Below are 69,342 nucleotides of genomic sequence, written 5' to 3' on the forward strand. Positions count from 1 at the left end.
TGCAGAGTATAACTCATCACCCCCTGCAGAGTATAACTCATCACCCCCTGCAGAGTATAGCTCATCACCCCCTGCAGAGTATAACTCATCACCCCCTGCAGAGTATAACTCATCACCCCCTGCAGAGTATAGCTCATCACCCCCTGCAGAGAAAACTCATCACCCCCTGCAGAGTATAGCTCATCACCCCATGCAGAGTATAACTCATCGCCCCCTCCAGACTATAACTCATCCCGGGCATTGTCATCTTTCTGCTGCAGCCTCCCAGCGGTCACAGTTGACAGAGTCACACCCCTTAGTTACAAAAACGGAACACTCCAAAACACCACACACACCTACACATGCCTCGTGGAGCCCGGCGAGCTGAAATATAAAACACACAATGGAGAAAGACAGAGAGAGGACGAGAGAGTGAGAGAGAGACAGAGAGAAAGCGAGAGAATTTAAAGAGAGCAGCGCAGAAACAAGTCAAAACGAACAGACAAACTGCAATAGCCATAGGATCCAGCTCTGCAGGAGACACATGACTTTAAGTCAATATTACCACAACTATGAATACACACTGCACACTCTACACTGTCAAGACTCCAAGAAATACTTCATCAGAGAAAGTACATTGTCATATGTTCTGGTATAATTAAGCTGTTAGTGGTAGACGGCACCCTGACTCGGCTGTGGATAGCCTTTAGAAAGCCCTTATGAAGAGTCTCTACCACCGGAGGCTGCTGAAGGGAGGACGGCTCATAATAATAGCTGTAATGGATTGAATGCAGTGGTATCAAACACATGGAAAATATGTATTTCATGTCTTCCATACCGTGCCATTTATTCAGTTCCAGCCATTACAATGAGCCTTCCTCCCCAATTAAGGCGTCACCGGCCGCCTGTGATATAAACATAGACTTAAGCTTGCAGGTGCAAACAAGTATTGTATGGACACACAGACAGACACAACCAGTAAAAGTAAAAGACACTTCAGCAGGACACGGACCAGCCCAAAGTAAACAGAGGGGTGAGAGAGGATTCAGCAGGACATGGACCAGCCCAAAGTAAACAGAGGGGTGAGAGAGGATTCAGCAGGACATGGACCAGCCTAAAGTAAACAGAGGGGTGAGAGAGGATTCAGCAGGACACGGACCAGCCCAAAGTAAACAGAGGGGTGAGAGAGGCTTCAGCAGGACATGGATCAGCCTAAAGTAAACAGAGGGGTGAGAGAGGCTTCAGCAGGACATGGATCAGCCTAAAGTAAACAGAGGGGTGAGAGAGGATTCAGCAGGACACGGACCAGCCCAAAGTAAACAGAGGGGTGAGAGGCTTCCAGACGAGGCCTGCTGTAAATACTTGGACCAATCCATTCCACAGACCCGTTCCAGCAAGCAGAGAGAGACCAGTACACGACCAGCCAGCAGCCCCCTTCATCTAAATCTGCACATTGGACATGAGAATGAAATCCAACACCAGCAGAAAATTATACCTTTCCGTCAAAAAAAGACAGAGCAGAAAATTATGCTACCAGGCCGGGCGAGACCCGTATCTGAGGCCCAATGCGGGAGAGCCAGGTACCACAGGTACTCGGGTGAATCCGGTGGACATCTCAAGTCATCATTCACACCACTGACCGGCGACGGCACCCAATTTTTCATACACACACACGCACACACACACCTGACCCCATTAGCTGAACATTGGGTATCTACAAGGATATCCCCAATGCATTGTACCCTCTGCCTAATTTCTCTCTCTCCTCTTTGTCTTCTCTCTTCATCCCCATCTCCCTGTCCTCTTCCTTCTCCGTCTGTCCCTCCTTTACTTATCTTTCCCGTTCTTCTTTTCTCCCTCTCTGACTCATTTCCTCTCCCTGTCGCTCCTTCACCTTCTCTCTCTCCATCCCTGCATCTCTGATGCGGGAGTGGGAGGTTAGCACCCCGAGGGAAGGGTAAAACTGCATTAAGGGATGACAGCACTCTCTGTAAAGATGAATGGAGGCATCCACATTTTAATCCTAGTTTTAGGGGGAGAACGATATCAAGAGATTTCACTGGCACAGGATGAAGCATGTTTTGCTGATTTAAATGCTTATATAGATTATCAAAGGGGAAAAACGAGTTATTCCATGATCATAGCTGGAAGGTTCAACTGCATTTTAAATGCAGCTAATTTGGCCACAAATAGCCTATGGGTTAAGGGCAAAGCAAGTAATAGCCAGGGGTAGGGAGAGTAAGTTACCCTGCTTCCCACTCCCCTGCTGACAGGACAGCCCAGGGAAAGAGAGGATGGTGTGTGTGCTCGCGTGGGCGTGCGCGTCTGTCTATACTTCTATGCATGTGGTTTGCAATCTACTTATCTATACCTTACTCTCTGTCTCTCTAGACCTGCTGTCTCTATTTGACAGGCCTGGCCATGCTGGTCATCGTGTCCAGATCACATTTCATATAAATACTGTGCGTCCTTCATACCATGTCCACATATCACATGCCCTCTCCAATGGCACAGAAACACCAACACACACACACACACACACACACACACACACACACACACCCGTCCACCCGAGAGTACACACACACACACGTCCACCCGAGGGTCCCCCCCCACACACACACACACACACACACACACACACACACACACACACACACACACACACTTGTCCACCCGAGGGTACACACACGCACACAAACTACCTGACCACTAATGTACTGTATTGCACATATACCAACAGGACCAACGTGACCTACTTGTCAAACAGAAAGCAGAAAGATAGCCCCTTTCCCCCTCCCACCGCCACACCCAACTAGACCAACAGAGCATGAAACATACCCCAACCATACACAGCAGCATGGGGGCAGCCTTGACCTTATGAACCCCTTATGAAAGAACTGGACTTGTGTAAGGACTGACCTGAAGGGTAAAGGTTGAACTTGTGACCAAGTTCTATACTGTGTAGACCGAGAGGGGGTATATCTAGCTGTACAACCCCAATACACCCCCAAAGATGAACAACTTCTGCTGTCTGCCCTCCACATACATGGCAATGTAGACACACACACACACACACACACACACACACACACACACACACACACACACACACACACACACACACACACACACACACACACACACACACACCACACACACACACACACACACACACACACACACACACACAGCTCCTCCCACCTCCTCTGCATCCTTCTTCAACTACATTTTTCTATTACAGTTTTTTACAATCACTTTGGCACTAATTCCAGAACCTTGTGGTCATTTTTCAAAACTCTAGACACAAAACTCAAAACGGTCATCACTTGTAACACAGCTGTCCAATGTTCAAAACATTGCATTGTGCATTCATATCTTTAAAGAAACCTTGCACTTGCAGAATCATTGGTTCAAATAACTAATTTATAATTTAGATCACCCACACACAAGACACCGATAGTTTCACTGTGTAGTTGTTTGTACAATCATTAAATATTGTAGTACAAAATATGTGATACATGTTTCATTATGGTACTACACGTAAATACATCACTGTAAAAGGACTAGTAGAGAGAATACTACAGATACAGTGGAATCATTGAACAAAATCTGAAATGTATTGATGAAATACAATAAAATCACAACATAGGTTTTTTTTAATCAAAGCAAAAATAATTAGCTACAAAAAAAGAAAAAACAGTTAAAGGTGAACTGCAGTGTTCCTCACCTGGCTCACTGTAAAAACCAGAACAATAGATTGATTACTGAACTTCTATATTTCCATCAACCCTGTCTTGTGGATTTGGCCATAGGTTCTCATCTACATCACAATGGATGTTTTCATTAGCCAAACATCTTGGGAAGAATCTTCGGGCGAATCCAGGCATGACACTGGTCTGCCGTGATGTCATTGTATGCGTCATCCATGGCCTGGAAAAGGGTGGCTTGTTCGTGAGGGCGCCTATCATATACCTTCCACCTCCATGTGGAGAAAATATCCTCAATCGGGTTAAGGAAAGGAGAGTATGGGAGTAAGTACAGGGTGGTAAATTGTGGAGGGGTCTGAAACCATACTTGCACCATTTGAGTATGGTGGAACCTGACATTATCCCACACAATGACATAGGTCATGCCATCAGCTCTATAGACCTGATTTAGCTCATCAAGGACGGTTACAAGGAGAGCTGCGTTATATGATCCAATACGAGGTCTGCGTCCCACCACACCATCTTCCGACATGGTGATGTTGGCCCCACGTTGTCCAGGTACTTGGATGGTTGCCTGCTGGCCAATGAAATTCTGACCTCTCCTCCTTGTCTTGGCCAGGTTGAAGCCTGCCTCATCCAAAAAGAGGAATTTGTGATGGTTTTCATCAGCATCCAGCTCCATTATCCTCTAAAAATACATTTTGGAAAGAGAATTACTGATTACAATGATGTAGAATTTTGGGGGAATTTTTCACAACCGGAATCTTGAAACTGAACATACCTGAACATACTCAGTCCTCAGTTGCTTCACTATGTCTGCATTTCTTTCAAAAGGCACACAGTATAGCTGTTTTAGAGACACCTGGTGCCTTTTCAGCATGCGTGCAATAGTCGGCAAACTATTGGCTTCCACATTGTTGAACATGTCGTCATTGTCCAAAATGTGCTGCCGAATGTCTGTAAGGCGAATATCATTTCTGGCCTGAACCAAATTGACCACAGCCCACTCTTGTTGGTCAGTCAGAATTTAGCCTCTGCCTCCCCTATTTGGCCTAGTCTCAATTCTGTTGGGAAAATTACAGTAAGAACACATTTAGTCACATCACCTACTCTGTGGTACACATTGGCATGCAGTATACAGTCATTTGACAATTGAGAGTAGCCTAATGTTTAGTGCATGCTGAAGACTTACTGGTTCTCATTGCAGAAAGTTCTGATGATTGAAGCCACGGTTGATCTTCTGAGATTTGGTTGAATCATTGTAGCTGCCTCAGTCATTGTCATGCCATGATTTACGACGTGGTCTACAACTATTGCTCGGATTTCATTGGACACTCTTTGCCATTGCTGCCACTGTCTTGGTCCGTGGCCTTGTCCTCTACCACGTTCGCCCACACCTCTCAAACGAGGCCCACGACCACCTCTCAAAATGGGTGCTTGTCCTCTGACATTCCTTTGACCACCACGTCTTCCTCGTCTTCCTCCTCCCACTGCTTGACCTCTATTGTGACCTGGATCACCTGCCAGCTCCATGTTATCGCTATGTTGTTGCAGGTGGATACCACTCATTTCACTATATACTCGTGCCACTATGTAAAATCAATCATCAGTAACGAGTTGGCAGTATTGGAAAAGCAATTACAAGGGCCTGCATACGCACACTCACTGGCCACTCTATTAGGTACACCTGCTGTGTTAACACAAATAGCCTGCTCCTTTGAACAGCAAATCAATATGTAGAGTATATAGAGTAGAGAGCTTTAGTTGTTGTTCGACCAAACATTAGAACAGGCAAGATGTGTAACTTTGACAGTGGTATGACTGTTGGTGCCACACATGGTGGTTCCAGCATCTCAGAAACAGCTGCCCTCCTGGGATTTTTACGCACTATAGTCTCTAGAGTTTACAGAGAATGGTGCGATAAACAAAACGCATTCAGTGAGCGACAGTTCTGTGGGCGGAAACACCGTGTTAATGAGAGAGGTCAGAGGAGAATGTCCAGACTCATTCAAGCTGACAGAAAGGCCACAAATGCTCAAATAACAGCTGTTTAAAACAGTGGTGTGCAGAAGGGCATCTCTTAACGTACAACACCGTGAATAATTCAGGCTGTTGTGGAGGCAAAAGGGGGTCCTACCCAGCACTAGATAGGTGTACCTAATAAAGTGTGTATACAGTAATGTCAAATCTGAAAACATGGTCTGGAAAAGTGATAAAGAATGATGATGAAATATTACATCCATAGATAATGTAGTCCAATTGGTTCATGTTCCACGGTATTGGTGTCAATGGATCTCGTTATCCTGAAACTTTCATGATCTGAACATGGAATATTGTTAGTCAGTTTCCTTAATAAAACTATGCATTAAGAGTAATGCAACAGCTACTTATCATTTGGAGCAGTTGTATCAATTGATAGTTAGATCATTGTAATGAAATGAATAGACAGTCATCTCAGATGTAATGTGTGAATTGCATTTTGAAATGGTAATACTTTGATGTTAAGTTGTGTCATTTTGAACAGGTGATTTTAGTTCAATGAACAAATGATCTTAGCTTTATGTGTATTGTATCCAAGCAATTGGAAAAAGTGTTAGAGTTTTGAAAAACGTGCATTTTGATCATCGGATGTGAGTTTTGTGTCTGGAGTTTTGAAAAATGACATCCAGGTTCTGAAACTAGTGCCAAAGTAATTGTAAAAAACTGTATTACATTTTCAACACAACCCTGCAAAATTGCCCACAAACACACCAAACTCATTTCACTGGCGTTTCTCATTTGCTTTTTTCCCCTCCCTTGATAAGCCCTGGTCTCTTTAATTCTCTCTCTCTCTCTCTCTCTCTCTCTCTCTCTCTCTCTCTCTCTCTCTCTCTCTCTCTCTCTCTCTCTCTCTCTCTCTCTCTCCACCGGCTAAGGACACTCAGGTCAGCTTCATAGTCAGAAATTAGCTTTAATTTTCCTTTTTGGTGTTTTTGTTGTTTTTCTTTCCCCTACTCGGTTAAGGAGAGATGACAGAGGCCCCGGCTCCAAGGCCAGCTAACCAGTCTGAACTGGTTCTGGGCATAGAAGGGTGGTGGTAGGGTGGAGGAGAGCACAGAGGAGCAGTGCTGTTTTTCGCCTTTGGCCAAAACGGAACCTGGAAGAATTTGATCTATAGTCAGGTACAGTCAGGAAAAAGGAGGGAGGGAGAGAGAAAAAGAAGAGGCAGAAGGAGTATGAGAAAAGAAGAGAGTGAAAGGACTAGAAAGGGAGATAGAGGGAGGGCGGCCCCAGAACACAGTCTGTGACGCCCGTCTCATCAAACCGTTGGCTCTCTGCCAAGTTCATCTGTTAATGGACAACCACCATCAGGCATTACCCCCTTACCCCTCTCTCCCCCTCCCTAACCCCCCCCAGGCCACCTCTCCCCCTATAGCCCCATCCCTCTCTCGCTCTCTCTGTCTGGCCCTCTCCAGGCCTGTGGAAAGCGAGATGTACATTATTCCTGCCTTCCCCTTTTAGTAGGAGATAAACAGAGGTGTGTACGTGTGTGTGTGTGCGTGCGCACGTGTGTGCACATGTGTGCATGCGGAAGGGGGGGGGGGGGGGGGCTTTGGACACTCCTTGCCCAAAGCCCTTCTATCAGTCTGCCTGCTGTGCCTACCCAGGGGCCTGTAGAGGCCCCTTTCATTGCCTCACTGTAGGGGCAGAATTGGGGCTGCATGGGGGGGCTTCCATGGGGTCACACAACCACTCTCTCCCCCTTTGTGCCCCTTCGCTCTGCTCTACTTAACAAATATAGATTTGTGTTGTGGACATCTTACACTACGGCACAAGCGTCCCCTTCCATCTCTTCTAACCAGTCAACTTCGCCATGTAAGAGAGAGAGTTGTTAGTGCGAGCCCACCGCGTGTTGAGACAGATACCTTGGCAAAGAAAGGCCAGGAAAAATGAACAAAGAAAGAAAGGGGGTGGAGAGAAAAGAGGTGGAGGCAGGTTGAAGATGTATTTCAGTTTGTACAGACACTGCGTGAGAAAAGCGGCTTTCCTTTTCATGTCCTTTTTGTCAGGAAAACGTTCAAGGCATTACAGAGTCTTTTCACGCTTCAACATTCAGCCAGGTATTAAATATATCATGCTTTCGACATTGGGAGAATATGCTTGCGAGTGTCTGTTAAAGAAGGAAGAGTTGTATTGTTCCCTACGAAGCTCTAAGGCCTGGATATAGTGGAGATAGACACTATCTCTGGAAATGAGGATAGGCAGCAAATCTGAAGGGGTGTGGCAGGGACAAGATGGGTCGCCAAATATGAACTTCCCCTCTTTCCCCCCTCTCTCTCTGACTGTCTGTATCTACCGCAGTCTCTCTCCAAACTCTCTGCTGCCTCTCTCCCTTTTCTCTCTCACTCCTCTCTTTACTCTCTATCATTCTCACCCCCCTCTTCTCTTCTCTCTGCCCTCGACCAGACACCGCTGTCCCTCTGCTGTACTACCACCTCATTATCACGTTCTCTTAAACACACATACACACCACCCACACTCCTAAAACCCTTGTGACATTTCACTGTTTCTTTACCCATTTTGGAACGATAAATTATCAATTCGATTTCATCATATCTTACCGAGGCAATTACATCAAGAAAATGATAGCGAGCGTGGGATCAATTATGCATGCCTTTGGCCAAAGACCAGAGACAGGGAAGTGGAAGAGGGCAGATCCACTACCGCGCACACACACACACCAACACACACCTACACACAGACACACACACACACACACACACACTCACACACACACACACACACACACACACACACACACACACACACACACACACACACACACACACACACACACACACACACACACACACACACACACACACACACACACACAAAAGATGGTGGATCTCACAGATGTGCCCCATCAGTTCATCTTACTGCCTAAAAAGTTCATGCACTTAATAATTTATTTGTGTTTTGGATACGGTTTCCCAGATGAATATTAACAACTTTGAAGTGAGTGTGTGTGTGTGTGTGTGTGTGTGTGTGTGTGTGTGTGTGTGTGTGTGTGTGTGTGTGTGTGTGTGTGTGTGTGTGTGTGTGTGTGTGTGTGTGTGTGTGTGTGTGTGTGTGTGTGTGTGTGTGTGTGTGTGTGTGTGTTTGGGGCTAAAAGAGTCCTCAGGAAACAAGCCTTCTAGGTCCCCACCGGAGACAAGAACCCCCCCCCCCCCCCCCCCCCCCCCCCCCATACACAGACAGACACACACACACACCACTTCTACCCCTCCCTCTCTCCCTTCAATGTGTCCAATAGACCGCCGCTCACATTGTTCCTCATTTCCTCCCCGATTAAGAATTCTGTTTCATCACAATGTAGGTTTCACACAACTCCCTCCCAGCGCTTGTACACAAACTGGAAAGAAGGGACTGGGGGAAAACAAGGAAAAAAACAACAAGCAACTAAGGAACCAAAAGGGAAAAAGATGCCCCCTTGTGCTTTCTTGTTTGTTGTTCGTTGTTTGTTGTTTTCGTCTTTTTTCCTTTCTTTTGCTTCATTTTCTAGCCTCATTATTATCCGCAAATGTATTTATTTGATTGACTTGTCTCTTTCTTTCTTGTCCAAATCTCCCTCTCCCCTTTCTCTCCACTTTTTCAGCCACAGCTGCAGGTCCTTCCCCACTGGGGTGGGAAAGCAGCTATATTGGCATGCCTCTGTATGAGTGTGTCTGTGTGAGTGGGGCAAATCAAGAGTCTGTTTTTCAGCTTATCTTTTCATCTGGGCCATAGTCAGGGTCACACCAGATCTCACTGCTGAATGATGCAATTCATTTCCCTCTCTTCCCATTTTTACCGTGTTAACAGAGAAAGTAAGTAAGACAAATCACTCTCTTCAAAATGGCACCGCATTCAAATCAGAGCAAGGGGGAGGAGGGGGGGTTAACATCTGTTTCCTCAAGGAGAGAGGAAAGAGAATGAGGGAGGGTGAGAAGGGTAAAGTAAAAGAGAGAGAGAGAAAGAGAGAGAGAGAAAGCGAGAAAGGGAGAGAGAGACAGAGAGAGAGAAAGAGAGAGAGAGAAAGAGAGAAAGAGAGAAAGAGAAAGAGAGAAAGAGAAAGAGAGAGAGAGAGAGAGAGAGAGAGGGAGAGGGAGAGGGAGAGAGAAAGGAAGAAAGGTAGAGAGAGAGAAAAGAGAAAGGGAGAGAGAGAGAAGAGAGAGAAAGGGGGATAAAGAGAAAGGGGGAGAGACAGAGAGAGAAAGGGAGAGAGAGAGAGAAAGGGAGAGAGAGAGAGAGCGAAAGGGAGAGAGAGAGGGAGAGAGAGAGAAAGGGAGAGAGAGAGAGAAAGGGAGAGAGAGAGAGAGAGAGAGAGAGAGAGAGAGAGAGAGAGAGAGAGAGAGAGAGAGAGAGAGAGAGAGAAGGACCGAAAATGAAGGAGGGGGAGAGAAGTGTCAGGCTAGCACCACAAGGTCCCGAAACACACACTCAGTTTGGTAGCGGTTCTGTTTGTGTATGTGTGTGTGTGTGTGTGTGTGTGTGTGTGTGTGTGTGTGTGTGTGTGTGTGTGTGTGTGTGTGTGTGTGTGTGTGTGTGTGTGTGTGTGTGTGTGTGTGTGTGTGTGTGTGTGTGTGTGTGTGTGCTGTATGAAAGGCCCATGCGGTAATTAATGAGAGGCGAGTCATCATGTAAATTAAATATGTCCAATCTCCAAGTGAACTCTCAATCTTCACATGCAAAACGCCGCTTTCATTTACATCAGCAATTTAGGCCAAAAACCCCTGACAGAAAAACGCTACAACCATACAAGCTATTTCCTTACCCTCTAACACTCCCCCCACCAATTGTGCAAATGTACACTTCAGACACACACACGCACACACATAATGCACCTCCCCCTCACACATAAGGTCTGACAGGCCGTGCTGATGTGTTCAGAATGCACATGGTAATAGACCAATCAAAAATGCAAAACAATTGGCAATTACTGAGAGGACCTAACGGTCATTAGAATTTACAACTAGGTAATGAACTAAAGTCTGCCCACTTCATGCATATTCATAAAGCAATTTGGCCTTTGAAGATTAAAGAAGTGCTTAAAATTCAAATGAGGCTGAGCAAATTATCAGTAAGATTCAGTCAGGATGTAGGGGCTTTGCGTGTGTGTGTGTGTGTGTGTGTGTGTGTGTGTGTGTGTGTGTGTGTGTGTGTGTGTGTGTGTGTGTGTGTGTGTGTGTGTGTGTGTGTGTGTGTGTGTGTGTGTGTGTGTGTGTGTGTGTGTGTGCACGCGTGCATGCTTGTGTATGTGTGCGATTGTAGACACGCATATTTTCGTCTGAGTGAATTGTTTTGGGGGGGGGGGGGGGGCGGCATGAAATATGTAGTGGATGACAGACAAACACTGGAAGTATTATCATTTCTATAGACACACACAGTTTATGAGACTCCAATAAAGACACAGCACAAACTAGAGTGCAGTATACATTCATACTATAACAAACCAGTTTAAACCAAAAGGTGATATGAATAACCAGATAGTGATCCTAGCAACAATACACCAGCACAAGTTAAATGTGAAAGAGGCTTTGTTGTGTAACGGAGTGCAGAATCAGCTGGATATTCTCCTGTGTGTGTTTGGGGCTTTGTTCAGTTCTTAAAAATAGTGCCATTAAGCGATTGTCAGAGATAGGCCAGCAGTTATGACAGATGGTCTTGCCAGGGGTGATGGGTGAGAGGGCACTGCCCTCATGTTGACAGGAGAAGAAATGATCCTGGTGAGACTATACCTTGTCCTTCCTCTGTCTTGTTAACGATAGAAGCAGAACAGTCATCACACCACGGACATCTGACAGGAATGACGCTTGCGTGCTTGTGTGCGTGCGGGCGTATGTGTGTCCCCCTGCGGCACAATGCTGCTCTACTGTGGTAATGAAGCCAAATGACGAACATGAAACCCCAGTGAGGAGCCAGCCCCTCCACACAAGCACACACACACACACGGCCCGGTCAGTGCCAAATCTGCCCTGGCACAGTCTGCCAGGGGATGTCCTGCGGCTACACTGCCAACTCACACACCCTTTTATGTTCACCCATGCCCCAATGAGGCTCTCGCACACACAGACATCACACACACCACACACTGGTAGAGTACTACAGACCAGCATACACAGCTACAGTAATACACACATGTCCAGCTCACACACAGAGAGTGTATACACAAACTCATGCATATACAAATATACTGAATTGAGCCGGGCTCTTTTGCTTGGTCTGACTTTGTTTATAAAACAGCAGTGTGTAATCCACTGGGATATATAAATAAGCTTTTTAGCGTATAAACAGTTTTATGGACAAGCTTTAGACAACTTCTGACATCATTAGAGAGCTAGGCTAGGACCACACCATAATGGGCTGGACACACACACACACACACACACACACACACACACACACACACACACACACACACACACACACACACACACACACACACACACACACAAGCAGTGCTACAAAAAACAGTAGCTTCCTGTTGATGAATCAATATCTGATGAAAAAACAGCAAACGTAATCCATAAACAATATTCCACCCATAGCGTGTCAGAGTTGACAGCTGCCAAAATAAAAGCAACTGCTGATGACATAGGTCACAGTATGGATTATGTTAATGCTATCATATCAACCTGATCAGCCTGATCGTTTAGGCATCAATCCCTATCCCACTACTTGATGTCATTTATCTCAATCCAAACCAAACAGGGGGCAATGGTTTGCGTGTGCCAAATAGGGCAAAGGACAACTTCTAAATCAATGTGTGTGTCTAAACTGTGTCGTGAAATCAAAGAACAACACGCACATCATTGCCATGCCATCGAAATAAGGCGTGCAAAACAAGTAATTCAATCCAGGGTCCATTAACCTTTTGGTGTAATGGAAATGAAAAGACAGAAAGCGTTTTGATTCTGTCATGGTAAGTTCAGTGTGTATCTCCAGCCACAGTGTATAGATAGACATTGTCCTTGGCCGATCATCCCCTCTCTCAACGCTACAAAGAACTGCTCCATAATATCGTATGTGCAATAAATGACCTCCCACACAAATGCTAACAGACTGGCATAGGAAAGACAAGCAGAGAAATGCGCCTGCTAATTCAGCATGAGAGCATGTTTCCACACACCCTCCCAGCAAAACCAAAAGACTCTTTGATGATCCCTGGTGTCGTGACAGACAGTGGTGTATGAAGTGTTGGGGGATTTAGACAGAGATAGATGAGACGGCAACAATGGAGGGGTGATTCTGATGCTTTGTTCTCACACGCACAGAGCGTGGCGTTTTGGCACCAGAGACTGCAGCTGGCTCGTGTGCCAGGCGGCACCCAGACTGCAGAGACACACACGCATATTCACATATGATGCACACACATACATACACACACTCACTCACACCAACACACACTGTAATTGATTCAATATCAATTGCGCGCCCCCGATTTGCATTGGCTGTTAACACATAAGCATATATATATATATAGAGAGAGAGAGAGAGAGAGAGAGAGAGAGAGAGAGAGGAGAGAGAGAGAGAGAGAGAGAGAGAGAGAGAGAGAGAGAGAGAGAGAGAGAGAGATGAAAGCGGGCGAAGTAGGAGAAGCAAAAGATAGAACAAGGGAGAAAAAGGGTCAAATGCAATAAAAAAGGGAAACAGACAGGAAAAAAATGTCATGAGAGAGACTCTGAAATCTGAGGCCCTGGGTCTGAACCCAGCCTTGTGCAACTGGGTCCTGGACTTCCTGACGGGCCGCCCCCAAGTGGTGAAGGTAGGAAACAACACCTCCACTTTGCAGATCCTTAACACAGGGGCCCCACAAGGGTGCATGCTCAACCCCCTCCTGTACTCCCTGTTCACCATGTCTGCGTGGCCACACTCGCCTCCAACTCATTCATCAAGTTTGCAGACGACACAATAGTAGTAGGCCTGATTACCAACAATGACATGACAGCCTACAGGGAGGTGAGGGCCCTGGGAGAGTGGTGCCAGGAAAATAACCTCTCACTCAACGTCAACAAAACAAAGGAGATGATCGTGGATTTCAGGAAACAGCAGAGGGAGCACGCGCCTATCCACATCGACGGGACCACATTGGAAAAGGTGGAAAGCTTCAGGTTCCTTGGTGTACAAATCACTGACGATCTGAAATGGTCCACCCACACAGACAGTGTGGTGAAGAAGGCGCAACAGTGCCTCTTCAATGTCAGGAGACTGAACAAAGTTGTCTTGGCCCCAAAAACACTCACAAACTTTTACAGATGTACAATTGACTACATCCTGTTGGGCTGTATGATCTTCAAGGACATCAACTACCCGAGCCACTGCCTGTTCACCCCGCTATCATCCAGAAGGCAATGTCAGCCCAGGTGCATCAAAGCTGGGACCGAGAGACTGAAAAACAGTTTCTGTCTCCAGGCCATCAGACTGTTAAATAGCCATCACTAGCTGGTTTCTACCCGGTAACGCAACCCTGCACTTTAGAGGCTGCTGCACTATATTCATTGGCATGGAATCACTGGCCACTTTAATAATTGAACACTATTCACTTTAATAATGTTTAAATCATGTTTACATACTGCTTTACTCATCTCATATGTATATACTGTATTCTATTCTACTGTATTTTGTCAATGCCACTCTCAATCTGATATTTATATATTTCTTCATCCCATTCTTAAAATGTTTGATTTGTGTGTATTGTTGTGTATTGTTACATATTACTGCACTTTTGAAGCTAGTAACACAAGCACTTCGCTACACCCACAATAACATCTGCTGAATATGTGAACGTGACCAATAACATTTGATTTAATTTGATTTTGATGCTACGGCTAAGCTAAAGCTTGGCTAGCACGGCTACCCATTCACAGCCCACCTCAATGCACATAAGTGGTTTTTTAATGATGAGCTTGAAGGGTACTATGGTGCTGATGGCTGAGCTATAGTCAATGAACAGCATTCTTGAATAGGTATTCTTCTTGTCCAGATGGGACAGTGTGCAGTGCGATGGTGATTGCATCGTCTGTGGATCTATTGGGGCGGTAAGCAAATGGAAGTGGGTTTAGGGTGTCAGATAAGGTAGAGGTGATATGATCCTTAACTAGCCTCTCAAAGCACTTAGTGCAATGGTTCAGTTACCTTTGCTTTCTTGGGTACAGGAACAATGATGGACATCTTGAAGCAAATGGGGACAGCAGACTAGGATAGGGAGAGATTGAATATGTCCGTAAACACACCAGCCAGCTGGTCTGCGCATGCTCTGAAGATGCGGCTAGGGATGCCGTCTGGGCCGGCAGCCTTGCGAGTGTTAACACGTTTAAATATCTTACTCACGTCGGGCCACAGAGAAAGTGAGCCCACAGTCCTTGGTAGCGGGGCCGCGTCGGTGGCTCTGTGTTATCCTCAAAGCGGGCGAAGAAGGTGTTTAGCTTGCCCGGACATGGCCGCTTTTCCCTTTTGTAGTCCGTCATTGTCTGTAGACCCTGCCACATACGTCTCGTGTCTGAGCCGTTGAATTGCGACTTACGTATGTAATAACTACACTGTTTTTATTCAACCATATTCCCAGTCACCTTGCCATGGTTAAATGCTTCGCACTTTCAGTTTTGCGCGAATGCTGCCATCTATCCACGGTTTCTGGTCAACAACACAATAATATGCAGAGAATTTTAAAACCAGGCCGTATAGTGGACGCAGGAATATATAGAGCCAGAGAAAGCCACGGGGACAGTGTTGGCTTTGTAATACCAGGGTTCATGGGCTTTGTATATCATATTGTGATGAAGAATGATTTATTTCAGTGTTGCACAATCATTCATGCTTTATTACCATGATATTATACATGGCACAATCAGTGTCAGTGCTGTGTTAGTATACACAGAACACACAGAAACAGCACAATTGATTAAAACGTCAGTTTGAGGATGAGATGGCATTCAGGAATTTTTAATCCCATTTTTAATCCCAGTTTAGGATTAATAGACTAAAGAGAGTCAAAGATCTCAACCTAGTGTGGTCATATTAAAAATGGCCTTAGTGTGCCACACACACATCATGCCGAGGCGCAAAGCTTATCGAGGACAACAATCCACATGGAACACACACTCCTCGACAGGTACCGCCGTTTCAAACAGAGCTGTTTGATAAGTAACTAAGGGTATTCCACCACAAGAGCAATGCTCCATATTTTCTTAATAAGGTACATACCAATAACAAACTTCCAACTACCACGCCTACCAACGCAATAATAAACAGTCATGCATGTTAATGTCCGAGCAACAGCGCAAAAACAACCAACAAAGAACAACCAAAATGACTATTGAAAATTTGAATAGCAATTGATTAATATAATAATAGTAACAATAAAAAAAATTGTAACCAAAAAAAAAAGAAATCGTTCCACCAAATGTTTCTGAATCATAACATCCGCGCGTAACGCCACTGACACAACCAGACGTGTCTCGCCTGTTACATTGTGATGTAAATAAGTCTAATAACCCAGTTTAACTGCTGACTGAGACCGTGTGTGTGCATCCGTGTGTGTGTGCGTGTGTGTGTCATAGTCAGCGTGCCTAAATTTGTGCTGAAATTGCAGCGACATCTTTAAAAACAAAAGGGCTAAGCTGACACGCACACACGTAACCACAAACACACACACGAGTCGAGACACAACCCTGGTTAGAATTGCCGATCCATTAAGACTGAACTGAAGCTTGTAAAGACAATGAGCTAGCGAACCAGGTAAAACTGACACACAGCACACACACACAGCACACACATCACACACAGTAAGGTTCACCTTACACAACATTTCTCCCACCAACTTAAAACAGAAACAGGCCTTTCTGGAGTCTATACCAAAAATCAAGCAGCCAATCACAGATCCAAAATGAAAGGATCAAAGGTCAGATCTAAATTATTGTTGATGAGGATGATCTGGGCCAGATCCATTTCCTGAAACTAGGATCTCTAGAGGCAATCAGAGAGTAGCCAGATGGCAAGAGGTGGCTTAAAAGAGAAAAACAGTCACTACCCTGCATTTCTATACAACGGCATTTACTAGAATACACACACACACATATGAGAAAAAAAACAAATCACTCTCCCTCTGCAAGGCAAAATAACCGAATGTACACTTCGCTTCCCTCTCTGTTATACTGCACAGATACGGAGAGAGTGAAAAAGAAAGAAAGAGGGAGGGAGAGAGAAAGAGCGAGAGACAGAGAGACAGAGAGAGAGACAGAGAGACAGAGAGAGACAGAGAGAGAGAGCGAGAGAGGTGGAAAAGAAATGGTAGAGAGAATAAGAGAGAGTTAGAGAGATGAGAAGGGAAAAATAGAGTAATAGGGTAGAGAGGACTACGAGAGAGTGAGAGTAAGCATGTCTCTGTTTACCAGTGTAAGATGTGGTAAGGAAGAGACCACTGTGAGAGAGCCACAGCAGCATTTCTCACAGAGACACGGACACACACCATGCATGCAAGAGGGCACACATACTGCACATTCTCCAGCCACAACAGGACACATAGCCACACACAACACAAAAGAGCACATACACGGACACACACACAAACGGAAGCATATACACACACACACATGGAGTGAAACACACCGTAAAACTGTAGCCTACATGAGGAAACTGGGAACACACACCCTGAAAAGGCATGAAGACATATCCTTAAAGAAACCGTGGACACACACACACACAGAAAGAGAGAGAGAGAGAAAAACACACACATCACAGCATCTGTGTATGCCCTCCTACAGGTATATACACACTGCACAACTGTGTAATTACACAAATAAACTCTTTAAGCACACACACACTGACCGATGCCCCAAACCTTTGTTTCCCTGCACGGTGGGTGGGTTGAGTCCACTGCAGTACCAGCCAGTGCACCCACCCTGTGCCCCGCTTTTTTAGGCCATCGCAAAATGGCCACTAAGTCAAGGTTACCAGTGTCACTTAGCCATTGGGCTGTATTTGATTACTGTGGAAAACCAACCTTCCCCCTATCCTCTCTCTGTCAACTCAATGGATCTGAGGACAACTGCAGTGCCAAGTTAACCGTTTCCCCTCTGCAGGCTGACACACACACAAACATGCACATACATGTACACGCACAGAGCTAGAGATCAGCAGCACTGTCATATCTATGTGTCTCTAATTAAGAACACCAGCCAGTGAGAACCAGGCGATCTGAGACACGGATGAGCTAACGATCCATAAATCAAATCATAAGATGATTCCTATTCTCTTGTGGCTTCCCTGTGACATTTTACAGTTGTGGTTAGCCAGAATAGACCCCGCCCCTAGCCTATCAGTTCTGGCCAATCAGATGTATCACTTAAATGAGGCCCGACAGCTGACCCAATCACAGCAGTGCTTTTCTCCCTGGGTCTCTTAGGACCACAAATCCTACAGGGAAAGGGAACATGTGTGCCCAATATGTGACCTCTGCTGTACCCGGTCTACGCCCACACGCACTACACTGCACGACACATTCTGAAGTGCACGACACATTCTGAAGTGCATCAACGCTTTAATACAATCCCCCCCCCAAACCCTCAACATAAACACACCCACAAGGGACATACACATTCCCATGTCACTGCATATAATTGCCCATTGTGACACTTCAAAACTTAAACGCACCCCCATGGACGCCTACCTTTACGGTGCACACACGCTTACCCGCGTTCACCCACGCCAATAAATATACTGCATTTGAATTTGAAACACAACTCCTATTGTTTGGTTAAAGACAACTTGGTGTGGGGAATGGTAGTTACCAGGGATGTGTTCCTGCTTGGGGCAGATCCCTCTGGGCAACAAGAGGCGGTCGTCATCGCCCCCCGGTGTGGCTTGGACGCCCACCTCCACAGGGCGCCTGCGGAGAGAGGCCGGGAAGGGCGAGGGGGTGAGTGCCAGGCCAGGCGTAGGCGACGGGGGCTTGTCCAGGCCCCTGGCCAGACAGGGGGGTCCGTGGCATCTCTTCCTCTTGTGCTCGATGAAGAGCAGGATGTCCCCCAGGGGGAAGGTGGCCTGGCACTGCCCACAGGTCAACAGATCCTGCTCTGTCGCCACGGCAATCCGTAGTGTGCCCGTGCCATTCTCCGAACGGTCTGAGCGTTCCGAGCAGCGTTCCGACGAGAGCTCCTCCGAGGCGACGGCAGACAGGGGCTCGGCTGTAACCCGGGAACGAGTGAGAGACAGAGGGAGGGAGGGAGGGAGGGAGGGAGGGAGGGAGGGAGGGAGGGAGGGAGGGAGGGAGGGTCGGAGGGAGGGGGAGAGAGAGAGAGAGAGAGAGAGAGAGAGAGAGAGAGAGAAACAGACAAGAAATCAGAGGTGGTGTGTTCAATTGAGCAGTATCAATAACAGTGCAAAACAATGGTCACATGCTTTGGGTTTTTCTCTCTCACCATTCTGCCTAGACTAGTAGTAGTCGTCAGACTACACCCCCAGTAGTAGTATTAGCAGTAGAATTCATGTCTGGGTGGTGTTGCAGAGCAAGAATGGTGACTAACTCTCTGTGAGACTGGCATTAGACAGACAGCTCCACTTAACACTTATAAGTCTTTCAACTTCACACTCTCACCACTCCTACATCCATTGAAATGAATGCAACAACAACTGAGAAAGGCGTGTAATTAAAGCTGGGAGTTATAATGGATAAGAAATGTTCTTTGCGATTGTAGAAACAGAGCTGTGAGAAATGAAGCCATAGTCTGATGGATAATAAATGGGATAATTTAAGGACTGTTTTATAGATTGGTAGAAATCAAAAGCTCAGTAGGACAGAGACAGTTGGGTAACTCAACATACTCAAGGGGAAAATGAAAAAGTTATTCTGATATATTTTTCTAAAATGTGTTTTTCATATTCAAAAGAGTTGGCTATTCTTGGGTGGTGAAGACTAATAGTTCATAGGACATAGCTTGCTTCTTTCAATTCATTACGTGGAAAATTACAAATGTGTCCGACATATGTGCAGAAAAGACAAGCAGCCTCAGTGTGTCGAAATAATTAAAAAAAAAACTATCCTGGACTCTTTACATGTGTGTGACTTACAGTTTCTAGATAACCACTTTTACAGACGGAAATCGGCCAAAAGGAACCTTTCAAGTACATTCCTCGCCATGGAACCCGGGGTTAACGCTTGACTCGTTTTAAAGTTGATTTTGTCACACGGGGAGTGTCAGTCTTGTACACGGACGTCGAGCTGTGTGAATGAGATGTTTTACCACAGAGGGAGGTTAAACAGGAGTCTCAGTAGCCTACTATTGAGCGGCTCATGGTGTTTGAAATCTTTCGCTCTAAGGTGAGAGTAGCTCTCCTTTAGCTTCTTAATGGGTAAGCATCTTGACCTTCTTTACTAAGCTGCCAATTTCACATTTTAATTAACCTAAAACCACTGAGAATCAAAAAATAGATTTTAATTTGTAGTGGCTGATGATTGGTAGGAATGTTTGATAAAAGAGATAGCATCCTGTGAACTGAGGTTAAATGTATTTCTGCCCAACCTAGAGACAGATAGAGAATAGATAGAGGGAAATAGTGTGTGAAAGAGAGAGACCGAAAGAGAGAGAGAAAGAGAGAGAGAGAAAGAGAGAGCGAGAGAGAGCGAGAGAGAGAGAGAGAGAGGGAGGAATGTGGAGTAGCTCCCAGCGCGCGAGAGGAAATATGATTTGAACGAGCAATCCTACATGACATCTGCGAGCGATCTGGGACATAGAGATAACATGTGATAAATTCTGGCGGCCGGTTACTACCTTTAATTTAACGTCAGGTCAACCACCAGAACGGCCAGGGTTATACAACAACGCTGGGCATTAAATTCACTGGATAAAATCTAATGAAAGCAGACTAAGCCCTCACCTTAAACTTGAACTGAGAGTAGATTTTAGAGTTGCATAATGCATTGTTGTATTTTCATAAAAGAAATAGATAAACAACAAATGTAATCTCAAAGTGTAACACCTATTTTCATGATGATATCATTTGATTGCATATTTGTTTTTGTTTTGATGAGCATTTGCACGTACTTAGCACCATATCTAGCCACTACATTGAACTGCTTTTAATGAAATTGAAAGAGAAGAGAAACAGAGCCTGGACATATATATTTGAACATTTACACATTATGCATAATAGCACTTCCACACTACATTTCCCCCTCCTAAACTAAATGTGATGCTATCAATATCAGATTAGCAAAAATGTAGGCTGCACCAGAGCAGCAACACTGAGCTAAATGATATTGTATTCCTATTAAATGTGTGGGATAAACATGATTCGTCACTAATTCAATGTTGCGTGGCAAATCAATAAACAGAAGATGAAAACTGTTGTGGAACAATTGTTTTCTAACAGGCTATATAAAAATGAATTCATTAATGCATTTGAAGCGAATTTCATTCTGCATGATATTAAAACAACGGTGGTTGTGATGTTTGACGCACAGCCCCATAAGAATAAAAGGTGGTAAACATAAGTAGCATATCTCTTCTCCTAGGTGTTTGATTAGTTTACCATTAACACTAATGATCGCCTTTCTTATATGAAGGAAATATGGACAAATATATAATTTGGGTATAGGCCTTTTCGTCCTATTACTAAATATTTGCTCAAAAAGCAAAAATTCTAACCTTCATTTAGATCCATCATATAAGTCGGCCTACCTTTTATATGAACACGTTTTTATATTCATTTCACCTTAAATACATACATTTTCATTGTAAAATAGGATATCCTCTACCATTTCCAATGGAATAAAAATAGGTCTGAATCTATAGAGATTTTTGCCTTTAGATTTAACAAGATAAAGGCCTGCAGAATGTTGACATTTGTAATGATATTTGTTTAACTTCTATACCCCTGTAGAAAAAAACGGTGGATTCGAAACTGGAGAGTAAATAGGACACGGAGGAGAACGCGCCGTATACCTTATATGTTTCCCTGTATTCTAAACATATCATCAAATATGTAGATTGAGATGGCGGTGAAATTGATCAGGTTCAAGTTCACATCCAGTTTCTGATCGTCGTCTGCCTCCTAGCGACGAAATTCCGACAGGAACAAAAGTCTGGCGATGCAGCTGGTCTGTATGCCCCCTGGCTGCATTGAGCCCCAGATATATGGCTATGTGGCCACTCGACTAAATGCGAAAACCTAATAATGCCGCACGATACAATACAATGTTACAACAACGTGGATCTGTGTAGCGCATGTTATCGCATATAACACCATTCGAGCGCTACTGAAGGAAGGGTTGCAAGACGTATACACCGTGTAGCAACACGGGCTGGCTACCTTGGTCATTTTTCTAGTTACAAACGCGTATAGCTGCCTGCTGCTTGTAAACACTGTAAACATGGTGGTAATGTTTCCAAACGAAATCAACGAACAAAGGCTCCATATCAAAATACATGTGCGCGTAATGGAGTTTTCCATAACAGTAGTTCAACTTAAAAAAAGTATCATTATTAAACATGTCCGTTACATTGTTATTACCTTCTAAATGACATGACAGTGTTATTCTTGTATTCTCTTACCTTCGGGTAATGAACTGCATGATAAACTAAAACAAATGGCTCCAAATATGGGTTTGTAAAAAGTAGGAAGAAAAACATAAAATATAAAAAGCGTGGCTCCTGTTGCTCTTTACAAAAGCACCCAATTTTACTAGGCTACTTGAGAAGCATAGCCTATAATTCCTGCCACTATACCAGAACACCTTACAGAATCAATGTAGGCTAAACACTACAATCCATTTGATAAGGATATTTGGACAAGCAGGGTACAAATAGGCCGTTATTGACATCTATATCGACTCTGTTGGCAGATGAGCTACACGCGCATGCACGCGGTGCCTGTAAACAGCCGGACACGAGATTTTTCCCAATCAAAATCCACTTCTAGTTTTTTGAAAACCTTCCAAAAATAGCACGAGAGGGGGGAAACCTGCCACGATCCAAGACAGGCACCGATACCGGAAATTCCGTGCGATATTCTACATAACTCCGCGTAAAGAATAGGCTAAACTCATAGGCTCCGCGTACCTTAACGTAGCCTATGCACTTTAGTAGCTGAGGCAACCGGAGCACTAAAGCCAGTGCAGTGCGTATGAATGTAATTCCATTCTCGCTGCAAACTTCTCCGATTTTTCTCAGGGATGAAAGCTGGATCAAACTTTTCTCTTTCAGCTTTGGGTAGGATATGCTTTGCGCGCATAGGTATTTTACCCAGGTAGATTATCGGCAGGCTTTCACGGTGAAGTCCACTTGACTGCGGGTCCGTGCTGTCCAGTGTCCAAAGTGCCCATGAGAATCACGCTCCTGGTAACCCATTTTCCGTTTTTCTGAATGGAACCAGTATTGGGCTGGGTAGAAAAGGAGTGTGGTAAAAGTAGAAATGACAATGTAGGTGTACTTACGCGAAAAATCCCTTTTGCTTAAGTGCTGGGGTTTGCCTTGCTTGCGGCGAGACATGGTGGCTGGTGGCGGCGTTCAGCTCGGTTCACATCGGGAGAGCCGGGTTAGAAGGGAGACTCCAGAGAAAATATCTTCATCAATGCCTTTGATATCCAAAATAAATTAGAAATAATACAACGATGGCGCAGGGAAGATGTATAGTGGGATCGCCGTCATGGCTTTTTTGAAAATAGAGCAAGAGAGAGATGGAAAATGGCAAAAGCCCCCCTGAGCTGCAAGTTCAAGTGCGGACGTGACGTTTCTGCGAACTTGAACGTCAGGAGATGGATGGACACAGACATACAAAACATGGGCAGGGCGAAGCGGCAAAGTGGGAGGAGGGAAGGGAAATAACAAAACCAATGGACACTCATTAGGGGCTGGACATGAAAAATAGACCCGGAGAAGCCAATGGACAGAAAGATCAGGGGGCCGGACAAGCGGCATTTGGGGGAGGTAGTGTGTGATCGCAAGGGAGAGAGAGAGGGATGTCTAATGAAAGCAATGTGCACTGTGTGTGGGGGGGGGGGGGGGGGGGGAACAGCAAGAAAAGCCAATGGACAGGAGCTCGGAGGGGGCCGGACATATGCTGCATGCGGGGAGGGAAAGAGAAAAAGAGAGCGAGAGCGAGAGAAACACAGAGAGACGTTTAACAGATGAAGTCGCAGTGGTGGACATTGTGGAGCCATCAAATCAAATCAAATTGTATTGGTCACATACACATATTTAGCAGATGTTATTGCGGGTGTAGCGAAATGCTTGTGTTCCTAGCCCCAACAGTGCAGTAGTATCTAACAGTGCAGTAGTATATAAAACAATTCACAACAATACACACGAATCTAAAATTAAAATAATGGAATTAAGAAATATATAAATATAAGATCGGAGTAGCATTGACTAAAATACAGTAGCATGGAATAAAGTACATCCATATGAGATGAGTAAAGCAGTATGTAAACATTAGCCATGTGGTAAAAAGAGAAACATTGTGTGTGTGTGTGTGTGTGTGTGTGTGTGTGTGTGTGTGTGTGTGTGTGTAGAATAGGTAAAAAAGGAGAAAGGGCAAAGCGCCATTGAAAGGAACGAAACGGAGCGCGTAAATATCGGGTTGCATGAACAGGACAGACAGGTTCTGGAAAGAGGGCACAGGGGTTGAACCTTAAGCGCGCGCGCAGGTATAGAGAACCATCCCGGGACCAAAAATCTTTTAACTCGTGGAAACAAGAGAGGTGTCCAATCCGTGCTATACCGATGTTTGAATACAGAGTTGGGTTTGGGGTTCAGTGGGCAAGGTTAGCGGGCACTATAGTGTACAACTTCGAGACTATATGCTTTCAGTGCAATCCAAACTCCTTGACGAACAGAACGTGGGAGTATGCCCATAAGCGCCTTTGTAGGCTAATAAGTTTCAGATGTGTTTCAGGTTGGATCGGTGGTTGGGGGAGGGGTGTAAATACTCACATAATGGGGGTTTGGTAATATAAAACGAGCTAAACACCGCCCGTGCAGACTAAATAACGACACCGTAAGAAGACATCATGCAAATAAAAAATGCAATGACAAGATGGGGCTGTGCGCGGGGAGGGTGGAGGAAAGGAGAGAAACAGACTATAGCGAGCTATAGCTGAAGTGTGACTAGACAGCGACTGAAGCATAAGCACAGGAGTGAAGAACCGCGCGCCAGGCAAGTGCTGCACACACGGACTTGGGACACAGAGCACAATAGGACGGAGAGAAAGACAAATATAAAGAGAGCGAGAGAGAGACACGACCCGGAGTGGTGGAGGTGCTACGTTCAACGTCGACGAAAAAAATGTATAACCAGTGAGTGAAATATTTTACAGGTTGCGACTAGTTGTTCGTTGCGCGCGGACGAGGCTTGGTGCCTGGTGTGCTGTGGTGCATATGGAAGGACTGAAGGCTATGCTTACAGGCTGTGTAATGACGGGGCGTCAAAGTTCAGGCGCTGATAAAATAGGTTACAGACGTTGCCTAATTCCGTTGAACGACAGCATGGACGCTGCAGATACAAATCCTATGTTCAATTGTTATATAGCCTTTGGCAATAACAATATTACAGCACATTAGAGTTGTATCTTATACAGACCCAAGGCTGCTTGGTCGAATTGTCTTTTTCGCGTACACGCAAGGAATACAAAAACCGTCTATCACCATCAGAATGGTGGACCCTTCACACATTTATTTCACTTTCTCAAAAGTTTTTACGCAAGCAATAAGGACTTAGAAACATTCAATACAGTTATTTGTAAATTCTCCACTTTTCTGATATGTACATAATTGACCAGTGATCATTCCAGATGTTCCCTATATAGTGCTGAGAGCGCGGAAGAGATGAGAGGAATTATCAGTGACTGTTTCAAAACAATCTCACTTTTCCACGGTCCCCAATTTAAAGATTCTCCACTGATAACTTTAAATGCAGTTCTCATCGTCTGTTTGGAGACCTTTTCGTCCAATTACGCACAATGCAGCCTCTTTGAGACTTGTTCTGGAACGGCCATTAGGCTATAGTAATTGAAAGTAAATATCCAAAAAGGAACAGCTATAAATTGAGAATTGTTTAATGTCTAAATAACCGTTTTAAACAGTTGGATACTTAATGCCATAGTTTGCCATTTAAACTAATCCAATCTTGGCCATTTATCCTAAGGGGTTTAAAAAATGAAGATATTTTTTATTCTGTGAATTTATGGCTGATATTTAGCCAGTTTCAATTGTCTCAGTCTTGCATACAGCGGAACATGATTGCCTGATCCAAAAGGTGGGCTAATCACAATGTACCATTGACCTAAATCAAGTGAATGTGTTGCTTGTGTCCCCACACTGGCGTATATAGGACTTAATACTGTTGGGACACACTTTTAATTCCCTTGATGGACTTACCTTGAATGTCGCTGTAATTATTTGAGGACACTGGCATGCATTTAAGATCAGGCTTTACGCGCATGGTGCAATGGTTCAAATAAACAATGTTACAAGGACATTCACTTGTAGCCTTAACTACGATTGTGTATCCTACTGTTTTCAATGAATACATATCGATATAAAATAGGGCAGTGAATATCATCGGGATCATTCATTAAACAGCCTGTTATGTTACTATATAGTGACAGCCGGCCACCACGGCCTCTTCAAATTGGTAGGATTCACTGATATGCTTCACACATAGGCTTCACATTGATTCGTATCTTAGTGTGGACCGCCCACCATATAGCATCCCAATGATTGAAATGCAGATTTGTAGAGACATTTCCCACAATAGCGTTGAAGAACAGCATCATAACGTTGAAAACAAGTTGAAAAGATGAACATGCTAAAGTTTTTTTGTTGTTGTTAACAATTTGGATTCATATCGATTCCCCCCCAAACTGCCACAATAAAAAAAATAACGCCACTTTATAGGCCTACTGTATAAGTAATTATAGTATTTCGTGGACAACGCGTTTGTAAACTGTTGAGGAGTCTAGGCTACTGTCGGTATGCGTGAAAGCGCTTGTGGGGCCCTCGCTTTATACATCCATATTCTACGGCACAGAGCGCTAACCTTGACCTCTCCCTACACCCCACTCCATCTGTTTGCACAAAGAATGTTTTTCCTTCCCCCCCGCTCACTCAAGGCGGACATTGATCAAAGCCAAAGAGCGCTACGACTCGTGCAGGAGGGAGCCCAGGCCGCGATAATCTCAATATGCAAATACCGTGCCCGATTCCGTCATAAATCAGTCAGGCGGTGTTAATGCATTAGAGATATCCATGTAGCACCACACTGCATGGATGCATGGACTGACATGCACTACGTGCACGTGTGTGCGCGCGCGCATGCGTGTGTGTGTGTGTGTGTGTGTGTGTGTGTGTGTGTGTGTGTGTGAGAGAGAGAGAGAGAGCGAGAGAGAGGAGGGTTACCATGTTTATTTACAATACGTTTTCGTAGACTTGTGTTTGAAGTGAATTCATAATAAATAATGGGCTATTGACCAGTGATCTCAATCTATTTTAATCAAAAAGAGAAATACAGAACACTCCCTTTTTGTCTTTTAGCCTAACCTAATGCAAACTAATATGTTATAATAAAAAAAAAATCAAAATCATGTCCAAGTGCGGGAGCCCCGAAGAAACTGAGTGATTGGGCTCTCGTACACATTTCAATATATGGAAATGACCAAAGGTTCGCGCAATAAATCAGTGCTCAATATACAAAACACATTATCTGTGTCTCTTAATGCTTCTCTCTAGCCATTTCTATTGGACTACTCAACCGCTTCTGCTGTGAATGATATTTTATTTTTCAACCTTTATTTAACTAGGCAAGTCAACAAATTAATATTTACATTGATGGCCTACCCAGGACAAACCCTCCCCTAACCCGGAGGACGCTGGGCCAATTGTGCGCCGCCCTACGGGACTCCCGATGACGGAAGGTTGAGATATAGCCCGGGATCGAACCAGGGTCTATAGTGACGCCTCTAGCACTGAGATGCAGTGCCCTAAACCGCTGCACCACTCATTACATTACATTACATTTAAGTCATTTAGCAGACGCTCTTATCCAGAGCGACTTACAAAATGGTGCATTCACCTTATGATATCCACTCGGTAGCCTTACCTTTAAACGTCGGAGTTATGACATCAGAGGGCATATCTAAAAGCACATTTTGGCTAATCTGTAGAAAATACATCGTGAGAAGTGCATGCAGGCCTACACAAATAGGTTATGGTTTCAGTCCAGGATAAAAATAATTGTATGTCTAAAAAACAACTAACAATTAAGTTGTTTCACTTTGATAAGAGCACCAAAAAAGTAATCCCATGCGCGATGTGTCAGGAAAACACTCACCACCCACTTCAATGTGTTTGTGGTGGGTCTTTACGCACACAGGGCTCCACGCGTGGTCAGATGTAGCAGAGAGGGCATTCTGGCCGGGCTACCTCAAACTGAACATTTCGGACAAAATGCAGCCCCCCTCCTTCCCCCTGTCTGTCTCTCTCTCGCTCTCTCTCTTTCAGCATTGTCCTCTCCCAGCAAAGAAGATGGAAGTTTCTCTTTACAAATCAGAGAGAAAACCAGGGAATTAGCTCACAATCCTTGTTAAATCGAGCCTTACCTTGTCCGAAGAATATCAAGCTCTGCTGGTCGAGGCATGATTCCCAGCCTTACAATTAATATTAAGGACTAGATTTCACAATGTGGCATTATCACACCGAGAGATGGGCGCGCATGCCGCCCAGGCTTCGGCAGGTATTAGATAACATTTGAAGGATTATGCGGCTATAGGCCAAATTATCACATTGAGCTCCCATTCTCTCCTAGTGTGTGTTTGTGTGTCTTTTTTTGTTGTTGCAACATCCGCGCGTACCATCACACACACCACACACAGGTGCAAAACTCATCAAATGAATTACATAACTCGGGCGTTAATGGAAACGGACAGGTTTCCTATACCACAAACGCCCATCTCCCTCGGACGGGCTGCGGATACCACCCAGCTATCTGCGACAATCTCCGCGTAATGCATGACCATGTTTATGGCTGTAGTAGTTAATACGTCGGTGTTAATTTTACACTGAACGCTTGTTATGGTGATAAATGGGGAGGCCGAGATGGTCCACGTGGGACATCAACCATGTATTTGTCTGTTGAACGGAGGCCTGCCTCCTATGTCAGTGCAATAATGTTAGTTGCGTAGAACTGAAATACCATGACGGACGTTTTATCCAAGAGCGAAGCGCACACCCTTGGCACGCAATCCCAGTCTCTTTAAAAGTTTAGCGCACGAGGTTTCCCTCATAGGCTAATAAATAGCCTACTGTTTGTTGTATTTTCATAGTTTGAATTTTTCATGGAATGCTGTATGTTCAAGGGTTTATCACAGACCTAATATAAAATCACACGCGTATCATAACCAACTTTTAGGTTCATCCAAGTAATAAATAATAAGCCAAAGCCTACTAGTATTCATATATTCACAAACATAAAAGTGATAGCCCACATGGTAGGCATAATGTATTCACTCCTTGAAACTTATCTAGATACAAGACTATGCCATTTTTCAGTTTTGTCTCGCTTTGAGGTGGCCATGGCATTGGCATGACTTCCACAATCATGGACTCAGACGCCCTCTAGCGTCAACCATCAGTAAATCACAGATGCATGGTCAGTCCAGTCCAAGAGCTCCCACTTGAAATTGGCAGCATATTACAATATTGTACACTATACGCAATTTCCTGGTTTACTCCCCGTAGGAGACTTGCACTATGAAGACTTTGAACGTCGGTAGGTCTATATCCGAGTAGGGTTAGAGTTATTTTCTGGGAGAAATTTGAGATCTATCGAAATTCCAATGTTGATGCTCAACTCCTCTTTAGCCTAGGCCTACTCCATCTACAGGAACAAATAAATCGATTGAAATAGAATGTATATCACGGGAGTAAGATTATTTCTAAACAAGGTTAAGCAGGCTAATGTAACAGAACAACGAACAAGGCAACTTCAATTGGAGAATCTGAGAAAAGGTTAGTGAAAATGTCTACAGGCCTACATGTTGCGTCACCTGTTTCAACTACTATTTTAAACATTAGGCCTAGTTGGAAAACATCATGTTTGAAGTAGACTAGGCCCGCAGTTTACAATGTTTTGCCGAATATATGCCGAATATATATATTTGAATATATGCAGTGCGTCATGATATAGATCAATGTCATTTGTATTCCTGAAAAAACGAGTAGTGAATTGAAAGTCAATTCATTGATGTGGAGGGAAATCCTCATATAATCCGCAGTTTTTATTTACGAAATTGTTAAGTTTTTCTTTTCATTTTTTTTCGCTAGACCTGAAAGGTCAGACCAATACATAGTTAAGCTACGGTTTTTGAAAGACATGAAAACCATCTATGATACTTATTTGACAAACGGATAAAACTCACATTCTCGGGAAACAAAACCTCCCCTCTGTTTGTGTTGTGTTAGGCCTACGTTGTCGTTGTCGCTATAAAGACATTCGGTTTTGTTATGTGAAGCTCGACACACAAAAGGGCTGATCATGCAGGTGCAATGTATTAGTCTGCTCTATTACATGATCGTGATTTATTTATCTAGGCCTATTTATATTTCCATGTATATATTATTATTATTATTATTATTATTATTATTAGACTATTAGTATTATTATTATGCCTATTATTATTATTATTACGCTATTAATCACGTTTTTTTTATTGACAATCTGTCCTCAAAATAGGCTAAGCATGTCACCATACAGTAGAACTGTGGAATGTCTCTCCCTGTCAAAGTCAATTCATTCCAACTGTTTGTGCTCTTATAGCCTGCGTGGCGTTTATTACCTTCAGACAGATGAATGGGACATGCCTCAGAGAACTTAGTGATAAATCATGTATTTTTAATGAATATCAATAGAAGAAACCCCAAGACATAGCCCGCTATCTAATTTGATTAAACTGTGTTTAGGGTGAGTGGAAGTCTCTTACGGGGGAATAGTGTAGTAATGACTCGGCGGGTGTTCCACCAGTCTATTTTAATGATCTAATGGACTCCCAGAGAGTTTAACTCGGCGCTGTTCAAATGATTAACACCGACGAAAAATAGCATTCCTTCTGACATGATTCTTAATATCCGTCCTATAGGCACAGCCGCACGCCCACTACCCATGATATCTGTTTGGGTGATGTGCAGGTGCATGTGCACGTTGTCTATAATAACAATTTATGTAGCACGCAAAAGGTCAGAGCGCTATTAACCAAAGCGAAAGAAAAAGGTAGAGAAAGCCAAATAAAAAGGTAGGGTAGAGAAAATCTGGTAGAGGAAAAATGTAAACTGCCATGAAGGAGAAACTTCATGTCAATCAAAAAGTGATATGACAGATAAATCAGTTATTGCAGGATGGTGTCCTACACAAATTAAGGAGAGTGGGTTGTTAGGACTAGGTCTAATTGTTGCATTAGCCTATGCAACAGTTCATTTCAGAACCATGGACAGCGTACATTTTTTCCCCCACTTAACAATTTCATCTGGCGCACCAAACATCAACATTTCGCCAAAACTATTCTGCTCTGCCTCTTGGCAACACATAGGCCTATGTGCATCGATCTTTAAAACAAAAGGAAAACCTTTCAGATACAAAACGAATTGTTTGTACGTTCACCAAATGTAGACCTATAGGCCTAGGTATAAATATATTTGCGGTCGACAGGCCTACATGTGGATGCATAGACAAACCTTTTTTTCACTGAGTATGCATTCACTGTGTGCTACTGAGAAATGTCCGTTACGTTCACTTTCAGAATTGAATGTATGTCCTATATGATAGTTTGCAAACGCCTAACAAATATTAGTTATAATTTACATTACAGGCTTGCACGCATGTGCCCTGTGCTGCCCCATAGGTCGACACAGTCTTTGAAAATATGCAAGTCATACAAGAATGCAGTCATGGTGTAGGTAGGCCTAAGGCAGTGTCCACTGCCACTAGTAAGTGGGAGTATTGGAAAGGGTTTGTTATTGTCAATACCAGTGAAAATCAACACATTTGAAGGTGTATTCTGAGACTGGAGATTATTCCAACAGCTCAGGTATGTGAATCAATTATCTTTCCTAAAGCAGTTATGACATGCATCAATTATATTGTTATGAACGCTAACAACAATTGATAGAGAATGATGCTGAACAAAGGCTGTAGTAGCATTGCAAATCCTTTCAAGTGGTGGGCATTGTAAGTGGGCCAACCCACATCAGCCCACCGCTGATGTGCAGCACCTACCTTTGTTAAGGGTTATGGTTAGGGGTTAGTGTTAAGGGAAGGGAAGGGAAAGTTGTTAAATTGCTTAATATGTTGGAGCTGAACAACACGGGCTGTGTTATGGCTCCTTTGTACTGTACAGCAGCCATTTTGCAGTAGATAAGTTAGTCATTTTCAAAATCGCATACCCGTGTATTGACATTCATTTGAGTCGATTTGCTCACCCTTTTCTTCCACACAGTCTTTTATTTGTAAATAATAAAAATGAACTCTTGAATATAAAACATACACATCAGTAGAGCCACATCTGTTATACAAACAAGAAATGTAGCAGTGAATACTTATTTCCTAGATATCGTGTTTTTGAGTGGATACCCATGGACTGTAAACAATCAGTATCGTGGAGTAATACTGACAAAGGAAAGGGCAGTGGGCCGCACCGCAAGGTGTTCAACTGAAAGGTCAGCAAACAAGATTTTCATTGGCTTTTAAGTTCAGTCCAAACCATGAGAAAGTAGGGGGATTAAACGTTTTGCGGTTAAAGAAACAAGATGGAGTGTGTCGCAAATAGTCATGTTGGTGTTGGCTGCCATTACGAGAAACTGAAAGGTCTGTTGGCTCCCTCTTGTGGTTGGGCACCGCTCAGTGCCTCTCGTGGCACAGGGCATGGGGCTCTGATCTGTTTCCAGAGGACCAGGAATGTTTGGATCGTTTTGTGTTTGTGTGTGTGTGTGTGTGTGTGTGTGTGTGTGTGTGTGTGTAAATATTGTCAAACTTCTCCCCCTGACTCATATTTACAAGGTGTGTGTGCGCGTAGGTAATGCGTGTAGTCAGATACACTCATTTGCTAATCATATATCTATATCTTTATAATTTCTGTCAAGTCATAATTTTACTTCATATACATTAAGCTCTGTTTTTATACACACATTCTCGACCTCTGTTTCTAGCCCCACTGTCATAGACTACTGTTAAAGCACCTAGATCCTCAGATAACTAGGGGGTTCCAGTTTGCTCAGTACTATGATACAGCACTGCTCTCCAAAGGGTTCAAAAGGAACACAAGAAAATAAAAAAGGCTTTTGGAGACTTCCTAATATGGAAATTCATACCCAGAGTTGGAGGTGTGGCCTGGGCGGAGCTTATTCCCCGGTGTCCGCCCTTGGAAGGCGGATGGCTTTTCTGTTTGTATTCATATTCAGTACGAGCAAACTGTACAAGTACATGCAACATACAAGCTGGCCTAAAGTATGTGGAACTAACACACATTTAGTCTCTTTTTTTTAAAGTAATTTGTCTGGCTTTTGTTTTACAAAAAAAATGTGCATGCAGCTTGGGCCGGGGTCCCGAGTCATGCTGCGCCTGCCTCGCTCGCGGGGGCGGAACGAGAGGGGGGGGGGGGGGGGTGACGAGACCTCTGCAGGTCTGCAGACCACCGTCACTCGAAACCAAATACACGCACAGGGAGTTTGCACCACATGGTAACTTTCTGAACTCTAGGCAAATAGAATAAAACATATCTAACCATAATTTGGCCTCTGCTTTTCTTTCTCTTTCATAATCAATCCTTGTCCAAAAAAGAATCAAGCTTTTGTGCTTGCTTTGATCTTAGAACAAGTGTTTTTTCCACCTGTGCAGACTCCCTTCCCTAACAGATTGTGCAACCAGCCCAACCCTCACAGACACCTATAGTGACGCCATGACGTCATCAATGCTGAAACACATTGTGATGGGCAACTGTCGGCAGGGCATCATCAATCTTATCTCTTTGTCTCCTGCACACTCTTTATGGCCTCACAATAACCTCTTCACTGATTGGCTTCACCAAGGCTGGGCTGACATCCCTTGTGCCACCTAACAGAGTGGGCTGCATGAGTCCCTTCTATCTCAGGAGCACGTGCCATAACACACTCAATGGCGGGAGAGGAGGAATGGACAAAGAGGAGACAAAGAAAGGAGATGTCAGAGACGAGGAGGAATACAAGAGGTGAGACTCAGGAGTAAGGCCCCGGCAGCCCAGAGAAAGGCGGGAAGAGGGAAGGGAGGGAGGCATGGGAAGTGATTGTCAGAATCCAGGTAAGCTCTGATTGGCTAGTTCTCTATCTCCTTTCCTTCCTTCCTTTCTCTCTCTCTCTATCTATCTCTATTTCTCTCTGATTTGCTCTATTGCCCTAAGGGAAATTGGCCCTAGGTATGTGGTCATGCACTCTGGTCATTTGTTGTCCATTGGTTGTGGTCCATTTGGGTTTGTGGTTGCGTTGCGGTCACTAAGAGCGCATATTAGCTGGTCCTGAGCTGTCCAGGGATGTCTGGGATGCCCGCCGCGTGAGCGAGGCTAATGTAGGGTCCACCAATGAGGAAGGGGGAAACAGTTTATACCAGCCAATCACTGTGCTAGAGAGGTCCAGCTCCTCCAATAGGATCTGTGCAACTCCCATGAAGCATTTGTGGTCCAGTCGCCCGTAGTCGCCCCAGACTATTACCTGTGGAAGGTGAGAGAGATATGTTAGGCCAAGGAAACACGCACGCACAAACACACATAGTACAGCTCCATGGTTTTATTACCTGGAGGATCTTCCCCTGTGGGCTCTCTTCAAACAGCAGGGCCTGCTGGTAGAGTGGCTCCAGGGTTTTACGTGCAATCTTGGTTTTCTTTTTGGCTTTACAGGCGCCGTTATCCAGCAGGTACACCTTGACATAGGGAGCTGCAGCGAGAGAGAGGTGGGGGGGAGAAAGGAATAAGGGTATGGAGAACAAACACACTTATCTGTCTGTGTGTGGGTGGGTGGGTGCGCACATTCGTGTGTTTGTGTGTCGGTGTGTGTTGTACCTGGGAGTGATCTGGACCCTGGTTTGGGGTTAAGGCCACGTGCCCTGATCACCTCTACCTCCAGCTGGCCTTTTTTATCCATCATTCCAATTTGAACATCTCCTGTAAAACACACAATATATCTTATCCAGTTCAATGAATGTTTCATACCGCATGTAGTATATTATGCCAGGTTACACAAGTCCTTCGTGTCACTCACCCATGGCAGGTGTGGCTAATGTTTGCCGGCCCACCAGTTGGGCGGGGCCAAGGCCATCCAGGAAATCACTAAACTGACTGTCAGCCCCCAGCCTCATCCCCGAGAAGATTAGACTGGAATACACACGTACACACATACACACGTACACACACACACACACGCACGCACACGCACACGCACACGCACACGCACACACAGGGGTTAGACTACTGAAATAATGTTAGATTGGATAAGCATTGAGAATGACACTACCGCTACAGTCAAAGAGACTGAGAGAGGCTAGAGATACTGACTTCCCCTCAGAGCTGTAGCTGTTCATGCTGCCGTCGGTGGAGTCTCTGCTGGCCTGGCGGGGGTACTCTACAGCCATACCCACCTCTGTACTCCGCTGGATCTGGATTTTGTTCTTTTTCTTGCCCTTCTTCTTGGTATCCACCCCCACTGCTTCTTATTGCACACACACAGCAAACACACAGGTAACACACAACAATGCATGAACAATACCAACAGGTTGTCAAATGGGTGCTGGATCCAGGGCTTGTGTATGATCGTCTTGATTTTGTGGTCTGTCTGTGTTACCTTTCTGGGAGGTGAGCTGTGAGGTGCTGCAGCTGCGTCTGGAGGGCAGGCCCACGATGGCAACCACCCGTTGGCTGAGGCTGGAGCGCCGCTTCTTGCCCCCACCCAAGGCTGTATCTGATTGGCTGCCGTCTGTGCGCTCAATGCCATAGATCTCACCGCTCACGCTGGTGCTCTTCAACATGCTCTGGCCTGACGCACGGATCGCCTTGCTATACATACAGACAGACAAATACATGTTGTAGACATTACTGCAACACACAGGAGTGTGTGTGTGTGTGTGTGTGTGTGGTTCTATTTACTTGAAGCGTCCCCGGGGTCTCTCTGACTGGATGGACATGTAGCTGGTACTACTGATGCGGGAGGCACTGCTGGTGCGAGAGATGGCTGACACGTCACTGACATCACTGTCTGAAGACTTGCGGGATACATTCTCACAGCTGGTTCTCCTCTGGTCCTTATACAGCTAGAGAGAGAGGATGAGAAGACATATACACATGTTTTTAATGCCAATAGACTGAATTGAATTGTTTTGAATTGAGAGGGGGGATAGATGAGTGAGGGGTGAGAGAGGCAAGATTAAGATGGAGAGTGAGAGAGAGGGGAACAGAGAGAGATGGTGAGAGGGAAAGAGATATGGGACCCGAGAGAGGGAGGGACATAGAGAGATGGAGGGAGGGGACAGAGATATGTGGAGCAAGAGAGCGAGGGACAGAGAGAGATGGTGAGAGGGACAGAGATATGGGGAATGAGAGAGGGAGGGACAGAGAGAGATGGTGAGAGGGACAGAGATATGGGGAATGAGAGAGGGACAGAGAGAAATGGAGAGGGACAGAGATATAGGGAGCGAGAGAGAGGGACAGAGATATGGGGAGTGAGAGAGAGAGGGACAGAGAGAGAGAGAGGAACAGAAAGAGATGGAGAGGGAGACAGACATGGGGTTATTGGCTGACCTCTAGTGACAGGTGACTGACCTCGCGTTTGCTCTTAAGCGCCCTCTCCAGGTCCCTGCTGGAAGTGGAGGGAGCAGCAGAACTGTAGGAATCCCTCTGCTGCACCTTCATCTGGAGCTGACGAACACGTTCCTCCGCTGCTAGAGCTCACACACACACACACACACACACACACACACACACACACACACACACACACACACACACACACACACACACACACACACACACACACACACACACACACACACACACACACACACACACACACACACACACACAGAGGAATGAGTAAAAATAAGCACACACACATATCACTCACTCAGGTTTACAGAAAAAAAAATCAAGTCAAGCAAGCGACACACCTTGTTCTACGGGGCTGCTACTTTTGTCGGGGACCTGTGGGAGGTGTCTGACCCTGCGAGCTGCTGACGAGGATGTCACTGAGGAGGACAGAGACACACCACCTTGCAGGGGGCCCCTGAGAGAGAGAGAGAGAGAGAGATGGAAAGAAAGAGGATGAAAGAATGAGAGAGAGAGATACAACAAGGGGATGTATCTCTTCATGGAAATCCTGCAGCACTAACTATTCCTTTCACTGCTGGACACAGAGTTTGTACACATACAGTGAGCTCCAAAAGTATTGGGACAATGACAATTCTTTTTTATTTCGGCTCTGTACTCCAGCACTTTGGATTTTAAATGATACAATGACTATGAGGTTAAAGTGCACTGTCAGCTTTAACTTGAGTGTATTTTAATCCACATCGGGTGAACCGTTTAGAAATTACAGCACTTTTTTGACATTGTCCCTCCATTTTAGGGGACCAAAAGTATTGGGAAAAATGTACTTATATGTGTATTAAAGTAGTAAAAAGTTATGTATTTGGTCTCATATTCATAGCACGGAATGACTAGATCAAGCTTGTGACTCCATGGTTACGGATAATCCTGAATGAACTATGAATAATAAGTGAGAAAGTTACAGGCGCACAAATATCATACCCCCAAGACATGCCAACCTCTCACCAATAATAACAGGGGAGTTTATCATGTCTTGGGGGTATGATATTTGTGCGCCTGTAACTTTCTCACTCATTATTCACAATATTTTCATCCTTCCACAAGATATAGTCCCGACACAAATCTAGGGTTCCTACCCAAGCCGGCTGGTCGTACGTTCTATCAATTCGGTTGCCAGAGACTGTCGTTCAGTCTTTTTGTTCTGTATTTATGGACGTGACCCATTCTAAATGTTCTACTGCCATACTGACTTGGAGTTTTTATCCCTTGCTTGCTAGCTAGCCAACGACAGCCAATTTACAGTCACGACAAACAGCAAGAACAACAAAGCAGCTACATTTCCATTTGTCTAAGATGTTTTCTAGTGACATTTATTTGGATACATCCATAACAATGAGCTAATGAGGCGTGACTTCACCTGACATTGAAAATGTGCTCTCTCGTCAGGACACTGTTGTTCAAAGGACCTAACCAACAACACAGCTAACACAATCACTTCAACTGAAGCTGGAAAGACTGCCAAATAGCTGCACATAGTTTCGTTTGACCTGTTTTCAAGTGATATTTCTTTGTATATATCCATAAAAATGATTCTGATTCATGATTTCGACTGGCTGAGAAATGCTGTCTGCCTGTCTGTCTCGTCCCGATTCCTGAATCGTTCATTACTATGCGACAGCTGGAGATCGAATTTGAATATTGAAACAATGTTGTAAATGTGGGAGAGACAAACAGCAATGTTTATACAAATCTCTGCTGTTGAAAACTAAATGGTAGTCTAAAGGAAATGTGAGATAATGTCTAGATGCTTTTATAAATAGCATGGCTGGGCAGATGAGACAGTGGATTGTGCAGTCCGATGGAACAGAGTAAATAGGCATTTTAACAACATAGATTTAGCCGGTGGTAACTTGTGGAATAGACACCAATCAGCATTCAGGATTAGACCCACCCATTGTATAAACACACACGACACATACACTTACACACACAACCCACCACACATTGGCCCAGGGCTGGAGTACAATGTCAAATAAATAGTGTGTCTGCATTAAAGGCACACAGAGGAGGAAGGTAACAGCCTCTCTCTCTCTCTCTCTCTCTCTCTCTCTCTCTCTCTCTCTCTCTCTCTCTCTCTCTCTCTCTCTCTCTCTCTCTCAGACCACTCCTCCAGGGGGTCAGAGGTAAGGGGTCAGAGGTCAGCACCTGTTTGTTTGGGGTGAGCCCGGGAACCCCGGAGGTTCCCCTTACCGAGTGGCCGCAGGGGAGGGGGCCGTCCTCGGGATGCCCTCAGGATGGAGGTGGGCTTAATCTTGGGGCCCCCCACACACACACCATACACACCGTGTGCACACCGTGTGCACACCGTCGCACAGTGCAAAGCAGCATGCAAAAAGGAAATAAAATAACAGAATAGAGACAAAAAGAAAAGCAAAGAAAGGAAAGGAAGGAAAACATATGAAAAAATAAAAAAAAACATTGTCAAACATGTTGAAATCCGTATAGACATGTAAAAACATATCAGTGAATCCTGAGCCATGCTCTCATGCTAACGTCAGCATCACCATGATAACCATGGGTTCAAATCAAATTAAATGTTATTGGTCACATACACATCTTCAGCAGATGTTATTACAGGTGCAGCGAAGTGCTTGAGTTCCTAGCTCCAACAGAACAGTAGTATCTAACAGTGCAGTAGTATCTAAAAACGGTTCACAACAATACACACAAATCTAAAAGTAAAATAATGGATTGAGTAATGGTCGGAGTGGCTTTGACTAAAATACAGTAGAATAGAATACAGTATATACATATGCACTGTTGCGCCTTCTTCACCACACTGTCTGTGTGGGTGGACCATTTCAGATCGTCATTGATGTGTACGCCAATGAATTTCAAGCTTTCCACCTTCTCCACTGCGGACCCGTCGATGTGGATAGGGGCATGCTCCCTCTGCTGTTTCCTGAAGTCCACGATCAGCTCCTTTGTTTTGTTGATGTTGACTTAGAGGTTATTTTCCTGGCAGGTTATTCTCCCAGGGCCCTCACCTCCCTGTAGGCTGTCTCGTCATTGTTGGTAATCAGGCCTACTACTGTTGTGTCGTCTGCAAACTTGATGATTGAGTTGGAGGCATGTGTGGCCACGCAGTCATGGGTGAATAGGGAGTACAGGTGGGGCTGAGTATGCACACTTGTGGGGCCCCTGTGTTGAGGATCAGTGAAGTGGAGGTGTTGTTTCGTACCTTCACCACCTGGGGGCAGCCAGTCAGGAAGTCCAGGACCCAGTGGCACAAGGCGGGGTTCAGACCCAGGGCACCGAGCTTAATGATGAGCTTAGAGGGTACTATGTTGTTGAATGCTGAGCTATAGTCAATGAATAGCATTCTTACATAGGTATTCCTCTTGTCCAGATGGGATAGGGCAGTGTGCAGTGCAATGGCGATTGCATCATCTTTGGACCTATTAGGGTGGTAGGCAAATTGAAGTGGGTTTAGGGTGTCAGGTAAGGTAGAGGTGATATGATCCTTAACTAGCCTCTCAAAGCACTTCATGAGTGCTATAGGGTGATATAAATTTAATTCAGTTACCTTTGCTTTCAGTACAGGGTACAGGAACAATGGTGGACATCTTAAAGCAGACTGGGATAGGGAGAGATTGAATATGTCCGAAAACACTACAGCTAGCTAGTCTGCGCATGCTCTGAGGACACGGCTATGGATGCCGTCTGGGCCGGAAACCTTGCGAGGGTTAACACGCTTAAATGTCTTACTCGCGTCGGCCACGGAGAAGGAGAGCCCACAGTCCTTGGTAGCGGGCCGCGTCGGTGGTACTGTGTTATCCTCAAAGCTGGCAAAGAACGTGTTTAGCTTGTCCGGAAGCAAGATGTCGGTGTCTGCGACGTGGCTGGTTTTCCCTTTGTAGTCTGTGATTGTCTGTAGACCCTGTCACATACGTCTTGTGTCTGAGCTGTTGAATTGGGGTTGGAACTGGTTCAGGGAAGTGAACCAAAAACCGTAAAATAACACATTTTTCAAGGAACCGAACCAGACCCGAGAACGAAGGTGATCTATACAGAACCATTATTTTAAAAACATGGGAACCGGTTAACAATCCCACAAAAAAAAAATGCAACAAAGCGCCTATGCAAATTAGAGAACAATAGATTTACTTTTTCAATGCTAGTTAAGAATAATATAGTTTCATATTGGATTCATTAACTACAAAAAGATAAGCCGTGTTTTTATTTTAATAACTGGTGCCGCTCTGCACACACAAGCTTGTTATCTAGCTAGCTTATTAGGTAGCTCTGGTCTAGCTCTCGAAAACTCTAGGCACCATTAAGTGAAATGTAATGTAACAGAGAGTCATGATCAAGGGCTAGCTCTGGTCCAACATTAGTTTAGTCAACTCTTTGAAGTTCAAAGACATTTAAAGTTCCTTCATATAAGCCACTCCTCCGTAGGTATAAATCTGTGTGCCGAATTCAGATAATGCATGTCATAAAAACAATATGCCCAGCATTATCCTCACCCGCAAAAACATGTTTACACCCTACCCTACACTTGTCTGTCCAATGCATGTACATAGCTTACCCGCTCCATAGCAAGCTGCTCTATCCATTGGTGAAGTAATTTAATGTCGAGCTAAATGTAAAAAAATATATAGATTTCAGAGGTTTAAAAAGGAACAGAAAGGAACGAAATAAACTGTAACTTTTTTTGTTTCGAACCGGTTCAGAATTCTATTTTTCTGGTCTGAAAAGTGGAACGGAACTAAAAAAAGTATGTTTCTGTTCTGGATGAAATGATTAGGAAAAGAAATTGGTTCCAACCCCTGATGCTAACCACTGCAGTACAGTACAGTACAGGTACAGGTGACAACCTCTTAAAGTAATAGTTCATTCCCAAATCAAAGTTTAAATAGTGGTACTGTGGATGAACTTGTGAACAGAAAAGAGGTAGACCCCCACTCTAGGATCAGTTTACCCACAAACCTAAATTATTATGGGGGAAAACTGATCTTAGATGTCTATGGAGAACTTCATCCTACTCTGGGAACACATGAGAGGGGACAGACTATTATGGCAGGATGAAACCCACAATGAGATTCACATGCTCGACTCAAGCTTTCACTTTAATCCTGTACTGATGTGAATGGGAGATTTTATGAAAGTTTAAGGATTGGGCCGGAAGTGATGATGTTGAAACACAAAACCTGGGTATATGTTATGGTTGGCCACCTTACCTGTCTCTGCCAGGGAGCTTCTTTCCCAGAGTGTGACAGGTTGATGAGTCCAGGGTCCGAGTTTGCCTGGGAAATTGGGGGATGAGTGGAAAACAGAAAGAATCGGATGGAGGGATGAATAAATGAATGGAGTATGGGAGAGGGGTAAACAGCTGGGGTAAGTGAGAGAAGTCTGATTCTCTATTCGTAATGAATCGGACAGCCTTGCGCTCTACAGAAGCCAGTTAAGATATGGATTTGATGTAGCTGTCTCTGTGTTGTCAATACACAACAATGGAATATGGAACAATGATCATGACGAAGCATCACACACATTCATTGAACAAGTACTGTGTGTGTGTGTACCTCTTCTTTGCACTGAGGTGGTTTACTGTCTCTTGTCTAGGTACTAGACGCTCCATCATCCATCTGTTTCATTCACACCACAAACATGAAGGTGATGAGATGACATGATGAGAAACACAGACACACATACACAGACAGATGCAAACACACCACTTGTGACTTACATAGATAGAAGCTCAACTTTGAATCCTGAATTATGTGTCTTTTGTTATGAATATGAAAGACAAGCATTAGTGATAATGAGAAAAGCTCAGTAGGCATGCAATGAACAGACAAAAGCTTCTGCAATCCCTCAATTCATAGACTACAACTCCGCAAGCGAAAAGCAAAACAGCACAGCCATTCTTCATGAGAAGATAGAGGCTGCAAGGATCTTAGAACACAAAGTTTACACAGCAGAATGCTAGAACACAAACTAGATTGTAGAACACAACCTACAGACTGTTACATTCTAGAATCAAAACTACAAGCAACAGTGATTCTAAAGAACAAATTAGAGCACAAGACACTAGGCCACCAGATTCTACATCAAAAGACCCTGAAAATAGTCCCATTGAGCAAAATGATTGATTGGGATACGTTTAGGGTTAGAGGTTAGCAAACTATTACACTGTGTGTTGGGATTTAGTACAGGTGTGGGGGTTAAGGTTGGGGTCAGCTGCTAACAGGAGGGATGGGGCCGGATGGGAAGGGGGTACCTGTCGTCTTCTGGGGAGGCGTGTTGGATTAGAATCCTGGGGCTGGCGGGGCGTCTGCGGGGCAGAGACTGGGAGCAGCTGAGACCCGCAGCACCCCCGGTGGACACACAGAGAAACACATGATCACCTGCACTCTCATAGGGGCTTTATCGAGTTCATGGGTCTATCATATCTCTGAGTCTCAGTTTAAGGCTGTTATCACAAAAAAGGGACCCTCCCTTTATGTCCTCTCACAAAGTAGCTATGTACAAACACTCACTCCATGAGACCCCCCCCACCACACACACACACACACACACACACACACACACACACACACACACACACACACACACACACACACACACACTCAAACACACACACACACACACACACTAAAAGAGTGTAGGAGGTGGGGTGCAGAATACAAGTCAGTGGGCTGGTACCTTTTGGACTCTGGTGAAGGAACACTATGGTTCCTTTCTGGGTTCAGACAGTTGGTGCTAGCGCTCCTAGTCTTAACCCTGTCAAGAGAAGGCTGTAGATCACTAGCCCAATAACATGCCATCCAATGCAGGAGAGGAGAAAACAGGATAGGAGGAGATGCAGAAAAAAGAAGAGAAAAATGGAAAAGAAAGAAATGTTAGATACCCAAATCATAAAGGACATGCTAGTCTGAACCTGGTTTCGAGTGATTAGGTGATTGATTACAGTCACGGCAATGCAAGATGTTGTCAGATAGTAAGGTAGTCAGGTTGTCACGGAGACCTGTTCTCCGGTTTTCAGAAGAGTCCTTGACCATGGTATGAGGAGGTCATTGAGGGCTAAAGGTCGGTGTGTGTGTGTGTGTGTGTGTGTGTGTGTGTGTGTGTGTGTGTGTGTGTGTGTGTGTGTGTGTGTGTGTGTGTGTGTGTGTGTGTGTGTGTGTGTGTGTGTGTGTGTGTCTGTGTCTGTGTCTGTGTCTGTGTCTGTGTCTGCGTGTGTGTGTCTTACCTAATGGTGATCTTGTCTGTAAACCTGAGAACTCGTTGTGTGAAAGAGCGGCGCGTTGCTGTGACAACACTGGAGCGCACCATTGAGCTAGTCTTTAGACATGCAGGCAGCGTGGAACTTCACTCAAGACAATAAAAAAAATCAAAATAAAAGCATATTATAAAAACACAACAAAAATCAACTTAGCATCAAAACAACAAAGGCCAAGAATGGGTAAGGATGTGTGTGGTAGCCTACAACTGTGGATAATACTCCCATGGGCAAGACTGCAACAACTGTTCATGAAGTGTAAATTGGACTACTTTCAGTACCGGCTCCAAGTGTACCTGCTCTAAGTACCGGCTTTCAGTACCGGCTCCAAGTGAATTGATAGAATTCATCCAAGGATATCAGTAAGATCAAGATCAGTAAGACCAGTATACAGTATCTGTACTGCAACATTGGTATGAAGTCACTCAAGTGATATTACCTCCTGAACATCAAACTACAAAAGTTTAACATACCACAACAACACTAACTTACAAGATAATTGTGTGTGTACATGGGGGGAGAGACGGGGTACAAAGTTTGGAGGGGAGCGACTTTCCAACACAGCCTCTCTCTCTTCTTCCACATACCTGTAAATGTCCTTGTGGATGCTGTTGACTAAGAGGGGCATCTTAGCGGGAAGAGTGTTACTGTGTCTAGAAGCAGTGGTGGAAGAAGTACCCAATTGTCATACTTGAGTAAAAGTAAAGATATCTTAATAGAAAATGACTCAAGTAAAAGTTGAAAGTCACCCAGTAAAATTCTACTTGAGTAAAAGTCTAAAAGTATTTGGTTTTAAATATACTTATGTATCAAAAGTAAATGTAATTGCTCATATACACTTAAGTATCAAAAGTAAAAGTATAAATCATTTCAAATTCCTTATATTAAGGAAGAATTTGGGTTTCGTTGGTCCGTGAATCCACCAGATCAGAGGCTGTAGGGATGACCAGGGATGTTATTTTGATTAGTGCATGAATTGGATCATTTTCCTGTCCTGCTAACCATTAAAAATGTAACGAGTACTTTTGGGTGTCAGGAAAATGTATGGTCTAAAAAGTACATTATTTTCTATAGAAATGTAGTGAAGTAAAAGTAAAAGTTGTAAAAAATATAAATATTAAAGTACAGATACCGAAAACAATTACTTAAGTAGTACATTAAAGAATTTTTACTTAAGTACTTTACACCACTGTCTAGAAGACCTCCTGAGGTGTGATGTGTGTGTGCATGCAGGAGATGGAGATAGAAAAAGGGGAAGGAGGAAGATGGATTAACAGAATGGAAATACAACTCCCAAACTACTGCTAAAGAAAGACAGGAGAGCAGCATGCCAGCCGTGTGGAAGCATGTATGCCAGCCTTTGCCAGTCTCTTCCAGCCATGTACCAGCCAGGCTTTGCCACTTACCTCTATGGGTGGGCTCACTGGGACAGTATTGCACCTTTGTCCAATATAATGGATATGGTAATGCACTGAACTAGTGTCAAAAAGTGCCCTCTAGTGCTCGAGGCACATTATTACAACCATGAACAGATCACTATAGCTACATGACGCTAACTCTGAATAACTAGCTGCCCCTCAGGCATTGGCCAGGGTCAGCAGAGGCTATGTGCGGTCAGCGGTGGACAGTCCCAGTGTTGACGTCTGATCGGGTATGTGTTGTGTCACTGTCACATGGGATAGGATGGACACACTGAAATTGCATGTCAGTTGCTCTCTCACACACATTATGACAGAATAAGAAGCATTTAGATCAAGGGTGAAGTCATGTAAGAAATCTCCACACATCTATATGCAGCTCCAAAATCAATGGAAAAAGACAAGGACCACTTAAGATAAAGCTTCATATGGACGGTGAGAATGAGGATTATGATCATACCTAATACAAATAATAACACGTCCTGACTCCTGTTTACCTTTTAGTGTGTAGGCACTCTGCACTTTTGCCCCGCATTGATTGGTGGATCAAGATGACCTCACTGTGGTTACCATGGGGATGGATGACACATGAGGAAATAAACAACGGAAGCCAAACCGGAGGACAGAGAAAGAACATAGATACAAAGCTGAGCCAGCGGAGAACAATGGGACAGGTAGAAGTTGCCCCTAACCACAGATCTAGGATCAGATGATTCTATCCCATATCCTACCCCTAAACATTACAGGGGATGAACAAATATGACCCTGTATCAGTGGTTAAGGGCAACTTCTACCTACTCCGACAGGTACACATATGACAGCAAGAGATGCTTCGACGCCTTATAACTCTTAACAAACTTTTGTCTCATGGCTATAACTTCATTGTTCTGAGAGTCTGAATCGGCAAACAACTGAGAACAAACAAACAAGTGAGCAGCCATATCCAAACATAATCCTGACTATTCATTGTGCTGAATCACAGAAAGGAAGAGAGCAGAAGACAAAGGAAGAAATACAACTAAAGGACCTTTTGAACTGGAAAAGACAAAAGGGAAAAATAATCCAGGGCCACCCGATTGTACACACACGGACACACACGGACACACACGGACACACACGGACACACACGGACACACACGGACACACACACACACACACACACACACACACACACACACACACACACACACACACACACACACACACACACACACACACACCTGTCATCTACATAGTCCTGCTCCTGGTAGTGTCCTCCGGCAGAGTCGTAGTAGCGGGTGGGAGAACTAGACCTCCTACTATGGTGGATCTCATCATCCAAACTCCTGACACAGATGAGGGTTGAGAAAGACATGGAGATGAGGAAGAGGGAGAGAGTGCAAAAGAGAGAAGAGGTGGGGGTGGGGAGAAAGAGAGAACAAGGCTTTTAGCTGTGGTAACAGTGTATGTGTTGGCTGTGTTGGCAGTGACAGTAAGAGCAATATTGGCAGCACTAATTGTTCTGGATCACAAAGGCCGAAACACAAACTTATCCCTAAAGTTCTCTCCTTAACCCGCTCTCTTCATCAACACCCCATCTCCCCCCTGTCCTTTCCACTCCCCTCACCTCTGGGTGGGGACGTTGGTGGGTCGTGATCGGCCCCTGCCCTGTTCCTCTCTGTGAGGGGAGACAGATCGAGAGCGATGCTGGGGTGTCCTCTGCTGCTCCGGCACCTCCAGAGTGGTGGCGTGGGGAACCCTCTGCTGCCTCTCCCTCTCCCGCGAGCCTCTTTCGGCTGCTACACACACACACAGCCACAGGGGGAGAGAAGCATTGTTCATAAAAGCAAAACATACATACGACATACTGTACTGTCCCAAGCTGGCACAATTTTAGCCCTCAGCGCTAATATGACAGTACTAATACAAACTACTCCTTCCAGTTGAACCCAAGGATACACAGTGTTCCTGCTTTACCAAACAACCTCCTCCTGTGAGCTTATAATGTTCAGCTTGCATAAAGAAGTAATGACCTGCCTGATCCCGAAACAGTGACAATCTCGCTGCAATCACCCTGCAATTAACTAAGGTCGATGTGAGTGTTTTTCGTCATCTTTAAGGGAGAGGAATGCTTCATTAAAGCTGAGAGTGGGTCCCTTTAATCTCCAATTTGTTTTTCTACCAAGACAAATAATGAGAGGTTAGTGGCTGTATCAATTTCTTTCTCTGTTCCTCTCTCTCGCTCTCTTTTTTTCTCTCTGTCTTTCAAACACACACACATGCCCACACGCACACACACCCACCATCATAGACAAATACGGCAGGGAAGTCTTCTGAGTGTTCTGACAAGAACAGAACAACATTTTAGTTGTATAATGTCGATGGAATGTCTCTCTTAGTAAGAAGACAGCATTCCCATGCCCCCACCCACCTTTAGACACAACTGGAAGATGGCGCTGCAGCGGATAGCTGCCGTCTTACGGGCTCCTGACCAATTCTGCTATTTTTTTTTACTATGAAGTTAACTTTTTGGGTACATAATATTTCTGCCATCATTTCCTATGACCGAAAACAGCTTCTGGATATCAAAACAGTGACCAGGCTCTAATCCCCGGGGCTCGAAAGAGGAAGAGACGGTGCAAGAGAGGCAAACGAGCGAGCTCCCTGACAAGACTTAAGACAGAGGTTAAATAAACCGCCTCTACCCTCCGTTCTATTGGCAAACGTACAATCACTAGAGAACAAAATGGTCGAGCTCCGTTTGAGACTATCTTATCAACGGGACCTGAAGAACTGTAATATCCTATGTTTCTTGAAGTCGTGGCTGAACAAGGACATAATATCCATCTAGCGTTTTTTTTCTATGCATCGTCAAGGCAGCTGGTGGAGGATCTCTAATGTTGAGGAAGTCTCAAGGTTTTGCTTGCCTTACTTAGAATACCTAATGATATGCTGAAGACCATATTACAGTATTTACCAAGAGAATTTTAATCTATATTTTTTGTAGCTGTCTATTTACCATCACAAACCGATGCTGGCACTAAGACCACACTCAACAAACTGTATAGGGCCATAAGCAAACTAGACAATGCACATCCAGTGGCGGCGCTCCTAGTGGCCGGTGATTTTAATGAATGCACTGAAACAGAAATCCATCTTACCAAATGTTTACAAGCATGTCACCTGTGTGACTAGAGGTGAAGAAAACTCTAGATCACCTTTACTCCACACACAGAAAGACATACAAAGCTATCCCTCGCCCTCCATTTGGTAAATCTGACCATAACTCTATCCTCCTGATTCCTGCTGACAAGCAAAAACTCAAACAGAAAGTACCATTGATGCAGATGCTAAGCTACAAGACTGTTTTTTTGCTAGCACAGACTGGAATATTTATTTTATTTAACCTTTATTTAACTAGGCAAGTCAGTTAAGAACAAATTCTTATTTACAATGACAGCCTACCCCAGCCAAACCCAGATGATGCTGGGCCAATTGTGGGACTACCAATCACAGCCAGATGTGACACAGCCTGGTTTTGAACCAGGGACTGCAGTGATGCCTCTTGCACTGAGATGCAGTGCCTTAGACCTCTGCACCACTCGGGAAGCCCAAAAAAGTTGCAGGATTCATCCAATAACATTGAGGAGTTTACCACATCAGTCACTGGCTTCATTAATAAGTGCATCGATTTTGTCATCCCCACAGTGACCTTACGTACATATCCCAACCAGAAGCCATGGATTACAGGCAACATCCGCACTGAGCTAAAGGCTAGAGCTGCGCTTTCAAGGTGCGAGACAATAATCCGGACGCTTATAAGAAATATCGATATGACCTCTAATGAGCCATCAAACAGTCAAAATGTTGGTCAATGCAGGGTTTGCAAACTATCACAGATAATAAATTGAAACGATGCGGCAAGCTACCCAGTGACGTGAGCATGCCAGATGAGTTAAATTCCTTCTATGCTCGCTTCAAAGCAAGCAAAACTGAACGATGCATGAGAGCACCAGCTGTTCCGGATGACTGTGTGATCTCGCTCTCCGTAGCCAATGTGAGTAAGACCTTTAAACAGGTTAATGTTCAAAAGGTTGCGGAGCCAGACGGATTACTAGGATTCGTACTCAGAGCATGCGCTGACCAGCTGGCAAGTGTCTTCACTGAGTGTCTTCAAATTCTCCCTGACCCAGGCCATAATACCTACATGTTTCAAGCCGACCACCATAGTCCCTGTGTCCAAGAATGCCAAGGTAACCTGTCAACATGACTATCGCGCTGTGGCACTCAAATCTTTAGCCATGAAGTGCTTTGAAAGGCTGGTCATGGTTCATATCAACACCATCATCCCATACACCCTTGACCCACTCCAATTCTCATACCGCCCCAACAAGTCCACAGATGATGTAATCTCTATTTCACACCACACTGCCCTCTCCCACCAGGAAAAGAGGAACACCTACGTGAAAATGTGAAAACAGTCTATAGCTGCACCATTGAGAGCATCTTGACTGGCTGCATCACTGCTTGGTATGGCAACTGCTTGGCATCCGACCACAAGGCGCAACAGAGGATAGTGTGTACTCCCCAGGACATCACTGGGGCCAAGTCTGGGGCCAAGTCTGGGGCCAAGTCTGGAACCAACAGCACCCTGAACAGCTTCTACCCCCAAGCCATAAGACTGCCAAATACTTAGTTAAATTGTTAACCAATAGCTTCCCAAAAAAATCTGCATTGAGCTTTTTTGCACTAACTCTTTTGACTCATCGACTGTTTATTATCTATCATGTTGCCTATCATGTTCATATCTACCTCAATTACCTCGTACCCCTGCATATCAACTCGGTACTGGTACCCTGTTTATATAGCCAAGTTACCATTATTCATTGTGTATTTATTCCTCGTGTTATTATTATTATTATTTTTTTACTCTCTGCATTGTTGGGAAGGGCCCGTAAGTAAGCATTTCACTGTTAGTCTACACCTGTTGTTTACGAAGCATTTGTCAAATACATTTGATTTGATTATACTCAGGCTCTGTAACGAGCTGAGAACCTGCACAATGGTGGATGTCACATAAATACACACAGGCATATACAGAAGGAATGCGGTAAGCAGACCACATTGATCGAGACATTTATGCCGACAGACATGAAGACACATACACACACACACACAAGCACAAACCACATTTATATACATACTGTAATATCTCAAACTCACACACATTACTCACACACACACACACACACACACACACACACACACACACACACACACACACACACACACACACACACACACACACACACACACACACACACACACACACACACACACACACACACACACTATCACAACAAACACAAAATAGGATAAGCAGACCACATACATATGTAGGATCTTAATTACACCTATATTGTCAGCTCAAAATAATCCTGCAGCAGCAGGATTTGAACGTTTAGTCCATGATGTTGCAAAATCGGTAGTTAGGCTACTAGCTGGCCAAAAGTAGGCTACATGAAAAGTGCAATATTATTAATATAACCATGTGTTAGTGTGGGTTTCAGTGAATTTAGGTTCATCACAAAGCTCATCTACATTTCCTGTGGTGCAGGACAATTCTCAGCAACAAGAGTGTGATCAAATTAAGATCCTACATCTGTACAATACAAAGAAATATATTGTGAAGACACATCGCACATAGACCTGTCTGTGACTTACGCTGCAGCTTCTTGCTGGGTGTGTCGGTGTGGGTGTGTCTGCGGGGCATGTAGGGCGATGGCCGTGGCAGAGGGATGGAAGACACGTCGTGGGTCTGCAGATTGTACCAATGAGGCTTATCATCCAAAGGGGCTGTCTCGAGCTCTATCAGGATCTAAACGTAACCAATATTAGCACAATCAGTTAAACACAAGGCCAATGAATGCAATTCATCAACTTCAATGTTTGCCTGAGTGTCTGTATCTGTGCGTGTGTGTGTGTGTACCTCGCCCATGAACATGCTATCCTCGTCAGGTAGGCGAGGCTGGTCCCACACGGTCAGCTCTAGCATGTGTTGGCGGAAGTCTCTGCGGTGGACGTGGGAGTACACAAAAGTCTGGTTCCACATGGGCTCTCCGGTCTTCTTCACTGTCTTAGTCCTCCGCTTGCTCTTATCACTGAGTGCGCGCGCGCGCGCGCGCGCGCAGACAGACAGACAGACAGACAGACAGACAGACAGACAGACAGACAGACAGACAGACAGACAGACAGACAGACAGACAGACAGACAGGAGTTAACATATTTGTTTGTTTCTCTACGTGGTAGTGTGTCAGTTATACAGTTGAAGTCGGAAGTTTACATACACTTAGGTTGGAGACATTAAAACTCGTTTTTCAACCACTCCACAAATTTCTTGTTAACAAACTAAAGTTTTGGCAAGTCGGTTAGGACATCTACTTTGTGCATGACACAAGTTATTTTTCCAAAAATTGTTAACAGACAGATTATTTCACTTATAATTCACTGTATCACAATTCCAGTGGGTCAGAAGTTTACATACACTAAGTTGACTATGCCTTTAAACAGCTTGGACAATTCCAGAAAATGATGTCATGGCTTTAGAAGTTCTGATAGGCTAATTGACATAATTTGAGTCAATTGGAGGTGTACCTGTGGATGTATTTCAAGGCCAACCTTCAAACTCAGTGCCTCTTTGCTTGACATCATGGGAAAATCAAAAGAAATCAGCCAAAACCTCAGAAGAAAAACTGTAGACCTCCACAAGTCTGGTTCCTCCTTGGGAGCAATTTCCAAACGCCTGAAGGTACCACGTTCATCTGTACAAACAATAATACGCAAGTATAAACACCATGGGACCATGCAGCCGTCATACCGCTCAGGAAGGAGACACTTTCTGTCTCCTAGAGATGAAAGTACTTTGGTGCGAAAAGTGCAAATCAATCCCAGAACAACAGCAAAGGACCTTGTGAAGATGCTGGAGGAAACAGGTTCAAAAGTCTCTATATCCACAGTAAAACGAGTCCTTAATCGTCATAACCTGAAAGGCCGCTCAGCAAGGAAGAAGCCACTGCTCCAAAACCGACATAAAAAAGCCAGACAACGGTTTGCAACTGCACATGGGGACAAAGATCGTACTTTTTGGAAAAATGTCCTCTGGTCTGATAAAAAAAATAGAACTGTTTGACCATAATTACCATCGTTATGTTTGGAGGAAAAGGGGGAGGCTTGCAAGCTGAAGAACACCATCCCAACCGTGAAGCACGGGGGTGGCAGTACCATCTTGTGTGGGTGCTTTGCTGCAGGAGGGACTGGTGCACTTCACAAAATAGATGGCATCATGAGGCAAGGAAAATTATGTGGATATATTGAAGCAACATCTCAAGACATCAGTCAGGAAGTTAAAGCTTGGTCGCAAATGGGTCTTCCAAATGGACAATGACCCCAAGTATACTTCCAAAGTTGTGGCAAAATGGCTTAAGGACAACAAAGTCAAGGTATTGGAGTGGCCATCACAACGCCCTGACCTCAATCCCATAGAACATTTGTTGCAGAACTTAAAAAGGGTGTGCGAGCAAGGAGGCCTTACAAACCTGACTCAGTTACACCAGCTCTGTCAGGAGGAATGGGCCAAAATTCACCCAACTTATTGTGGGAAGCTTCTGGAAGGCTACTCAAAACGTTTGACCCAAATTAAACAATTTAAAGCCAATGCTACCAAATACTAATTGAGTGTATGTAAACTTCTGACCCACTGGGAATGTGATGAAAGAAATAAAATCTGAAATAAATCCTTCTCTCTACTATTATTCTGACATTTCACATATTTAAAATAAAGTGGTAATCCTAACTGATCTAAGAAAGGGATTTTTTCTAGGATTAAACGTCAGGAATTGTGAAAAACTGAGTTTAAATGTATTTGGCTAAGGTGTATGTAAACTTCTGACTTCAACTGTATACTACGATGACGTACCTGCGGTCCGGCAGGAAGTACATTTTGACGTAGGGGTTTCTGGGTCGCCCATCCGGTCGGGGAGGCAACTCCGTTGCCTGGACCACGTTCACTATTAGCTGGTGTCCCACCTTATCATACCACAGCTTCACCTGCACACAGACACACAGAGACACACCCAAGCATGATCACTTGGAGCCAACAACCCATCTTAAATGATATGATGTAGGCTACAAACTACATAGAAATACAAGACAACCCCAAATGTCTGCACTCATGATACATGGCATGACAATCATTTGGTATTGACTTACTGAAAGTTGTCCGGGCAATACCTGAAAACACACACATAAACACACACATAATGGAAATGATCACTATGAGTCAGATTACTATCACATACATACCGTATACACATGCATAATAATCCCACACATGTCTGTTGGTGTGTACTCACTGTGAGCTGTGGGTTGTCTCTTAGTGCACCGGGGCTGGTGGGGGACATGACTGATATAGATGGCTGCTCCATCTTCTGGGACTCGAATGAACTGGAACCTGCTGTGAGGGCGAAGCTCAGTTAAACCCCTAACAACTAGGGTCAAAAAGAAAGAGAGATAGTTGACAGAGAGAGAGACAGAGAGAGGAAAAGCAAAGAGAGAGAGACAGACAGACAGAGAGAGAGAGAAAGAGAGAGAGACAGAGACAGAGAAAATGAGAGAGAGAGAAGGAGAGAGAGAAGGAGAGAGAGAGAAGGAGAGAGAGGGAGAGAAGGAGAGAGAGCGAGAGAGAGAAAGAGAGAGGGAGGGAGAGAGAGAAAGAAAAGCAAAGAGAGAGAGAAACACACAGAGAAGAGAGAGAGAACAGATGAAATACCTACTAGATTCTAGTGGCGGGTGGGATGTGTCTGGGATTCTTGGGATATCACTGGAATCAATCAGAGACATATCAATTAAAGTCACACTAACATCTGATAGTACAGGATAACACAAGTATACAAAGACTGTTATGTAGTGTTGTCTTGACTGTTGGTAGGTAAAAACATGAGGGAAGAGTAGCATCAATATAGAAAGAGTAGGATCAATATAGAAAGGTTAGAATCAATATAGAAAGAGTAGGATACATATAGAAAGATTAGAATCAATATAGAAAGAGTAGGATCAACATAGAAAGAGTAGGATCAATATAGAAAGAGTAGGATCAATATAGAAAGAGTAGGATCGACATAGAAAGAGTAGGATAAATATAGAAACATTTTTACAACCAATAATCCCTTATTGCAGTCTACTAATTTAGGCATTCGTCAGCTCTATGGTCACAGGGTGGGGGAGGACGAGGGTGCTTGTGTAAGGAGAGGGGTCCTAATACTGCAGCTTTACTTACTGATAGGCTTTATACAACCTTCACAAGTGTTTGGAAATACATATTTTTTAACAAAGGAGCAAGACAAGTCAGGTCAGAAAAAAACAACTGTTCAAAATGAAAACCAAATGTATGTACAGTCTGTGGTTGGAGTGAGTAAAGAGTGACACCCAATTAAAACGAGGCCAATTCTGTTTCACCCCCTTCTCCTCAGCGTAAACTCGTTCATTCGCCCTAAAGAAATTAAAAGCACCACATTGATGTTTGAGTCACTTCAACCCAGAAAAATGGGGACGTTGATTCAATCAGTTTTTGAATCAACGTGGAAAACTGATTGGATTTGAAAAAAGTAATCAACGTTGGGATTTTTTTCACCCAACTTTTAACCTAAATCCAATGACAGGGTGAATTTGTTTTTGTTATTTCACGTTGAATTCACGTTAGTTGACAACTCAACCAAATGTAAATCAAAACTAGACATTGAACTGACATCTGTGCCCAGTGGGCACCCTATTCCATACACCAGTCCATTCCTTGTAAATCTATGAGGGAAAGTGCATGAATGTACAATTTGGAGAGAAAGGTGGGAAATTAAATTGGGCTATGGGCTAACCTAAGCATTATCTCACCAGTGCCAAAGAAGACACTTGAATCCAAGCGTCACAGAGTTTCTACCCTAATCATAGTGCATCTATCAGGGTTTGGTGTCTTTTCATCAAAGAGTCTCCTATTCCTGACTTACCCAATGGGCCGGGACACCACTAGTTCCACTTGGGGTTCTGCTTGGGAATTGAGAATGATATTGTAAACTTCTTTCTGGGTTGCTCCTGGCAACATCTTGCCATTCCACTGCAGAACCTCATCCCCTGAAAATACACAATGTCATGTCATTCTTCAAAACCGACACACACAAACGTATTTACACGCACATACTGTATGTACACACACACACTTTGCATACCTGCTCGTAGGTGTCCCACGATGTCGGCCAGACTGCCCTTCTTGACTACAGTGATGAAGGCTCCCAGTCTGCCCGCCTCTGTGACCCTTCCCCCAACCACCTGAAGACATTCATGTGCACATACACATACACACACACACACACACACACACACACAGTCAAGTAAAACAATGGCCAAACTTAAGACACACAAGTACACACACACACACACACACACACACACACACACACACACACACACACACACACACACACACACACACACACACACACACACACACACACACACACACACACACACACACACACACATACACACACACACACACACACAAAACAGTCTAGCCAAAGTGTGATCGTGTCTGGTGTGAGCTCTAACCTTCAGCCCCAGCAGTGCCCCGGCCTCTTTAGGCATAACGCTCCTCTTGCTCAGGGTGATTCGGCCGATTAGGTGGTCACCCTCTTTGGATGGCTGCCATGTCGCCGGATGCTGTGAACAATACACTGATTTAATCTAACAGCCTGGGAGCAACCACATTATACCTAACCCACTCTCTCAGTCTCTCTGTCTCTGTTTCTCTCTCACTCTCTCTCTCGATCGACAAGCACATACTATATAGAAATTCACACACACTTACAAACCTAGACAGACACAAACACTCACTCACTCACTCACTCACTCACTCACTCACTCACTCACTCACTCACTCACTCACTCACTCACTCACTCACTCACTCACTCACTCACTCACTCACTCACTCACTCACTCACTCACTCACTCACTCACTCACTCACTCACTCACTCACAGAGATACAAAAAGAGAATCAATCACTTACATGCCACACAGTGGGGTCCAGCGGGTAGCACTCCCAGTCCCCTACACGAGAAATGAGATCAACTCAACCAGTAGAAGTAGATGGAAGGAGACACACACACACACACACACACCACCACACACACACACACACACACACACACACACACACACACACACACACACACACACACACACACACACACACACACACACACACACACACACACACACACACACACACACACAGACAGACAGAAAGACAGAGCCAGGAGTTGCAGCAAGGAAAGAGAAAGTGTATACACAGCACATACCAGCTCAGCTGCCACTATACACAGCTGAGCCAGATCTGGACCTTCGTTAGATGTTTGGATATTTTGTTTCAAGACATGACACTTCACCAGAATCACCCAGGGCTGGACCCCATACTCCTCTTAGTGATTAGGAAAGTAAGAGAGTCTCCATGTGATGCATGTTTGTTGAGCTCTTCGTGATTATTGAGCAAACTTTCACTAGGAAGTCTAGTTAAGGGAAATCAATTAACAGCCTTACTGCCATTGTCCTTACGTACATTGTGACGCACCTACGAACTAAAAGTATGTGCACACGCACTCAGAAAAAGATTTGAATGCCTGAACACTCCTGCTGTGCTCAACCCATCTCGGACCGAGCTAAAAAAGGAAACATGGCTCGCTACTGCGCTGGTGTGTTTAGAACTAGTTTTGACAAATCCCCTCTTCTTCTCTCATATGATCGATTAGTCATTAGAGAGCTTAGTCTGGTTTCAATCCAGGTTGGCATGTGGAACAAATGGCATTAAATCAAAGTGGACTGAAGCCTATTCGAAACAGTACTGGGTTTAACAATAGTATCTACTTTCTTCTGCTCGCAAATGTGATGTATCTAGGTGAGCTGTATGTAGCCTAAACATAACAGTCTCTGACTATAGTTCCAACTGTAGGACATGGTTAGAGCTAACATAAATCGCTAGGACATAGTTAGGTACAGTGGCATGGTTCGCTTCAAACTAAAAGTGCATGGCTTTGATACGGTAAGACCTGAAGGAAAGAGTTAGGACATGGTTAGCATTTGCAGTAACATAGCTGAGACATGACGACGTTATAGAAGCATCCAGCCTAGTGTTTGTTCCTATGGCTCCAGGGCTGCAGCCTGTGTCCTAGCTCTGTCACGCAGGGTCACATGGGGGTAGGACAGGGTCAACCTATCCTGCCCGCCTGGGACTCTATCCCCTCAGGCCAAGCCATGGCCAGAATATTATACACACACAAGCGCACGCACACAACTGCACACACATACAAACATGCAATGCAGTCACACACGCACACACTCAACAACCAAAACACATCCACTGAGTAACTTAACTAAATATGTTTGATCACGTAAAAAACAAGCTGAGATCAAGCACGCCCTATGTAACAATATATTACATTATATACAGTACAAAAACATCTCCACATTTAGAGTCAATTAATCAAATGCCACTATCTCTCATCTAATAATTTCATAAGCACCTCCTATGATTACTTACCTGTAATATAGTAGATGCAACCTCGAGTTTGGATTGTTACAATGAAGAGAGCAGACAGAGGCTGAGCAGCTCTCGCTAGTCGCTACTTTTTACAATCACTTCCCATGTGTGAGTGTGTTAAAACTGCGGTGAGCACACACACGCACACACACACACACACACACACACACACACACACACACACACACACACACACACACACACACACACACACACACACACACACACACAATGAGTGAGCGCTGATTTAAAATTGTGCTCAGCATGTCTTGAAAACAATCTTACCACACTCTCTTACCTCTTTCACTGCAGTATGGGATGCATACAGTATTGGTAAGCTCTTTCACAGTATAGGATAAAGCTGGCCCTAGAAGCTGACCTGAAGTCAGGGTTGTGTCTGTTCCTTGATATTTTATGGTTAAGATTTGGGGAGGTACGCTGAAACTAGATCTGTGTCTATGGGAAACTTTTACACTGGAGCCTCTCTCACCTCTCTCACTGACACTCTCGATCTCGGCGTCCTCACAACTGCTGTACTCTGGCGTGGTCCCTCCCTCTTCCTCTGAGCTGCTGACTGATGTCTGTCTCTTCCCAGCACCGCCACGTTTTGACTTGTAGGGCCGTGGCGGGGGCGGCCGCAGAGACTCTGACTGGTCCGAGCTGAGCGAATCGTTTCGCAGCATGCTCTCAGCCTTTTCCCGTTTGGACCGGCGCAGGAGGGGGCCGGGTTCTGGGACGGGGGCTGACCCAGGGGGTTCCCTGAGTTCTGAGGTCTGGAGATGTGGAGGGCCAAGGTCCTGTGGCCCCCCAATACCCCCCACCACCGTCCTCTGGCCCAGCATAGCCTCGGGCTGGCCCCCAACACTCCCAGCACCCTCAAACCCAATCTCAACCCCCCTGCCTCGCCTCAGGGGCTGTAGAGGGTGCCTGCCCCCCAGTGGCTCCCCTGGCTGGGGCTGGGCTAAATGTCGGGGGGCGTTTGGGTCTATGTGATAGCCCTCTTCTGTCCATCGGGGGACCCCTGCTCCCACAGGGTCATGTTCCAGAGAGCGGCCCTTACTCAGCCGTCGGCCCTCCCTCCGCTCTCGCTCCCGTTGGTCCCGGTCCACAGACACCTGGGTGTGGAGTCTGGGATGACCCGGTCGACGCTCACCTCGACCTTTACTGTTCTGATCACCGGGCTTTCTCCTGGTGGGTGAGAGGAAGAGAGGCAGAGGGAGAAATTATGAGGTGTATGTCAGTTTAGAGTAATGTTTAAGTAGGTTTACAGGTGAACCATTTGTGTGTTTGAGGCTGGGGCTTACGGCGGCTCGCTGCGTGAGCGGAGGTCCATTCCTGGTGCCAGTCCTGGGTCACCGGGGCAGTTGGCGTCGTGGGGCCCCAGGGGGACCTGGGAGAGGGAACGGAGCTTCTCGTCACTGGGGTTCAGGCCACACATGGCTGGGTCACTGATGCCTGAGCCTAGACCTGGCTTCCCTGGACCTGAGAACCACTCCCCTGGCTTAGTGAGGATCTCCTGCTGCTTACGGCAGTTATTACACACCCACATAACCTGAAGAAACACACATACATAGAGTTATTATATGGTTATTATACAGTTATCAACTGAAGGAAGAGGTTATAAGAGTTATTACACACCCACATCAACTGGAGAAAGAGCTTATAACAGTTATTTCACACACACCACCTGAAGGAAGAGGTTATGACACAGTTATTACACACACATCACCTGGCGAAAGAGGTTATAACAAGGTTATTACACACAAATCAACTGAAACGAAGAGGTTATAACAAGGGTATTACAAACACATCACCTGGTGGAAGAGGATTTCTAACACAGTTATTACACACACATCACCTGGAGGAAATGTATACATACTGTGTTTGTTTGCTAAAGTCAAGAGAATCTACATAATCTACATACTTAAAGCCCAAGTTGCTTTATTATTAGTTGGTTACCAACTTATTTGGTACATATTGTATTGAATATCACGGGAGAACACAGTATTATTGTGTATTGTGAGTAGCTATTATTATCACAAGCAATTAAGATGAGCCAATTTGAACAGTGACAGACTAACTGTGAAATTCAGCATCACAGGAAAACAATGGCTTAGAACAGCCAAGGGGGAATCATGCACCCTAAGGAGTATACTGCTGCCAGTATAACAGTGTGGAGAGAGGGCTTTTATGATTAAAAGAATAATATGGCATAACAATATGGCATCTATTGTAATAAACAGTTTGGCTTACATCCTTACAGCAAAACCACAGCTCTGCCTTTCCTGATAGCTACTTTATTGAGGAAAAATGTACTTACTATGACTGTGATATGTGGTTGTCTCACCTACCTATCTTAAGATGAATGCACTAACTGTAAGTCACTCCGGATAAGAGTGTCTGCTAAATGACTAAAAAGTCAAATGTAAAAACATAAATACATCTTCTAAACCTGAAGGTGAAAAGAAACACACACACATTGTTGCCTATTTCTGAGCTGAGTGTAGGGAAGAGGGGATGTAGAAAGAAAATAAGAGAAGGAAAATAGGGAAAGGGGTAGTAAGGAGAGAAAATAAAATAAGGGGAAAGAGGACCACAAGACAGAGAAGGGGAGAGATGAGGGGAGGGAGGACAGCGAGGGGAGAGAAGGAGACCCTTTACTCTGGCCACCAGGGTTATCATTATTCCACAAGCGTCCCCTATGGCTCCTTAAAGAGAACTAAAATAAAACACCTTGGCATACACCTTGGCATATTCCACATTTTCCCTCTCTCTTCCCCTCTCTCTCTCCCCCTCTCTACTCCTCCAGATTGCTTTTGATTAAAGCCGAGGAGAAAACAGCCTCACACCAACGCAGCTATATTTATCCTACCATCCGCCCAGTACCATCAGGGAAGAGGAAAGGCAGGCAGGCGCACACACACACACACACACACACACACACACACACACACACACACACACACACACACACACACACACACACACACACACACACACACACACACACACACACACACACACACACACACACACACACACACACACGCACTCCCTGACGAGGCAGCTCTCCAACAGAACGCACTCTCCATGAACGCACAGTCGCATATGCCTCCCGCCATTGCCATTGCTGCCGTCCTAGTTTATTACACGACAGCCAGCTTTGCTAGTCAGCTATAGCGGCACTGATCATTCCCAGTTGAATGTCTGTGGGTGACACTTTCATAAGTCACCTGTGTATAGTGCTTAGTATCGTCTATAGTACATGATTAGAATGCTATACTCATTCGTAACAGTTCATGACTACTTAGAACAGCTTAAATGTCTAAGTACCTTTGTGTTCTGCTCTCGCTATCTCTCCCTCTCTCTCGCTCTCTCAATTCAAGGGCTCTATTGGCATGGTAAACACGTTTACATTGCCAAAGCAAGTGAAATAGATAATAAACAAAAGTGAAATAAACAATACAAAATGAACAATAAACATCACACTCACAAACGTTCCAAAGGAATAGAGACATTTCAAATGTCAAAAGGCTATATACAGTGTTGTAACGATGTGCAAATAGTTAAAGTACAAAAGAGAAAATATAAAAAAACATAAATATGGGTTGTATTTACAATGGTGTTTGTTCTTCACTGGTTGCCCTTTTCTTGTAGCAACAGGTCATACACCCTTCTGCTGTGATGGCACACTGTGGTATTTCACCCAATAGATATGAGATTTTATCAAAATTGGATTTGTGGGTCTGTGTAATCTGAGGGAAATATGTGTCTCTAATATGGTCATACATTTGGCAGGAGGTTAGGAAGTGCAGATCAGTTTCCACATTTTTGTGGGCAGTGTGCACATAGACCTGGCTCTCAAGAGAAGACAGGCTATCTATGGCGGCCTCTCTCAATAGCAAGGCTATGCTCTCTTACTTTCCATCTCTCTCTCTTACTTTCCATCTCTCCCTCTTGTTTTCCATCTTCTTTCAGTATAAACAACCACTACAATACCAAACAACGTGTTCCTTTTCAAAACCCCAGTCAGACACATAACATCTGACACTAAACAGTTTTACTACTACTGAGACACACACACACACACACACACACACACACACACACACACACACACACACACACACACACACACACACACACACACACACACACACACACACACACACACACACACACACACACACACACACACACACACACACACACACACACACACACACTAATGAACCCTTGCAGTACAGGATTAGAGATGCGCGTGTGTGTGTGTCGGTGTATGTGTGTGTGTTGGTGTCGGTGTCGGTGTCGGTGTGTGTGTGTGTGTGTGTGTGTGTGTGTGTGAGAGAGAGAGAGAGAGAAAAATACCACAGTGAGTTGGGTGAAATACCACAGTGTGACATCACAGCAGCAAGGTTTGTGACCTGTTACCACAAGAAAAGGGCAACCAGTGAAGAACAAACAAACACCATTGTAAATACAACCCATATTTATGTTTATTTATTTTCCCTTTTGTTCTTTATTCTTTTGGAACTTTTGTGAGTGAAATGTTGACTGTTCATTTGTATAGTTTAATTCACTTTTGTTTATTATCTACTTCACTTGCTTTGGCAATGTTAACATCTGTTTCCAATGCCAATAAAGCTCTTAAATTGAAATGTAATTGAAACTGAGAGAGAGAGACAAAGGTACAGAGTCACAATACAAAATCCTAACAATCTAAATCTAAACAATCCGTTTGGCCAACATTGAAAATGCTCATGCACCATTTTGCCTCACACAGTGCAGAAGCATTCATCAACGTCCAGATGACAACTTCTGACACCAATTACAAATGAACAACATTAGAGAGGCAGTGCAGGACTCTAAGAACTTCTGTTTTCCCATGGGATCCACAGATAATCCAGGAGTAATCCTGGTATTAGATCACCCTCTGATAGGAGGCCGCCAGTCAGCTGGATGGAGTCACAGTCGGACAGATTGCAGCAAACACAAAGCCTTTTCACACACTCTCATTCCTAACAGCAACACGTCACATGACCAGAAGAAACCCTCAGAGACAGAGAGATTGAGACCGAGAGAGAGAGAGAGAGGGGGGGACAGAATGTAATATGACCAGAAGAAACCCCCAGAGAGAGAGAGAGAGAGAGAGAGAGAGGGATTGGCTTCACCACAGATCACGTTTATTTTTTCGTGAGCATACATATTTCATTACATTATTCAGTGGATGTGCTTTGGTTCTTCACTGCGTGTGTGGTGTGACTGCATTGTGTGTGTGTGTGTGTGTGTGTGTGTGTGTGTGTGTGTGTGTGTGTGTGTGTGTGTGTGTGTGTGTGTGTGTGTGTGTGTGTGTGTGTGTGTGTGTGTGTGTGTGTGTGTGAAATAACAATGAATAGTGCTGAAATCTTTCAGCTGCTATTGTATCGCTGCTGGTTCCTGGAAAGACTAACCCGCTGTGTAACCATAGTTACCGCATGTTATAACATTCCACTGTGGGAATCCCCGTTCTCTGTTTTCAGGTATGTGTCAACTAAAGGTCTCTGTAGTGGAACAGCATAGTGTTCTATGAAAGAGATTGCTCATTGAAAAACAGCTCCACCAACTGGTGATGGACTCCAAAAATGAAGGTGCCGGTTAAGATAAGGAATGATCTCTCTGGGTACCCGGTTAGAGGCACAATGACGATCAGGACACGGACTCAAGTTCAACCCTTTTATTGCCTCAGACACACACGGCTTCATGGTGTAGTTGAATGAATGGTTTATCATCATCGACGCATTCACATCACACCAGGGAGGTTCAGAGTTTAGAATCCTTTGGCAGAAAAGAGCCGATGGAAATGTCCAGTTGCCGTAGAGTAGCCTACTCCTTTCACTGGATAAATGAAACTGACTTCTGACCCCGGGATGGGATGGCTGATATCAGTTCTGGACTAAAGTTCCTATTGGCTCAAGGCCAAGGTGGGCAAGGTCAAGGGGGATGATTGGCGGGTCAAGGGTCCCATGAGAGGTCAGAGTTGTGACCTGTAAACAGACACTTCCCACCTCCAAGGCATAGGGGGAGAGCATCCTTCCCACTGCAGCAGACTTGCAATACATGTAAGCACCTCTAGTGTAGGGGAAGAGTTTTTTTTTAACACGTATAGTGTGACATGCATAGCTACAACATCCAGATACAAGCAGAAATGGAAGAACCAAATTAACCTGTGTTGTCTTTATTGTTTGGCATTTGCGATGGTAAAGGTTTCGCATGATCACGTGATGTCAACATGTGGGTTTTTTCCTAGAATAATGATCCTTCAAAAAATCCAAGATTAGTGAAAGATGATTTCCAAGAGAGACGATAGAAACTAAAAGCCAAATACTGACTGGATTCCTAAAGGGGAGAGTAGGAAAAGAAAAGTACAACCGCTGGATGACTGGATTCATAGGGGTTGTGACGAAGGTCAAAGACAAATGGCTGACTGGTAAATGACTGGTTTCCCCCTAGAGGGGTGTCTCAGACCCCCAAGGGGGTGGGGTATCAGTGACTAACTCGTTATCACACAAATTATCAGCTACAACATTTGGCTGCATCATAATTAACATCCAATCAAGGAGTGATCACTCTGACATCAGAGCCTCTGGGTGGGGCTGTGGGGAACCGGGATGCAGGTTTTTGTTCTAGCCCAGCACTAACACACCTGATTAATCAACTACTCGGCCTCAAATAGTTGAATCAGAAATGTGCACGCCCTGGATTGAGAAACCCTGCTCTAGCCTTCCCAGCAGGCCCCTGCACCATCTATATGATGCACTGTGCTATAATGTAATGGGCTATGATCTTGTCTCCATTGACTAGTGTGAAGAGGACAGGCAAAAGGACCATGAGTAGTGAGTCACTGCTGTCAGCGTCTCCTCACAGGTGAAATGGATGATGGATGGAGGCGGCAACATCAATGCACTACCCATAATTCAGCAGGCTATAAATCCTAGGTCAGGATGAAAGAGTGCCGCAAAGGAGATTAGTGTCCATTGGGGTTAATGAGAATGTATATCATCACACCCAGACAGCCTCCTCAGTCATACACATACATATGCACACACGCACGCAAGCACACGCAAACACACATGGAAAAATGTAATGTTACACACCAAGACACATGCCCACATACACACAGAACATACAGCCACACACACTGTCACAGTAAATGAAGACCCCAATTATATCACACGCAGACCCATCCACATAGAAACACAAACACATACACACAGTTAATTGTGTAAATAATTAACTTTGGGTCCCTGCTGATGTTACAAAAGCATATGTTTCCCTCTGACAGTTCACCAGTAAACCGATGCCCAAGTCAAGTTTAGCCCGGCCTCCCCTCCAAACACAGGCTTTTCTGTAAATTAAGCCGCTCAATAGATCTATGAATGTGAGTGTGTGGAATATATAATACATATAAATATATAATATATGGAACAGGTCTTTACTCACTCACACTGGGTGTGTGTTTATGTTTCATTGTGCCCTCACACACACACACTATCTCTACAGTGCCCCTTTACTACTGTAATGCATTGGAGAGTAAGTCTACTGTACTTCTACCTGTCTCCACTAGATGTCTCTCTGCTGCACTTGGGGAGGGGACAACATTGTCCTTAGATAAGTGTGTAAGGGCTTTCACCCTCCTCAGTGGGCTGGTCTATTTTTTTGTTGTGTCCTCCAAGAAAGTATGAGTAGGCTTTCTCAACCAATCTGTTTGTTTAATTGATAAAAAATGTGGGTTAATTTTAATTGATCCAAAATATTCAGGTTCTTTGAGGTCAATTTTATATAACATGTGAAACATAGGCTTCATAAAATGGAATATGTGTAGGTTAGGTAATGGTATGTGTTGTACCTATATGTTTGAAACAAAAGTAGGATACTGAGAGATAGCTCTGTGTCATGTCCCAGTCAATGAGACATTTCCATGAGGTGAATGAACGGCAGAGCGGAGGGAGGCTAGAGACTGTGATCAATAGTAATCATGAGGCGCTTTTGACTTCAGGGGAGATGACACAACGCTGTGTGTTTCTGTTTCTCAGCCACTACCAAACTGCTGCAGGGAGAGACATTGGGTATACACACACTGAACGCTACCCTAAGAGAGTATCAAACAGTGATATGACTACATTGTCGCTATGATGAAATACTACTACAGTGCCTGAAAAAACGTTAAACAGTCTGTTTTCTAGCCTAATCAACACATTCTAAAAACATAGCCTTGGATGTTACAATATGAAGGAAAGAGAAAGAGAGGGAAAGGGAAGGGGAGAGAGCGCTTACTGTCTTGGAAGAGGAATCAGACATCGAAAACAGTGTTTCTGTGAGAAACACTTGGCTTCAGCTCTAACACAGATTTTCACCATTAGATCTGCCATTAGTGTAGACAATGAGCACTGCTTATCATTAGCCATGACACATATGTGACTCATTTCAGGAAACTTGGCGTATGTCGTGCATCACTACTGCAAAGGACAGGCATTTGAATGTAAAAAAAAATGTTTTTATCGAAATTAGTTTTTTTGGGGCAGAAATGCCTTCTGGAACATTTGATCTTTCAAGTGCATTAAAAACAAACTTGTATGCCATCTGTAAATACGAATACAATTGTTAAATTACAAGCCCAGTTGGTTTAGCCACGGAAAAAGTCAGGAACCTTCCCACTAGCTATGATTGGCTGACATAATGGATGGACTGGACATGCCGAGAGACGAGTTCGTATTGGTCTGCCATGTAGCATCCTTCTGTCTATAACATGAGCTGCTCAGTATGTGTAGGTAATTGTTTCTAACAATGCTATTTTGAATGACATCATGAAGAACTGCAAAAGTGTTGCTAATGCGCTTCACTTCATGGAGTTTTGAAATCAGTGGAATGTGCCGTGGAAGCAGCGTATGATAGCTAAGGAGATTGAGAAAATTCTGGCGTTTGATTGCAAATATGCGGAGGGAGTCGAAAAGAAAACACACAGAAGGCTGTTGTATAAAACACATGTCTCTGGATTACATCTTCAAACTAAGGGCAACCATGACATCCGTGAGAGTCTAGCTAGCTACATATTCAGATATTATATATTTATAATTTTGTCAGAAAGTCATTTTCATGTTGTTTTCAAGTTAAAGCGTACTGTTAGCTAGCTAGCTAATGTTAGCTGGCTGGCTTGCTAGCTAACATTACGTGTATGATCTGTGTAGTAATATTATTCGTTTCTGAGAGCCATTTGCATTGCTGGTTATAGCCTAATGTTAGCTAGCTAACATTGAACTTAGTTGGTTAGCTTTAGCTACCTGCAGCTTCATGCAGTTTAGTAACATTATGAGTTGGGATTATGGTTCATTGTTTAGCTAGCTAGCTACATGTCTAAACAAAAGACTCCACAATGCAAGTAACCATTTCACTGTACCGTTTACACCTTCTGTATCCTGTGCATGTGACAAATAAACTTAGATTTTATTTGATATAGTGTGTGTTTACTAGAGACAGTAATGTGAAAAACAACATGACCTGCACCAAAGTCACATTTAGGATATAACATTAAGCTAACAAGACAGTGTCCAAGTTGTAAAAAAATCCAGTAGAATGCCCTGCTTTTATTTTGTCACACTCACAACTGTAAGATATTTTTTGTAATTAGCTTGCCATTAACTTGTAAATATGTTTATTTTCCTGTAATAATTAATGCAAATTAGCTAAAGTTAAGACATTGTCAGCTATATGATATGGTCATTATTTGAACTGGCTAGCCAGCTAACTTAATGTTAGCTAGTTAGCTAACAAGCTACAAACTAACCAAAATATTGTTTAGAATGTTGCTTTTAGTTGCCTGGTTTGCTAGATTGACATATACTAAATACATTTTTAAACAGATGGGTTTATTGGTATTCAAATACACCAGTTATGCTATGTTGGACCACCAGGCTGTTGATGTCATGAAGCCTGTCATTTTTGTGTTTATACTTTTTCATAATGACAACGACAAGTTTGATGTCAAATTACATCGCATGATATCACTGCGATAACTGTCTACAAACATGTCGATAGACATAGTATAAAACAGCCTTTAGTCTTGAAATCTTTGGTTGCTTAGTACACAACCATACTCACTCTGTTTAGCACATGGCCTCACATGTGAATCCATAAAGAGATGTGTGGGGCTAAGGCTTAAGAGGGCGTGAACGACGCTGAAATGGTGTAGACAAAGAGAGCACTCCAATAGGTGTACCAAAATATTCAAGGGACATTTTCTCAAAAGTGGTATTTACAAGTTAATCAACTTTCAAAGCAGTATTACTTTCCCATTGTTCCTCAACTGTAGTGTATGATATACCATTTTCTAGCTCTGAGTCTCTGCTTTTATCCAATGTAAAAAACACCATTTCAATTTTTTCTACATAAGACCGAATCGAGCTGGTCCGTCACATATGGGCTATGCAAGCTACAGTATAAACAGTGGCCACATACGAAAGGCTATACATAAGGGATTAGCAACGTGCATGCCCTGCCCACCTGAGGATCTGTCTTTTTCAGCCATCTTTTTCCTGTGTTTGAGGGGTGCAAAATTCACTTGTCACTTAAATCTCGCTGGATTGACTGTTTTCATTTTACTCCTGTGACTCTTTCATACTCTTACTTGTGCCTGACTTTTTTCCCTTTAGCGCTACGACTACGGAAATGTTTGTAATGACCTGTCAAACACACCCCGGTAATGGCAGAAATTGGCTCTATGGAATACATTGTTGTACCGCTGAATCGAAAAGAACGCTTTGTCAGGGATTTAACGCACCGTCTCAACATTTACATCACAAGAAAGAGAAGAAGGGTAACTTTATTTTGATGGCTGTTAATTTTAAGTGGAATTGAAAAAAAGTTATAATTAAATACAGTTATAATGTTTACAAATTAGATGCGCTGAAATGAAAGCAACTTCCAAAAATGGACAATCGGATTACAGTGATATTATCACTGATCTTGCAAACAATGTAAAGTATGTTTAGATGTTATCTAGAGCTAAGTGTGTTAACCTTTAATCCGATGGCATCCTGCTATTGACACAGTTGTTGAATTATGCAAGAGAACATGACAACAACAGTAAATAATGATGCTGTCTAGACAGCGCAGGTGAATGCAGGTAGGGTAGACAGAACAAGTGTTTGGTGGTTGCAGCCTTGTCCCACCTCTTTATGTTAATGCCTTCATATATGCAAACACAAGTGGCATATTTATGCAAATTTGCCATGTGTCATTTTACACATATTTTTTTTAAATACCTGATACATTAACAAAATGCATATATGAGTGCATTCAACAGTAGTATTTATTATAATTATTTTTAAAACCTTTTAACAGTTTTGATGACAATAAGGGGATACGTAGTCTCAACACAGGGGCTTTCTCTTTTTTAAAACCCCATCTGGGTCTTCAAACAGATACAGAGGGCAGCATAGGTTAGAAAT

General features: G+C 44.1%; 2 protein-coding genes across 5 annotated transcripts in view; both read right to left on the minus strand.

The window, feature by feature from the left end:
* LOC106607083 (BCL11 transcription factor A-like) overlaps window positions 1-23,431 on the minus strand; it is a 49,660-nt gene extending 26,229 nt beyond the window's left edge. The window contains exons 1-2 of the mRNA XM_014203678.3: window positions 23,143-23,431; window positions 18,500-18,895 (exon numbers count right to left, since the gene is read on the minus strand). Of these exons, the coding sequence (XP_014059153.1) occupies window positions 18,500-18,895; window positions 23,143-23,197 (451 nt within the window). The 5' untranslated portion in view covers window positions 23,198-23,431. The remainder of the gene's footprint in view (window positions 1-18,499; window positions 18,896-23,142) is intronic.
* Window positions 23,432-32,175: 8,744 nt separating this feature from the next.
* LOC106607091 (regulating synaptic membrane exocytosis protein 3) lies at window positions 32,176-59,406 on the minus strand. Of its 4 annotated transcripts, none has more exons than XM_045720902.2 (28): window positions 59,164-59,406; window positions 58,350-59,047; window positions 56,333-56,373; window positions 55,874-55,984; window positions 55,495-55,594; window positions 55,276-55,399; window positions 54,052-54,098; window positions 53,632-53,732; window positions 53,489-53,509; window positions 53,196-53,326; window positions 51,209-51,380; window positions 50,944-51,097; window positions 46,847-47,018; window positions 46,461-46,565; window positions 45,738-45,800; window positions 43,246-43,347; window positions 42,821-42,898; window positions 42,123-42,185; window positions 41,778-41,843; window positions 36,876-36,991; window positions 36,532-36,656; window positions 35,860-36,023; window positions 35,558-35,769; window positions 35,272-35,425; window positions 34,979-35,091; window positions 34,780-34,881; window positions 34,515-34,654; window positions 32,176-34,432 (listed from the first exon to the last, which is right to left on the minus strand). In XM_045720902.2, the coding sequence occupies exons 1-28, from the start codon at window positions 59,295-59,297 to the stop codon at window positions 34,217-34,219; spliced, it is 3,825 nt and encodes a 1,274-aa protein (XP_045576858.2). In that variant the 5' UTR covers window positions 59,298-59,406; the 3' UTR covers window positions 32,176-34,216. The 4 variants fall into 4 exon arrangements, with proteins under 4 accessions (XP_045576858.2, XP_045576854.2, XP_014059192.2 ...); XM_045720898.2 differs by having other exon boundaries at window positions 35,272-35,422; window positions 36,511-36,656; XM_014203717.3 differs by having other exon boundaries at window positions 36,511-36,656.
* Between the last annotated feature and the right edge of the window lie 9,936 nt (window positions 59,407-69,342).

Source organism: Salmo salar, chromosome 01 (assembly GCF_965601325.2).
Source record: "Salmo salar chromosome 01, fSalSal1, whole genome shotgun sequence".
Lineage (NCBI taxonomy): Eukaryota > Metazoa > Chordata > Actinopteri > Salmoniformes > Salmonidae > Salmo > Salmo salar.

What these genes read in the sequence shown, in the direction of transcription:
- LOC106607091 (XM_014203717.3), bottom strand. Translation starts at nt 59,297, where the DNA reads ATGTGTGGCCTGAACCCCAGTGACGAGAAGCTCCGTTCCCTCTCCCAG. An exon ending in ACCCAGCAAGAAGCTGCAGC is followed by an intron (nt 47,019 to 50,943) that starts GTAAGTCACAGA and finishes GTGTGTGTGTAG; the next exon opens with CAGCCGAAAGAGGCTCGCGG. An exon ending in ACAGCTCACCTCCCAGAAAG is followed by an intron (nt 35,426 to 35,557) that starts GTAACACAGACA and finishes GTGTGCAATAAG; the next exon opens with AAGCAGTGGGGGTGGATACC.